General features: G+C 41.2%; 1 protein-coding gene across 1 annotated transcript; it reads right to left on the minus strand.

The window, feature by feature from the left end:
- Positions 1-28449: 28449 nt before the first annotated feature.
- Positions 28450-47401, minus strand: LOC309862215 (alpha-aminoadipic semialdehyde dehydrogenase-like). The gene is made up of 11 exons (XM_082725839.1): positions 47256-47401; positions 44956-44997; positions 43630-43724; positions 41601-41685; positions 40122-40228; positions 38186-38302; positions 36822-36919; positions 36547-36621; positions 32030-32104; positions 30576-30638; positions 28450-28678 (listed from the first exon to the last, which is right to left on the minus strand). The coding sequence occupies exons 1-10, from the start codon at positions 47263-47265 to the stop codon at positions 30584-30586; spliced, it is 759 nt and encodes a 252-aa protein (XP_082581965.1). The 5' UTR covers positions 47266-47401; the 3' UTR covers positions 28450-28678; positions 30576-30583.
- Between the last annotated feature and the right edge of the window lie 15263 nt (positions 47402-62664).

Below are 62664 nucleotides of genomic sequence, written 5' to 3' on the forward strand. Positions count from 1 at the left end.
TCCTTTTTTTAGTTTTATTTTTTCAGTGTTCCAAGATTCATTGTTTATGCACCACACCCAGTGCTCCATGCATTACGTGCCCTCCATAATACCCACCACCAGGTCAGTTTGCCTCCCCATCTCTTTTCATCTGTTTGTTTCCTAAATTCCACACAGGACTGAAATCATATGGTATTTGTCTTTCTCTAAATTTGAGTTCTTTTTAAATCTAAGCTTTATTTAGTGATGGTATTTGGTTTCTAACATGTGAGATGTTTAAGTTATTTTTCTGTTACTGATTTCTAATTTTAGTGACAAGTATGGTCAGATAATATATTCTGGATGATATTGTTCCTTTTGGAATTTATTAAGGTACCAGATATGGCATAGTGTATTATATTAGAATTTCCCACAGAAACAGAATTGATAGGATATATAGAGATACGTTAAGTGGAGATTAATTATAGGAATTGGATCACGCAATTAGAGAGGATACGAAGCCTCTTAATATGCCATCTGCAAGCTGGAAATCCAGAAAGCCCGAGGTATATTTCAGTCTGAGCTCAAAAGCCTGGGAACACGGAGCACTGACGTGCAACGGCAGGAGATGGCTGTCACAGCTCAAATTCCATTTGGCCCCACAGGGTCAGATGTCCTCACAATGGTGAATGTGTTTTTGACTTGAATTTACAGACTCAAATGCTAACCTCTTCCCAAGACACTGTCACAGACACCGCCTGTAACCCATTCAAACTGACACATAAAATTAACCATTTTATGTGTGGTTTGTTGTGTTTTTTCCTTAGTTTTTGCTCTAAAAGAACACTTTTTTGGTTTGATAGGTTTACTGCTTCTTTGTGGTACCTGTGTTGCCAGTTCTGGGTCCTGGACTCCACTGTCTTCACCAGTTTCCTCAAAAGGTCCAATTTAAGTTCCTAAATATACAGATTCACCTGTGATGTGAGAAGTCCAGGGCGAAGCGTTTATCATGTACTGTCCAGCCTTGGGCTATCGCACTGCTCTCCCTCCTGTCCCCGTCAGTCGCTTCAAGTCTGCCTTTTGCCAAGGTCCTGGCTCACACCATGTGACCCTCCCCAAGCATGCACTTCAGGCCAGCCAGCGTCCTCAGCGTCAAGGCCTACTTTCTGTAACATAGTTTATAATCAATTACAGTATAATTCTATATTATATATAATTATAATATGCAATATTATAATTAGTAACTGTGTATTTTTTCTCTCGTTAATCTGCTCTTTATCAATTTAATTCACATGCCACCAATATTGAACCTAAGAGGTAGAGGAAAATTTTCCCTCTACTTAAATATCAGGTAAGGTCCATAAAAATTTGTGATGTTCATCCATTAGAAAGACAAAAAAAGAATTTTCCACTTTTAGATCAGAACTGTCCCGGCTAAAGGACTTCAATATTCTTGATACTTCTGGAAGAAGAGATGCACCCATGAAGACCATATTCCCAAACCTAGTGACTTGTGAATTCAAAGGCAAAGTTATCAAGTGCTGAGAGTATGAATTCTGGAACCCATCTCTAGACTCAAATTTTTCTTCTGCTTCCTAATAGTGAGGTTTGGCAAAGCTCCCCATCTTTCTAAGCATTAGTCACATCACCTGCAATGGGGATGAAGACTCACAATTCTGCGGATTTGTGGGGAGGACTCAGTGAGATAATGAGCACAACAATGCAGTAACCGCGTCACCCAGGACACTCAGGGCTGCTGTGTTGATGGCATAATGGGAAGAGAGCCTGAGCCTCACCCACCAGGAATGTTGTGCATATACTTCTCTCTTTTTCACTTATTATTTTTTTAAAGATTTTATTTATTTATTTGACAGACAAAGATCACAAGTAGGCAGAGAGGCAGGCAGAGAGAGAGGAGGAAGCAGACTCCCTGCTGAGCAGAGAGCCTGATATGCGGCTCGATCCCAGGACCCTGAGATCATGACCTGAGCCAAAGGCAGAGGCTTTAACCCACTGAGCCAAGTGGGGGGAAGGGAGAGGCAGGCTCCCTGCCAAGCAGGGAGCCCCATGCTGAGCTCCATCCCAGGACAAACCCAAGGCAGATGCTTAACTGACTGAGGTACCCAGGCGCCCCTCCCTTTTTTAGTTTCTAAGGATCGCTTGTCTCAGAGATATGCACCTCATAAATGAATGGAATTAACAACAAAGCTGCAGCTCCTCCTTATAAGAGACAAACATATGAACACGCCTCCTCATACAATAGTAACGGGAACCTGTTACACAGCCCTTTTTTATGATTTGCCTTCAAGCTACACACAAAGAAAATGATTAAAAAAAAACTGAGGCGGGGCCCCTGGGTGGCTCAGTGGGTTAAGCCTCTGCCTTCGGCACGAGTCATGATCCCAGGGCCCTGGGATCGAGCCCGGCATCGGGCTCTCTGCTCCACAGGGAGCCTGCTTCTCCTTCTCTCTCTGCCTGCCTCTCTGCCTACTTGTGATCTCTGTCAAATAGATAAAATCTTAAAAAAAAAAAAAAAAAAAAAAAAAACAGAAAAACTGAGGCACACGTTAGTATTACCATTCTACAGACAAGGAAGGCAAAGTCCAAGCTAAGGGACTTGCCCAAGGGAATAAATCAAGGAAAAGCACTTGAATCGTGTTCTAATTCAAAATCCCATGCCCTTCTTACCATAGTTGGTGCCTTGTGGATTTATCCTAAATCCAGAGTATAATACTTAGAAAAATCTCATAATTAGTAGGGGAAAAAAAATTCCAAAGATATCCCAAAATAACATTATCACAGACTACATGTTCTATCACAACTCATTAACCATCAAACATATCACAGACTATCATATGTACAAGATGAATACAACCATTCTTTAACTCAGTTTGTGCTTTTTTTTTTTAAAGATTTTATTTATTTATTTGACAGAGATAGAAAGCACACAAGCAGGGGGAGTGGCAGCCCAAGAGAGGGAGAAGGAGAAGCAGAACTTCCCACTGAGTAGGGATCCTGATGTGGGGCTCAATCCCAGGACCCTGGAAGTGTGACCTGAGCTGAAGGCAGCCACTTAACGACTGAGCCACCCAGGTGCCCCTCAGTTTGCATTTTCTGTTAAATATGACAAAAGCTCAAGAATTTACATTTTGTCTCAGGTCATGCAAACCTTCCCCAGAAATTCTGAAATATATGTTATTTAGATCTTGTTGGAACAACTTGCCTTGGCTTAAGAGAGGAATGTTTTGCTCAATTGCCTTTCAAAACCCATTTAGCACCGTGATCCTAAGACATCATGAAGACGTGAGGTTTAGATTCAATTTTAAGACCATTATTTGTGACTGTAAGGGCCAAAGGCTGTCCCAACACATGCTACTCTGGCATATTATTTTAAATAAAAGTTATTCAACAAGGACATTCAGAACCTCCTCTGTCCCCCTGAAAGCAGGAAGTGAATCTCCCCTGTGAAAGGACCTTCCTATACCAGGAGGTAAAGAGACACGTTTATCCCCAGAGATGGGAAATTTAGAACTAAGAAGGCTGTTTAAACAACCCTGGAGATAGATAGATAGATAGATAGATAGATATAGATGTAGGTATATAGATATAGATATATATAATTTTTTTAAACCAACTTACTATCACAGCCCAAATTCTGTTTAGAGTTCCTTATTAACTAAAGTTCTCAAAATTCAGTTTTCTTTGTCCTGTCAACTCCTCACAGATTTATTGTCTCTTTGTCTAAAAAGTGTAAAAACTGCCCACCTGCCTTGTTCATTTCTTTGGTCTCAATTTCATTACTGGGCCTCCGTGAGCATATAATAAAACCTTGGGTTTTGCTCATGTTATCTGTCTCGCATCAATTTAAGTCTTACTCTACCCAGAAGACCTTGAAGGGTAGAGAGTGATTTTTCCTTCGCTTCTGATTATATTTTTGCCACTGGTAATTTTTGCTGGAGGGGAAAAGTTTGCCTGTACTTTCAAGGTTTCTCTGGCTGGTCTATGAATTAAATTGACATAAGATGAATAAACAGGCAAAAATCAAATCTAATTACACAAGCACAGGGAATCCACATAAACATAGGAGATTCCAAGGACAGTCAGGCAAAATGAGATTTATAGATCATTCCGGACTAAGGAAGAGAGGGTGTGGCTCTGTTCTATAGGAAGAAAGACAATTCGCAGGAATAATGTAAAGAATAAATGTTTAGTAAATAAATGTTTATGGGGCCATCCAAAAACAATGGGACAGAGAGAGTACTTTGATCAAACAGATACTGGTAGGTTCCTTCTGTCTACCATAGTTCATATTATACTACAGTTTTCTATGGTGATAGCTTCTTTCCTGAAGATGGTTCTCTACTTAGGTTCCTTTAGGCAGTTAGTGAGGAGGTGAAAGGTTCTTCCTGAGCCTGCTTTTTCTTAGTAAGATACCTAGGAATAAACCTAACCGAAGAGGCAAAGAATCTGTACTCAAGAACTATAAAGTAGTCATGAAAAAAATTGAGGACGACACAAAGAAATGGAAAAATGTTCCATGCCCATGGATTAGAAGAAAACTGTGAAAATGTCTGTACTACCTAAAAGCAATCTATACATTTAACACAATCCCTATCAAAATACCATCAATTTTTTTTCAAAGAAATGGAACAAATAATCCTAAAATTTGTATGGAACCAGAAAAGACCCCAAATAGCTAGAGGAATAATGAAAAAGAAAACCAAAGATGGTGGCATCACAATTCCAGACTTCAAGCTCTATCACAAAGCTGTCATCATCAAGACAGTATAGTACTGGCACAAAAACAGATACATAGATCAATAAAACAGAATAGAGAGCCCAGAAATGGACCCTCAACTCTATGGTCAACTAATCTTTGACAAAGCAGGGAAAAATGTCCAGTGGAAAAAAGACAGTCTCTACAACAAATGGTGTTGGGAAAATTGGACAGCCACACGCAGAAGAATGAAACTGGACCATTTCCTTATACCACATACAAAAACAGACTCAAAATGGATGAAAGACCTCAATGTGAGACAGGAGTCCAACAAAATCGTAGAGTAGAACACAGGCAGCAACCTCTTCGACCTCAGCTGCAGCAACTTTTTCCTAGAAATATTGCCAAAAGCAAGGGAAGCAGACAAAAAATGAACCACCAGTACTTTATCAAGATCAAAAGCTTTTGCACAGCAAAGGAAACAGTCAACAAAACCAAAAGATAACTGACAGAATGGGAGAAGATATTCACAAGTGACATATCAGATAAAGGGCTAGTATCCAAAATCTGTAAAGAACTTCTCAAACTCGGGCGCCTGGGTGGCTCAGTGGGTTAAGCCGCTGCCTTCGGCTCAGGTCATGATCTCAGGGTCCTGGGATCGAGTCCCGCATCGGGCTCTCTGCTCAGCAGGGAGCCTGCTTCCTGCTCTCTCTCTCTCTGCCTGCCTCTCAGTGTACTTGTCATTTCTCTCTGTCAAATAAATAAATAAAAAATCTTAAAAAAAAAAAAAAAAGAACTTCTCAAACTCAATACCCAAAGAACAAATACTCTAATCAAGAAATGGGCAGATGGGGTGCCTGGGTGGCTCAGTGGGTTAAGCCTCTGCCTTCAGCTCAGGTCATGAACCCAAGGTGCTGGGATCGAGCCCGAAATTGGGCTCTCTGCTCAGCGGGGAGCCTGCTTCTTCCTCTCTCTCTGCCTGCCTCTCTCCCTGTCCAATAAATAAATAAAATCTTAAAAAAAAAAAAAAAGAAATGGGCAGAAGATATGAACAGACACTTCTTTGCAGAAGACATCCAGATGGCCAAAAGACACATGAAAATGTGCCCAGCATCACTCAGCATCAGAGAAATACAAATCAAAACCACAGTGAGATACCACCTCACACCTGACAGAATGGTTAAAATTAACAAGTCAGGAAAGGACAGATGCTGGCGGGGATGGAGACAAAGGGGAACCCTCCTACACTGTTGGTGGGAATGCAAGTTGGTGCAGCCACTCTGGAAAACAGCATGGAGGTTCCTCAAAAAGTTGAAAATAGAACTGCCTATGACCCAGCAATCACACTACTGGGTATTTACCCTAAAGATACAAATGTAGTGATCCAAAGGGGCACATGCACCCAAATGTTTATAGAATATTTATAGTAGCAACATCTACAACAGCCAAACTACAGAAAGAACATAGATGTCCATCAACAGATGGATGGATAAAGAAGATGTGGTGTGTGTGTGTGTGTGTGTGTGTGTGTGTGTGTGTGTGTGTGATGGTATACTATGCAGCCATCAAGGGAAACAAAATCTTGCCATTTGCAACAACGTGGATGGAACTAGAGGATATTATGCTAAGCGAAATAAGTCAATCAGAGAAAGACAATTATCATACGATCTCACTGACATGAAGAATTCGAGAGGCAAGGTGAGAGGTCATGGGGGTAGCAGGAGAATAAATGAAAACAAGATGAAATCAGGAGGGCGACAAACTATAAGAGATTCTTAATCTCAGGAAACAAACAGAGTTGCTGGGGGTGGGGGGTAGGGATGGGGTGGCTGGGTTATGGACATTGGGGAGGGTATGTGCTATGGTGAGTGCTGTGAAATGTGTAAGCCTGATGATTCACAGACCTGCACCCCTCGGGCAAATAATACATAATATGCTAATTAAAGGGGGAAAAGTAACAATCAAAAAAAAAGAATCAGCTTAAAATAATCCCAGCCAAAGAGACACATTTTGAAGGGCCAAATTTTGCTCCACTACATTTGCATCAATGTTGAAAGTTTAATGCACATGCAATTTTGCTGTTATTAAGGGGGGAGCGAATTCATTACAGAGTCATCTTTCCTAAGAATTAACTGATCGTCACACAGTATTTTGAAATTACTATTTTCAGGATCACAGGGAAATCACGTAAAGTATTACTGCTACTAATTATCTCATATGTCTCTGGTCCTAACACCTAAGATTCAAACATCCAGATTCTATCCCAAGTGTCCAGGACATTTTGTTTTGAACTAAAAAATTCAACCCCCACCCCCCGTACCCCGTAACAGTGAAACTCCTCATCTGTTCCATTGTCTCTCTTCCTACATAATTCATTTACACCACCTCTGTTATCCAGATTGCAAACCTCCAGAATTCTTATACAACCAGACTACCTCAGAACCTAACAGTTCAAAGGAAAAGTAAGAAAGAACTAGTGATTTAAAAAATCAAAGGAAAACCATTTAAAAAAAGAAATAGCCCAAAGAATCACCTGAAGCATAACTTTGGGAGGCTGGCAAGAAGGAGAAGAGCATTCTGGTTTTCTGATGACCAGGCCTGGTTCTTTATATGAGGCCATAACACAACAGGGAAACGGAAGATAATAAGAAATAAAGCAGAGGAGGGGCCCCTAGGTAGCTCAGTCGGTTAAGCGTCTGCCTTAGACTCCGTTCATGATCTCAGGGAACTGGGGTTGAGCTTCAGTCCTCAGCCTGCTTCTCCCTCTTCCTCTGCTCTTCCCCCCAACACTTTAGTGCACACACACTCTCTCTCTCTCTCAAATAAATAAATAAAATCTTAGGGGGAAGAAAAAGGAATCAAGCAGAGCAAAGAAGAGTGATGGGGCAGGGAGCCAAGAGAGCAAAGCCACTCTGCTAACAGGGTCACCCTCTCTGCGTGGGTCACTCACGTTCACCACCCTGCAAGGGACCACTCAGGCAGATGACCTGCATCTGGCACACAGCCCAGAGCCCAACCAGTCCCCACGGCCACCTTGAGAGCAAGGCTATGGAACCCAAGGAGAACACTGTATCCATCACAGTCTCTGACTTTAATAAAAACCACTAATTATCGAGCACTTAATATGTGCCAAGTCCAGCTCTAATGACATCCTTTAGTGCTTCAATTCTACCTCTGAGGTGGGTACAATTATTAGCACCCTGTGTTAGACAAGGTCCTACAACAGTCAGATCCTGAGATAGGAATTAAATTTCCCCTGATTTTTGGCCAGATAAAATATGAGTTCTACTAAAAGTTAAAGTAAACTTTCAAAGGAAATTATTTGTTATGTTAAATTCACATCTAACTGGACACCCTGATGTTTATTTGCTGTTTAACCTGACAACCCTGTATTAGGGGAACTACTTAAATGAGGGATAAGAGGGTGGGAGCCGGACGAGGCTGGGAGAGGCCTGAGACCATGATGGCATGTGAGGCCAGGGAAGAGAAAGCAGATTAGTTGCAAACATCACAAAGGGACAGTTAGGCAAAGCCACCAACAAGTGCACAAGCCAGAGCGGTAAATAAAGGATTTTTGTGTGGCCCAGGATTGGGTCTACCTTCATCATCATGCCACACTCAGTGGGCTAGGAGCAGCCACAGGGGCCTAGCCTCAGGAAATCCCAGGGATAGATGGCAGAGCACACGGGCTGAGGCCCTTGGTCAACTGCAGCTGAAGATTAGCAAAGCACATCCTAATGACCACGACACTCCCACAATCCATTTCATTGGCAGTGAAACTGCGTCACCGAGAAGTTTAGTAATTTATCAGAAGTCAGGGCTAATTAGTGCAAGAGACAAGATTTGATGTTCTGATTCCAGAAGCCTTGCTAGAGATTGCTAGGCTGCCTCCTAGGTCTCCATTTCATGCACGTTCAGAAACTATCTGAAACTCGCACCACTGTATTTCACAAATAGCCCCATGCTCACTTGGGAGACAGTGTTCAAGTAAACAAAGGCTAGGACAGTTTAAACCGATGTCCACCAAAGCAAGTATGTTTATAAACTACCAAAATTAGGAGATCCAGTCCCAAGCCTAGCTAAGTACAGAGCAATATGAAAAAATTGCATAACCAGAAGCGCCTGGGTGGCTCAGTCCATTAAGTGTCTACCTCTTGATTTCAGCTCAGGCCATGATCTCAGGGTCATGAAATCCGGGCCTGGGCTCCATGCTCAGTGGGGAGTCTGCCTCTGTTACTCTCTCCCTCTCCCTTTGCCCCTCTCCACCACTTGTGCTCTCCAAAATAAATAAATAAATATATCTATAAAAAAAATGTATCCAGAATTATTCTTGGACAATTAAGAATTGCTCAAGAATGATTCTGTGGTAATTAAGATTATTACTATCTCTTTTTAATAACACGACTTCGCTAAACTCTAATTCATTAGGCCCCTCAAATCTTAGAATACCTGCAATATGTTTCCATTATCGGGCACCAAGCAAGGCGAAAGTCTGAATGAGATGCCAGGTAAACCTTCTGTAACATTGGTTGAGGCTTTTCTTAAAAGGCCTGGAAATACGTCTGAACACCTGAAGTTTAATTTCCTAAAAAGAAACATTTCCAGAAAACATTTCCTTTTTCAGAGAAGGGACTAGAGAATTAAGAGATGACCAAGCCCATCCAACGGGTCTGAGAGTCTAACCCATGTCCACTGACCACCTGCCTTCTGGGAGCAGCTGGAGGTCTGTGCAGGGGCTCCCAGCCTCTGTAGAAGACAGTGACCTCAACTAATTCTTGAAGAAGCCAGGACCTGTGCAGGCAGCCCCTGTTGTCCTGGAACTGAAGACACAAGACTTGACCAAAGCCACTTCTCATCTCAAGCCTGCACACAGGAACGTCAGGGGCCCAAACTTCCCGTTTCTCAATGATCTCCTAGAAGTAAATCCATTACATTGTTCAAGATTCCTAAGTCCAGTCCAAAACACCCTGGATTTTTGTAGTGATGACCTTCAGTGTACTGGGCATGGCTTCTAAATTATCCCTATTAAATAGAGTGTCCTAGGCTTTGAGAAGCCCCTCAGGTTAGAAAATCACATGCTGAATTCCATCCAAACATTCAAATGCTGTACCAAAATGACTCACGTGGGAATCTTTGAACTTTCCTACATCCTCAGTCAAAGAGGATAGTTTTCTTGTCCTCTTTCTGCACCTTAGGCTTGCTTAATAAAACACATTCCATGTGTCTTCCTCACTTCCCAGTTGACAGAGGACCAGGGAACAGGATGCATGTGAAGAAAATCAATTAACAGCAATAACCAATTTGCATTAGATTCCCCCCCCCCCATGATAACTTAGGAAAACAACTGCCAACTATGATGCTTCCAAATCTCCCAGATAGCAGGCTGGTCTGAATTAGCAGTTTATGTTGCCCCTCATACACACACACACTCAAACAATCACTAATCATGGAATGTTCTAGGTATGCAGGATGAGATCTAGAACCAGTAGTCACATCTTGCATTTGAGTTTTACCAAAAAGTGGATCGAGCGGGGAATTCCAGCTGGGTGAGGACTGAAGGTGGTTTTTCCCTCTGACTGGGTGTGGTAGGATGTGGAGGTGTTTTTCAATCAGTCTTACCAAGCAAAGGTTTCCAGTGCACAAACCTGAGAAGAAATTTCTCTTCTCTGGGGCCTGTGCAAACTCTGGGAAAATACCCAAGCATAAAATGGCCTCTGGCTTGTTTCCTTTCTTTGCTTTGTCTTAGGGAAGTCTGTCGTCAAGTCTCACCCAAAATATGCCAAACCATATTTGTTGTACTTGTCTCTCAAAACCTTGTGTTTTTCAGTTGAGCCTATGAAGGTGGATCTGTCAGGACCAGATATGCTGCCTTCCAGTGTTGCAACTGGAAACAACTCAAGTCCCAGCCCTAGCATGTGCCATGTTCCCTCAGTGATTATCAAGGGGAAATACTGATGGTAGCTAAAAATAGCAGTGATTAAAAACAGTCTCCCCAAATGTCCCACAGAAGGGCAGAGGAACATATGAATTTCTTAGAGAAATCAGAGCACGGCTCTGGTAGAACACTAAGTTTTATGAGACTCAGATGAGTAGATAATGTGATTTTAAGGGGTTACAATTTAATGATACTAACACTGCACACAAATTTGATTTTTATCCTCTGCCTGGGCTTTGGAGAGGGCAGGAGACAGGCTTAGGAACAAAAAAATATTTTCTTAGGAGGAAAATGCCCATTTTGTGGGTTTCACTCAGTCGCAGGGACATACTTTCATACAAGGAAGTAGCAGTTTTTCCTTTTCCCAATTTGTATGATCTCAGGAGGAATAGACAGCCTAGTTTTCTCAAAAAACAAAGGAAAGGGAGAGCAAGGAACAGGTAGGGTTACTCAAGTAAGGCTACTTGTGTGTCACAGACTATACACCCCAAATCTGATGATGGAGGAGAAATAAGTGACAGTGACCACGCACACAGAATTATTCCATTTTGTTTCTAAAATCACATGTATAATCAATAATTACATGGGATACCATTCCACCTCTCTTCCACGCCCTGTGAAAATGTGGGCCTCACTCCAGGCCAGACACCAGACACCAGTGTCCTGTTCCTCCTCCTGGAAAGTCTGTCACCTGTGCCAGCCTCCTTCCGGCTGGAGGGGAGGAGAGACTTTTCCACCACCTTCTCAGGTTCTGTGGCTGGGGCCCAGGACTTAACTGACAGGAGAAAAAGCAACAGATTTTCCCGATGTCACTATTTCTCCAAGGAATGGGTGGTTTCCTACACGTAAGTTAAAATCCAAAAGAAGCAGTTAGATTTGCAGACATATAGACCATTTTAGCAAAGAGCAATAAATTGTGGAGATATGACAAGATGAAGGAAAGGTGGCTTGGGGCCGGACACAGTGAAGTGTGACAAGGTGACCAGTATATACATGGGGAAAACTAGTACAGAGAAGGGCTGTTTTCATAAGGTATTTGTAAGAATTTCTGTGCAGAATCATCTCATGTTGACTCCCTGTGTGTCACGGTAAGAATGTGCTCCTTCTTCCTTGTACACGGAGGCCATCTTTCCTGCAGGAGATCTAGACTCTACTTCTAGGCATAAAGTGTGAGAATCGACAGCCCTTCCTGCACCTGCTACTTCTCAAGTGCATTTGCTCTAAATATTCAATATGCCAAAGACGCCTTTTTTGGGGGGGTCATGTGCTCTGATCCCTCTCACTACGTTGCCTATACCTCTGCCAAGACACTCGGCAATCTGTATAACCAACTACATAACCATTCTCATCTCTGTGGAAATGTTTTCTCCTCAACAAGGCGATACCTGACCTCCCTGTCTAAATGAACATATTCCAGGGGCACCTGGGTGGCTCAGTTGTTAAGTGTCTGCCTTCAGCTCAGGTCATGATCCCAGGGTCCTGGGTTCAAGCCCCACACTGGGCTCCCTGCTCAGTCGGAAGCCAGCTTCTTCCTCCCCACTCCACCTGCTTATGTTCCCTCTCTCGCTGTCACTCTGTCAAATAAATAAATAAAATTTTTAAAAGATAACAATCAAATAAGTGCACATATTCTTCATTTCCTGACTCCAGATTTCTACCCTCTCTTTTTTTAACGGCATTCTGTTTCAAATATCTCAACATGCAGTCAAAGTATTTGTTGGTGTATTTGTTTACTGACTTTGGCCGCCTCCAGACTGAGGGCAAAGACTATATCTACTTGTTCAAACCAGCCCAGCACTTAGTACAGTGCCTGGCACAGAGCAGGTATTCCATCAGTATCTGTTAAATAAATGAACACAGAGAGATAAGAACAAATATCCAAGTGTTATCAGTGCTTCTCTCCAGTTGGCGAAACCATGGTTGCCAGATTTTTTCTCTTCTGCCTTGGGTACTTTTTTTTTTCCCTAATGCCTTGCTTCCATCATAGGAAAATAATTTATTCGTACATTTTTAAAAGATGGTTCATAATAACATACTGAAATGCTTTTTTAATTTCAAGTAGTCACATCTTTATATAGAAGCTCAAGGCTTTTCAATAGTTCCACAACAAAGAAGGTTAATTTCTGCTGTGATTACTTGCTTCTCAACTTGACCAGGAGGTTACCACACTGAATACAGTGAAAGGGCAGTGAGTAGTCATGTAAAAATCATAGGCTTCATGTTCAGTAAGATCCAGATTCCCATAAGGACTCCTCTAGTTCCCAGTTCTGGACATGTGGACAAATGATCTGTACTCCATGAGCCTTATTTCCTTATTTAAATAATATTCATTTCCAGTCTTGCTTTATATGTAATATTTTGTTTCTCATAACATTCATGGTCACAATTCTCAATTAACTCTTCAAGAAAACTAAAATCTCCTGTGTAGGTGGATCTAAAAAAAAAAGGTAAAATATTGGCAGTTTAACTTAAAAACGAAATGGCAATTTCCAATGATTCAACATAATGGGTGTTTTTCAACCTGAGGTCTCAGAAGGACACCTGGTATTTTGAACTGAGGCACTGCCCAAACTCCGGAAGTTCCCCAAATGGCCCCACGTGACAGGACTGTCGGCTTTTTGACCCCTACTAGTTCAAAGTGCAGGGGCATTTGAGAGCAAAATTTCTTAATGTCCCATGACTCCAATTAGAACTTTATCAAGTTCCCAATTTTGTAACTGCCTAAGCTGAATGAGAATTCCTAGAGAGGAGGAAAAAAAAAATGTATTCACTTAAAAATGAAGGCAAATAATTTTCTCATAAAGCCACGGCGCATAGATTTGAATGATAGCTCATCAAGGCACCTTCTCCACACCGCCTCCCACACCCCTGCCCTGGAGCCCACATCACCCACAGCCACGAGTCCTTTGGAAAAAAGACAGCATTTCCCTGCTCCTTTATGGCTAAGAAGGTACGCGGAACAAGGTTTAGACAACCGACGTGTATAGGAAAGAACTGGTTTCAGAAACATGCCGTTGTTAAGGAAGTGCTTATTCATGTGAGCTAAGTTAAAGGAGACAATAAAGAAATGTAAATCCTTTAAAGGAAACAGGAAAAAGAAACTGGCTCCAGTGACATAAAAATAATAGGGGAGTGGTGGCTGGTTGGCTCTGTGGGTAAAGCATGAGACTCTTGATCACGAGGTTTGAGTTCAAGCCCCATGTTGGGTATGAAGCCTACTTTAAAAAATAGTAGTAACAGGGGAAAATCTTTTTTAAAAAATGCAATTGGTTGATTTTTCCTTATGTTTAAGAATGAAACAAAATACCAAGTTGGACACAGCAAACTTCCTGCTCCATTCAGTTACAGGTACACAGATTCCTTCTGCCTCCTGGCACATATTAAATATTATCAATGTGATGTTTTGTTTTGTTTTGAGATTTTATTTATTTGAGAGAGAAGGAGCACAAGCAGGGGGAGCAGCAGGCAGAGGGAGAGGGAGAAGCAGACTCCCCACTGAGGAGGGAGCCCCACACGGGGCTCAATCCCAGGATTTGGGGATCATGACCTGAGCCAAAGGCAGATACTTAACCAACTGAGCCACCTAGGCGTCCCTATATCAACATCTGATGTACTAATTTGTTAGTATTTCTAAGTCAAGGGGTGAGACAGGAAGAGAGGACAGGTTCCACATTTGTGAGCAGACAGGTATGAAATAAATCAGCCAAGAAAAGCACCTCACCTAAGGCTGTCCCAAGATTCTGAACACCTGAAAGTGGCATCCTTTTCTATGGTCATCCCAGCTAGATTTAGATTTTTTAATCCCACTCCCTCTGGTCCTCAAAAATGCAAATGTTAAACCAACATATGATTAGGAGGGGCTCCCTGTAACAAAAACACCAAAATTACAGTAGCACGGAACAGGATAAAAGGTTATCTCCCTGCCTCAGAAAAGCCCAAGGGCTGGCAACCCAGAGGTAGTAATCTGCTTCCACAAGTCCTCAGAAACCCAGCCTATTTTTTCACAGGCTATACCTCCCAGCAAAAACTGGGAAGATGCTTTCGTTATTCCATACCGCCTGTTAATAGGAGAGAATGGATGGTAGTGGGAAATGGGGCTCCTTTACCACAACCAAATTTTACCAAACACATGACAGGGATGAGAATATGCCACCCCCAAATATGCCACTTCAGCATAAAAATTATTTTGAGCTGAATCCAAGTGAGAATCTTTCTCTAATCTGCCTAAAAGTATAAACTTCCCTTATAAAGGTACCCTCGTCTCTTGTACCTGGAAGAGAACAAACTTCATAACCAGACACAGACAGACAAAGTGCTGAGATGAGTCTGCATATACCTTACCAGGTAACTTTATCTTTCATTAGTTTCCCTCATATATTCACCTGTCCACAGTCTACCACCCCGAAAGTCCAAACCCCTTTTCCTTTGTCTTGTCATTTCTCAATAATTTATCACACTTTGTTAAAACAGTATGTAAGTCCCCAAGTTCAACCACTTCTTTTGGTGTTTTACTTCATTTTTATGAAGGTATCCATGCACATAAAAATTAATAATACAATTTGTATTCCTTTTCTCTTGTCAATCTATCTTTTTTTCAGTTGGATTCACAGGTCCCAATTAATGAACCTAAGAGGGTACAGTATAATTTTTTAATTCCCCTATACATACAAAAAGAAGCCAAAATCTCCACAAAGCACCCATTTATTTGCTCATTCAAGAAACATATACTGATTCCATACTGTGTACCACGCATCCCATTAGATAACAGGAGAGAGCGAGCTAGACAGGTTCTGCCTAAGATGGACAAGGTCTTGACCTCAGACAACTTTCATTTACTTGACTGAGGGAAATGAACAGTTGAAAATAACGATGCATTGTAACTGCTGGGGGCAAAAAGAGAGACAAGTCCATTTGACCTTGGAGTGAAGATGCTCATAGAAAGTTTTCTGTAACCTTCCTTATTGTTAAGGGATACTCACAAGACAAAAGAAATAACAATGAACCAGAAGTAGATCTTGCAAGTGTGAGAAGAATCCTAAAGCAAATTTCCCATAATGATTATGAGTCACAGCGCGGCGGGCACTATGTTGCTTGATGGTAAACAGGTCAGCCAGGGAGTCTTCGCTGGAGGGAATGGTTGGACCAGTTAGAAAGCCCCTTTTCTTTCTGTAAGCTACTAAAAATTCAAGCCCTTCAAGTCATTTAGGCAACTCTGAGGGAACAATTAGGCTTTTGCCCACTTCACAGAAACCATGTTACAGAGAAGCATTCTGTTGGGGGAGAGAGGAAATGACATACTGATGAGGTTATTTATTTATAAAGATGCAAGACAACGATGACTCCAGCCACTTAGCCTGAGAGGCACATGGATGGTAAAATCTTCATGGTGGGGCACCTGCCCTCTTGTAGTGTGGAAGTTCTGGAAGCCAGAGTGGAGAGAGCTGCTGGGAAGGCTGCACCACCTGCAACCTGCGTAGCTCTTGTGTTTTCTATAAGCAAGAATACTACAAGATCCCTCAAGGAGGAACAGGCTGTGTGATCATAAGAAAGTCATAGTTAAATGTGCAGGGGTCAAAAAATAGAAATGGGGAATGAGGCTAGGAGGCTCTCAGCTTACCTGAGCTCACAGAAAATACTAGAATGATCTGTCATTTACTTGGCAGCCAAAATGGCAGAGTTGGGAAAATGTCTTACGTTGTCTGACTCCTTGCAGAGAGCAAACTAGGAGACTAAAAATTCAAGTCATTTGATGTAGAATCCATAGCCTACAGATTACAGAAATGTCCTGATACTTTTTCTTTAAGGATTCTTTTCCATCTCAGGAGATTAAAATCATTAGATCACTCTTTGGGCATCTGGAGTCAGGGTTAAACACACCACAGAAACACCACAATGATTATGCCTAATTTTTAAAGTTGGAACAGGTCATTACTTCAAGGCAAGAAAATAATTTTCAGTTAATCATCTTATTTCTAAAATAGTTTGTCATATTTTAAAATTAAAGCTATTCCAGCACCTGGGTGGCTCAGTGGGTTAAAGTCTCTGCCTTCGGCTCAGGTCATGATCCCAGGGTCCTGGGATTGAGCCCCACATCGGGCTCTCTGCTCAGCAGGGAGCCTTCTTCCTCCTCTCTCTGCCTGCCTCTCTGCCGACTTGTGATCTCTGTCTGTCAAATAAATAAATAAAATCTTTTTAAAAATTAAATTAAAGCTATTAATACTCAGGAATATAATATAAAATGAAAAACTTATTCTCCAAGCTGCAGTACAAAATACAGCAAGATGCATCCCTGGGACGCGGTCCCCTTCATACTATCCCCAGAAAAGGCAATGTGACTCTTCGGCTCTGAAAAAGGAGAGAGGCAAGGCTTCTCTCACATGCATGGTCTAAGTTTGTGAGCAAACTTCTCCCTCCTGGCTCACAGTGGAACGTACTCAGGTTGACCACCCATTCAGATGATACACTATGAAATGCAAAATATCTCCTCATTCCAACAGGAAATTTTCACATCTAAAAGCCAACCAAGCGAATATGCATCCACTGCCTCAAACCAGGTCAGGAGCAGGGACGACCAGTTCTATGGCTACCTGGCTCTGAGCAATCCAACATCAGGAGTTCAAGCCACACTCCTTGGGCTGCCACGCCCATCAGAGGCAGCTCTGGAGATCCCACCACAATGCCATAGCCCAGCCTAAGGAGTTTCTGACTACACACCTGAGACATGCTCATGTTCTTCTCTACCTTCCCAGACAGGTAACTACTCTGAAGCCCAGTTCCTGTACCTGACAAAGAGGGCCCCAGCCTGTCCAGACCATGCCCTCTCCCCTAGATCCTGTCTGCTGTAGGAATGACCTTTCAATCAGGGTGACCCTATCTTAACTAAATCCAGGCCCCTGGGTCCACCCAGGCAGGCCTACATGAATTCCACAGAATGTAGAGAGTTTTACCATGTCTCTCAATATCATCTTTCTATTAGACGTTGTACACACAATTTGCCTATTTGTGCATTTGTATTTCATGATAGTGTTGGGAAAAGCAGCCAAATTGTGCCTACAGAAGACAGTGAGTCCTAGAAGAGATGTGGAATCCACTCTAGCCCTTCTGAAAGCCCCATTGTGACAGATTATGAAACCACTGAGCCCCAGAGCAGGAAATGGGAGCCAAGAGGCCACACTAGTGGAAGCTCCTGTCCTGGTTCCTGGGTTCCCTTCTATTTCCTACTCCTCTTTTACCAGCACCACCTTCTCCCAGGGTTTGCTCTTTCTCTTCAGCCTGGTGTCCCCACAGGGTTTCCCACCCACCTCTGCCAACCCTGGTCCCAGTGTCCGACTTGTCCAGGCTTCTCTGTTCCACCTTCTGCTCTTTCCTAACCAACTTCGAACGTTCCCTCATCAGCTGCTTTGGGAAGCTCACCCCCTCCACTTCCTACTAAAGGATAAAGGACGGAAAGCCCTCAGGGATGAAGACAGACTCTAAATGCATTCTTAACTGGCAGAGTATCCACATACACAGCAAAATGACACGTGACAGAGAATATTCCAGACAGTAAGCAAAGGGGAGTCTTTTAATAAACACGGAGTTGGAAGGCATAATTTTCCAATATCCCTTCTGTCCTCTCAACATAATGCCATACCCACGTTTTGACTGGCTATCTGGGTCCCAAGAATAAAGGTCTGGGGGCGCCTGGCTGTCTGAGTCAGTAGAGCGTGCAACCTTTGATCTCAGGGTGGTGAGTTAAAGCATAGTGATTACTTTAAGGGAAAAAAAAAGGAATTAAAGGTTTCTCAACCTCTCATTGGTTGTGTCTGCTGTGTGATTAAGTTCTACTTCTGAAATGTGAGTGGAGAGGACATGTGCAGTGTCTGGTCACACGCTTCAACGGAAGAGCGCCTTCCTTACCCTAACGAGCTGAAATGTGAGGTGGCAATGACCCACCTTTCACTATGAGGGACAACAAAGAAGCCTAAGGCCTGGACCCTGTGGGTCACTGATCCACCCTGGACTAATTTACACCTCAACTCTTAAATCAGAGAAAACTATTCTGTTTAGCCTTTCCTCTCAGTAGTCTCGGCTCAAGCAGTTAAAATAACATCCTTAATAATGCCAGGGTCCTAACTTAAGTCTAGGTAAACTTCTCACACTTGGTGGAAAACCTGTGCTTAGCCAAGGGCTTTTTGAAGTATGCCTAATTCATCAGAGCTGAAAGAATAAAGCCATTGAGCCCCTGGGTGGGAAGAAAATGTATGAAACTGGGTAAGATCATGGTTGTGGCCAACTGCGGTGAATTAGAGTACACCACCTACGCTTTCAAAAAAATTTAGTTTGAGTTTTATAAATGCTAAATTCCAAACAAAACAGGCACCGGGCCAATTCTGGCCCACAAGGCACTACTTTCCAGCCCATTCACTTCACACGAAAGAGTTAGGGCCAGAGAGATCAGGGGATTCCTCAGAGCCTTCACCCCACTAGAAACAGAGCTGTCTCTAGACATGGACCTTCCGCTTCCAGAGCTTACTTCCCTGTTCGTCCAGTTGAAGCCCCAGGCATCTCTGTTCCCTCGCAGTCAGGCAGGGTGGGGGGCACCTAAATACCATTCGGAATTAGACTCGAAACTGCACATTTAAGAAGAGGTCAGGTCCTCTTTGTCTCTCTACCTCAACAGTGCAATCCTAAAGCCATTCGATGGGTAAGAAGGATGTCCTCATGTAGGAGGTAGCTGTGGGTAGGTGTCTCAGGCTGAGCTGGGTGAGGAAGATGTCCATGGTGAGGGCAAGTCCAGTGCCCTGAGAACCAGGGTGAGGCGAGCAGGGTGTCCTTGGGGGAAGGGGGTTGGTGAAATCAACCAGAACAAGGATCGAAGGTCGTAGGAAGCAGGTTTCTAACTATCAGAGACAAAAGCAGCAAATCCTGGAAGGGCGAAAACTGAACAAGCACTGTGATGTTGGACTCGTTTGTGAAGTTCTGATGTGACCCCATGGTTGTCCAGATGTAGAAAGGTTGTACGTCCATGTACCTCCCAACCCTGTCCACTGTGAGGACCTGACAGCACTGAGATCTTCATGTTGATACGTCTTGGCTTCTAAATAGGATTCTTGACTAAATGGCTTGAGAAAATGGCTGATTCCAGGGCTGGGGCAGGTAACTACAAGAACCACCCAGAATATCTTGCTTCAAAAAGGAAAGCAGGGACGAAAGAAGAATGAGAACACATCAAGAGAACACAGAAGCTAGTTTCACGGGTATCCTGCTATCCAAATCAGGTATCAAAATTTATTCCGAGCATGTAACTTATTGGCTAAAAGAGGAAAACATAAAAACATACAAATGTAAGTAAATTAACATAAAAACATACAAATATAAGTAAATAAACATAAAATCTGAGGGGAAAACAAGCCACGTACATAGTTTCAAAGTACCTCCCCATGAAAGACATTCATGTACAAAGGATAAAAGAATTGTTTTACAATGGAGAATGCCAGCAGACAACACCCTGTGAGAGCTACATGAACATCCTCTGTAACAAACAGATGGCAACCACACCCCACCTATTAAGATGCAGTGAGGCCACTACTGGGTATTACCCCAAGATACAAATGTAGTAATCCGAAAGGGCACGTGCACCCAAATGTTTACAGCAGCAATGTCCACAATAGCCAAACTATGGAAAGAACCTAGATGTCCATCAACAGATGAATGGATAAAGAAGATGTGGTGTATATATACAATGGAATACTATGCAGTCATCAAAAGAAGTGAAATCTTGCCATTTGCAATGGCGTGGATGAACTAGAGGGTATTATGTTGAGCAAAATAAGTCAATCAGAGAAAGACAATTATCATATGATCTCCCTGATATCAGCAATTTGAGAAGCAGGGCAGCGGGTTGTGGGTGTAGGGAAGGAAAAAACTGAAGTAAGATGAGATTGGGAGGGAGACAAACCGTAGGAGACTCTTACTCTCACAAAACAAATAGAGGGTTGCTGGGGCGAGGAGGGTATGGAGAGGGTGGCTGGGTTAGGGACATGGGGAAGCTATGTTATATGGTGAGTGCTGTAACATGTGTTAAACCTGACGATTCACAGACCTGTAACCCTGCGGCAAATAATATATTACATGTTAATAAAAGTAATTTTTAAAAAAAATATGCAGTGAGGCAAACACAGCATCACTTCTGGGATTGTATTGCTCTACCAGCTTTTTTGTAGATTTTATTTACTTGTGTGTAAGAGAGAGTACATGAGCAGGGGGAGAGGCAGAGGGAGAAGCAGACACCCTGCTAAGCAGGGAGCCCAATATGGGGCTTAATTCCAGGACCCTGGGATCATGATCTGAGCCAAAGCAGATGCTTAACCCACTAAGCCACCTAGGAACCCCTTACAACACAAACCTTAAGCCCAAATATTCCCATGAGCAAATACCAAGTTCAGGGGCGTTCTACCAAGTAAGCTGTAATTTCTAAAGTGTCATGGTTGGGATGGCTGGGTGGCTCAGTCAGTCAAGTGCCTATCTTCAGCTCCAGTCATCATCTCAGGGTCCCACAATTGAGCCCCATGTGGGGGCTCTCTACTCAGAGGGAATCTGCTTCTCCTTCTGTGCTCTTCCTCTCAAATTAATAAAATCTTAAAAATAAATAAATAAATAAAGTGTTGGGGCGCCTGTGTGGCTCAGTGGGGTAAGCCCCTGCCTTCGGCTCAGGTCATGATCTCAGGGTCCTCGGATCGAGCCCCACGTCGGGCTCTCACGCTCAGCAGGGAGCCTGCTTCCTCCTCTCTCTCTGCCTGCCTCTCTGCCTACTTGTGATCTGTCTCTGCCAAAGAAATAAATAAAATCTTTTTTAAAAAAGTGTCATGGTTATAAAAGCAACAACAACAACAACAACAACAAAAAACAACCAAAGAAAAAGTAGATAGAATAACACAGCTCCTTTTGGGTATAAAGGAGATTACTGATACAAGGGGCTAAAGTAGAACAGTATCTGAGAACAAGAAGTAATGTATCAGTAGTTCCCTGATTTTGATGGTGTGTAACAGTTACATAGGAAAATGTCATTTGTAAGAAATATACACTCAAGGATTTGGGGTGATGGGAGGGGTCAACTACATTGTCTCAAATAGTGAAGGGGAAAGAAGTTCTTTGTACTGTACTCCAATTCTGAAGGTTGTGAAAATATCAAAATAAAAAATAAATAAAATCATAAAAGAAAAAATGAAGGGACAGCAATTAAAAAGAGGTAGGCAAGGAAGGAGAGCATTAATTTTAGATGACTCGTTACTAGAGCACTACTAACTCTGGAGCCAGACTGCCTGGGTTCAAATTCCACCCCACCATTTATCAGCTGGTAGACTTAGGGAAAAGTTACCCCCCCGCTCCGTTCCTCCATTTCCATGTTAATAAAATGTGGATTATCAGAGTACCTATTTCATAACTTGTTATGAGAATTAAACGGGTTTCTATTTGTTAAGTGCTTTGAAAAGTGCCTGGAACATAGTGAGTATCATAAAAGTTCATAAAAGTGTAAGTAAAAGAAATAAAATGTCCCCTGGAGGAGTTCAAACTGGAATAACCTCACACATACGCTCCATGAGGGACAGGCGGGGAGTGGATGGAAAATGAAACTTAATAATGTTTCTTAACTTAAAACAAAAGATACTCCTGTGCAATTACGGCCCAAATACTATTTTTTCACTGACATTCCGTGCTCAGATTTTACCCAAAGTCAATCACCCACGAAGCTCAGGTGATGTGTCATTAGCCGACCAGAGGTAGGAAATGCGGGTTACCAATGGTGCTGGAATGTAAAGCATTTCATACAAGCAGGGCATGGTGTTTAGCACATCTGTCTTCAGAATACAAAACCTTTTCCATGTTGACCTCCTGGCTACCACAGTCAACACAACTTCCTTCCCTGCTGAACTGGCGCATTTGCTCTGAGCAGCAGCGCCACCTACAGCTCAACGCCGTAAAGACAACGCCATAGTATGAATCCTGGTCAAACCTCCCCAACTCTGGAGTTGAGGGGCTAAAAGACCTTCACCAGCCAAGAGCAAATGTAAAGTACTGACAGGATCTGTGTTTCCATTTTTGTAAAATAAAGACTTAATTTTTCTAACACACAGAGAGAGCGCGCACATGCACAAGCAGGGGAAGGACAGAGAGGGAGCAGCCAACTTCCACTGAGCAGGAAGCCCCATGGGGGCTTGATCTCAGAACCCTGGGATCGACCTGAGCTGAAGGCAGACCCTTAATGGCCTGAGCCACCCAGGTGCCCCCATGTTTCCATTTTCAAACATAATCCACCTTAGAAAGTCAATTCTATTGTAATAACTTACACATAAGGAAAGGGAAATCTCACCTACAACTGGAATCTTAAAATACACAGGTGGGGCTTCTGGGTGGCTCATTGGGTTAAAGCCTCTGCCTTCGGCTCAGGTCATGGTCCCAGGGTCTTAGGATCCAGCCTCGCATTGGGCTCCTCTGCTCAACAGGGAGCCTGTTTCCTCCTCTTTCTCTGCCTCCCTCTCTGCCTACTTGTGATCTCTGTCTGTCAAATTAATAAATAAATAAATCTTAAAAAAAAAATACAGGTATAAACTTAAAAGACAGATGGAATGCATTGCAAATTTTGTGAGGTGTCATAAATATTTGAACATACATATACATAACAAGATCACCTGGGTGGCTCTCTGGGTTAAAGCCTCTGCCTTCGGCTCAGGTCATGATCTCAGGGTCCAGGGATCGAGTCCTGCATTGGGCTCTCTGCTCAGCAAGAGCCTGATTCTCTCTCTCTCTCTCTCCCTGTCTCTCTGCCTACTTGTGATCTCACATACATAAATAAATAAATCTTTTAAAAAAATCAATAAAATCTGAGTACTATGAAGTTGTTCTCTATTTTATTGATAAATTTAGTTCCAATGAAAAGCCCCCCAGAACATCCCTTTTCAAAAACATGAAATATCCTTCTACGTTTCTTTTAGGAAAATATAGAAAACACTCTAATAACAGCGGTTAACATCTACCGAGCCCTCACCATGTGCCAGGCAGTGTTACTTCTTTTTTTTCCTTAAAAATTATGGCAGGTATTATTACCGCCCTGTTGAGTAGAACATATTATTTTAGCAGACCATCACCCACATTTCATTCCAAGATAATATCATTATTTCCAAATCCTGGGAATTACGCTTCCTTGATTTCAGCATTCGATTAACACAGTGATTATGCTCTTCCTCAGAACAACAAGCAGGTCACATACCTGACAGGCAAAGGATCCACACCAGCCCAACCGCCTGCTGCTTCAATATTTTAATTTTTTTTTAAGATCTTGTTTATTGGGACGCCTGGGTGGCTCAGTTGGTTAAGCAGCTGCCTTCGGCTCAGGTCATGATCCCAGCGTCCTGGGATCGAGTCCCACATCGGGCTCCTTGCTCCACGGGGAGTCTGCTTCTCCCTCTGACTCTGCCTTCCACTCTGTCTGCCTGTGCTCGCTCTCCCTCTGAAAATAAATAAATAAATAAAATCTTTAAAAAAAAAAAAGATCTTATTTATTTATTTGACAGACAGAGATTACCAGTAGGCAGAGAGGCAGGCAAAGAGAGAGGGGGAAGCAGGCTCCCTGCTGAGCCAAGAGCCCGATGTGGGGCTCGATCCCAGGACCCTGAGATCATGACTTGAGCCAAAGGCAGAGTCTTAACCCACTGAGCCACCCAGGCGCCCCAAGATTTTAATTTTTAAGTAAAGGAAAATAGTAATAGTAAAGGAAATAAAAGGCCCCCAAACAGTTGAAGTTCATTCATTCTGGCAGAATGACAAGACAGTTCATTATTATCTGCTTCCTAGCTATGTCTGGGGAATAACGCATTGAGGAAGGTGACAAACCCAGGAAGCACCAACACAACGCCGTTTGCACCTGGAGAACGAAGGGCAAGAAATAGGTACGGTGTTGCCAGAATCCTGTGTCATCACAGCAGAGGGGACACGACAAGGTCTGTAGTCACAGAAATAGGATTAAAACCACTGAGAGTAACTATCAAAGGCTGACAGAGAGTGGGGAAATGGATACTCTGACCTCTAAGCTTTATTTTCTACCACTGGCCAAACAATCACAAACCAGAACACAAAGAAAGCCCAGGTGAAGGAGTCCAGAGGTCAGCCCTGAAAGACACACTGCCAGGACGATGTTGGAAAATGAATCTGCAGGAGCAAAGTGAGTGTGACCACTGTCATTTCTAATTTTTGCTAAAGGCAAAAATGGTTTATTTTGCAGCTTATAACAAAGCAGCCAACCTGGCAGGCCCCAGATTATAGTTAAGAAAATTAAGTTCAAATCGGTTAGCTGCTTGCTGAAGGTCACACAAGTTATCTGTATGGGACTCTACAAATAAACAAACAAAAAAAAACCTTTAATAACAGGAATTTAAAGGCCTGGCCACAGGAAGAATTGGGCACCTGGATGGCTCAGTCAATTAAGCAACCAACTCTTGATTTCAACTCAGGTCATGCACGATCTCAGGGTAGAGATCAAGCCAGACACTGGTCTCTGCGCTGGGTGGGCTCTGGGGCCTGCTTGAGATTCTCTCCCTTTGCCCCTCCTTCCACTCTCTCCTTCTCTAAAATTAGATAAAGGCCACAGGAATTAAATGTATCATATTATAAAAGGCAACCGTGAGGAAAGAGAAATTCATTCATGAAATCTGGGGTGAGTACTAAATATCTGAAGTGGAAATCAATTTAGATCAAGTCATAACATACACCCTAAGGCCAAATGGATTAAACACCCATAGGCCAATCGCACAAAAACATTTATGGGCCTTTTCCAATGGGTGGGGAAAAAAAAGTCTCTGTATTTTTAACCCAGAACACTAGACTGAACCTTCCATTCAACATGGGGAATGCCCTTCTTAAGATTCTGCAAAAATTGCCTCCAAGAGATGCCTGGCTGGCTCAGTGGGTTAAGCCTCTGCCTTTGGCTCAGGTCATGATCCCAGGGTCCTGGGATTGAGCCCGGCATTGGGCTCCCTGCTCAGTGGGGAGTCTGTTTCTGCTTCTCCTTCCGCTCCCACTCATGCTCTCTGCTCTCTCTCAAATAAATAAAAATCTTAAAAAAAACAAAAAAACTTCTCTTGGGGCGCCTGGGTGGCTCAGTGGGTAAAGCCTCTGCCTTGGACTCAGGTCATGGTCTCAGGGTCCAGGGAACAAGCCCCGCATGGGGAAAATCTGTGCTCAGCAGGGAGCCTGCTCCCCTGCCTACTTGTGATCTCTGTGTCAAATAAATAAATAAAATCTTAAAAAAAAATTCTCCTCTCTAAAAATAAAAACAAAACAAAACAAAACAAAAAACTATCTCTGAAATTACCACTTGCGAAATTTCCACAGGATGTGCTCCAGCAAGACTAGAGTATAGGGACGCCTGGGTGGCTCAGTTGGTTAAGCAGCTGCCTTCGGCTCAGGTCATGATCCCAGCGTCCTGGGATCGAGTCCCATATCGGGCTCCTTGCTCCGCAGGGAGCCTGCCTCTCCCTCTGACTCTTCCTTCCACTCTGTCTGCCTGTGCTCGCTCTCACTCACTCTCTCTCTGACAAATAAATAAAATTAGAAAAAAAAAAAAAAGACTAGAGTATAAAGCAATCGGACAAAATACATGGGAGCCAGGAAGATCAAGAGTCTCTAATGCAGAAGAGCAGCAAAGGAAGGGGAAATCTGCAGATGTCACTTGGATGCTAGCAAGGAGCAACCCATCTCACTGAAGCAGAGAACAAAGAGCACTGGGACAGAATAAAAACAGCTTCCTGAGTAACTGGAAAATATTAATAGGCATGTGACAGAATCCAGGCATTTTGAAATAATTAGTAATGGTCTATTTTTATGAAATATCCAGAATAGGCAAACCCAGAGACAAAAGCAGACTGGTTGACAAAAGGGACTGGAGAATAGGGTGAAAAGGGGAAAGTACTGGTCAATGGGTTATGGCGTTCCGTCTGGGGATGATAAAAATGTTCTGGAACCAGTCAGTGGTGACTGCTGCACCCATGAGTGAACGTACCAAATGCCACTGTGCTGCACACTTCAAAAATGGTTATGCCGTAGTTTAACGCAATTAGAAAAACAAAACGAAACAAACAAACAAAAAAAAAAAACAGATGCAGAGCACACGAAGCAATAAGGGCAATTACAAACTCCAGGAAAAAGACGAGATAAGAAAGCAGACATGATTTGTTGCCTTTTGCACAGTCGTAATTAAGTCAGGACTACAGACTAGGACTACAGACTTCACATACACAGTATGTATGAAGAGATGAGAGGAATGCAGGGAAAGCAGCTTTATGTCTGGGGAAATGCTAATAAAAAAGTTAATCCTCACCTACTGCACTGAGAACTCTGCATTTAATATCTGAACTGATTTGCTGAAAAATCACAGTAGGAGCTTATTACTTAGGAATTAGCAACAGCAAAAAAGGTGAGGATGGTCGTTCCAGTCAAGTGTGGGGGGAAAAGAGGAGGGAACAGTGTTTTAAGCATTCTAGGCTCATTGTATTTTTAACTGGGTATAAGTATTTAAAATACACTTAACAAACAAAAAAAAAAAGCAGAGGAAAAATTTATAACCTAACTTTCTAAATTTAAGGTGGAAAAAGATCAAGAGATTTGGGGCATCTAGCTGGCTCAGTCAGTAGAGTATATCTCTTGTTCTTGGAGTTATGAAGTTTGAGCCCCACCTTGGGTACACAGACTACCTAAAATGATTTTTAAAAATTCAACAGATTTGATTGCGTGAGAACTCCAAAACTTCAGTACATCAGAACGTATCAACACTTTCTGGGACTCAAATGCTGTGGCACCTAATGTCTTCATACAAGCCCTTAAAAACTTTTAAGGCCAACAAACACCTAGAAGAAAACCAAACATGAGCAGTTAAGTGCAAGACAAGAGAAGCGTGAAAAGGATAGAATTTGCAAACAGTTACCAGTGCAAATGTCTACAGCAAATAGGCAGATACATAAAATTACAGCAAAGCCTAGAGGAGAAAAGATCTGAAGTGCTAGGGAAGGGGAGAAGAGCAAGCACACGGACTCCTCAGTCCCTTCAGCATTCCCAGGGACAAAGTATGCCATTAAGAATATTATGTAGTTGCACAGCATTGAAGAGAGAAGTGAAAAAAGGAACAGCATCCCTATTTGCTTTGAGAAAACTGCCTCATCTCTATTGTGTGAGGTCTTCATCATGAGTGCTTGCCTCCCAAAATGGAGGCCAGGACAATCAAGTATTCCAATGCCTGCCTATGGAACTCCAAGAGTCAGGATCCTGGGGTCAGTCATTGGGATGCTCTCTCCAGAGACTGCAGAAGTACGGGAAGATGCCAAGGCACTTAGGGTTCACTGTAGCGGTGAAGCTGGCATGCTGACCACAGCTCCCAACGGGGGCTGGGAAATGGCAGTATGGCTACAGTACCAGATGCAAGCAGTCAGGAGGGGCTCCACAGAAACAGTGATCACAAGAAGCAGTACAGGGTCCCTAGCACCTTAAAATACACAACCCTAACACCACACACAAATGTGCATTTCAACTTTCTTGGTTAAAAATACTAATAAGCGATGTTTATTTTTTGATTCACTAAAAAAGAACAGAGAGGGGGACGCCTGGGTGGCTCAGTTGGTTAAGCAGCTGCCTTCGGCTCAGGTCATGATCCCAGCGTCCTGGGATCGAGTCCCACATCGGGCTCCTTGCTCAGCAGGGAGCCTGCTTCATCCTCTGCCTCTGCTGCCATTCTGTCTGCCTGTGCTCACTCTCCCCCCTCCTCTGATAAATAAATAAAATCTTAAAAAAAAAAAGAATAGAGAGGGACAACTGTAGCACAAATTTTTTTAATAATAAGCATTATGACAAAAATAGGTCCTCATAATTATTAGAAACATGTAGAAAAATTATGAATTAGTCTCAAAAAAAGGCAATCAATTAATTTTACTCAATTTCTGTATGTTAAGACTAGATCTGCCAGTCACCCCAGCATGCTAGAAAATGGGCCACCGTATCATGACTTTACCGGATACACAGGGATGGAGAGCCTCCTTAAGAACCTAAAAGAAAGAAATTATAAATGTAAAAAACTTTAAGTTAAAACAAACACAGTGATATAGCTTATATCTTAAAACATTTGTTTAAAAATAATATGCTGGGAAAACCAAGGATATAAGAAAATATTTCAATCAAAAATCACCTTGAACAATTTCACAAAATAATAATGGCCTATCAGTATGTGATTCCTCAAAGTGTTTTAAATGGTGCTTTACTTTCCTCAGATAGGACTATAGTCCCTAAGACAGGGCTAAAATACTTAAACAATGAAACCTAAAAAAAGGGAGGGGGGCAAAACAAGGCCATAGGAAGACTTTTAAAGTTAATGTGCAAATTCCATGATCTTCTTAAGGAACCACTTATTTTAAAAGGAAAGATATAGCAATATGGCATAATCCAGTCGATGAGAGACTTTAAAAAATGAAGAAAACTTGGTCTTCAGTAGGATCATTTCATGAGATGTTTCAAGGTCACCTAGGTCAATAGAGAGTACAAGTGTGTGTACAGCAGAGAGTACATATAAGTGTGTGTGTGTGTGTGTGTGTGCGCGCTCTGGGCGTGGGGATGGAGGAATGAAGGTCTGGAAATGAATGACTCCAAGCACCTCGTTCTCCAACATCATTTTTTTGTGTGTTTGGGTTTTCATTTTAATCAAAGTTACATATTTTCTTGACTTGAAGAATCAAACCGTTCTCTAAGACATGTTCTGAGAAACAGCCATCCCTCCTATCTCCACACTGACCTCCCTCTTGCCCTTCTGAGACAAAGCTTCTTTCAGAATTTACCTCCCTACCTCCATCAACCTTTGTTACTATTTCTTACTTCCAGGACATAATATGAATAACTTTCTCACCATGATGAATTTTCAATTGCTTCATTTTTTTCATTTGCTTACTTCTTTGTCATAACTCAACCCAGTCTTTACCGGTTGTCCAAGTCTCTCCATACATCCTAATGCATCCGATTACTTACAAATACAATCTTCTTGGAAGGCTTCTGCCCAGGTCTAACCCAGCCGGGCAGTATAGATGGCCAGGAAGACAGGAGACCTTCAAGAGCCAATGTGGGCTCAAGAGGCAACCTTGGGCTGAAATGAACCACTCCAAAGGGCTCAGTTTCCCAAGAGAAGGAAGCAGATTCTGCTTTGCAAGTTCTACATGTGAACTTCCTTTCCTCCTTTCACAAAAACCACACACTGCCACATACATAGTGGTCATTCTCCCAGAACAATCCAAGGGCAACCGCACAAATATAGTAGTTATAAAGAAAATGCCCTAAGATTGTATAAGAAACCCAGATGATACTCTCCATAAACACGGGCAGGTACAAAACCTATGTCCACCGTGCTGTATCTTTTTTGTGGTGACACAAAGCCAGTACGAGCAAGAGAAGCCATAATGGTGATGAACACCCTTAGTCATTTCAAACACAGCAAGTCATACCACATCGATGCTGTTCTGTACTAATCTACCGGCAAGGAACACAAACACACTCCCTGCAAACACGCACTAGAGGCTAATGTCAGTCAATACTCACACTCAGATGTTCCTGCATCTACCAAGACTTCTATTTTCTTCCCTTTTCTATTCTGTGTTTTTCCAATTTCCTCCTATTGCATCTACTCCTTTTTAAAAAAAACTGTAATAAAAAATTCAGGAACTCATCAACTACTAGTAAAAAATTCATCCTACCTTTTATTAAATATGGCTATATCATGACAATTTAGTTTTATTTTTTTAAAAATTAAGTCTCTTGATTTAAGTGGGGCCCAGGGTTAAGAGACTAGCCACCATCATAATCAAAATGATGCATTTATTCAGGACAAATCTTAACTTCCTTCATCTTCTTCAGAAGAAAGAGGTCCAAGAATACTTATGATCTGAAGTAATACCAATTTACTGTCACCTTTACTGAAACCTGATTCCTTGAGCCAGAGGAAGGTCCTTACTGTAGTTGATGGTACTAGAAGGAAAAAAAAAAATGGAATGAAGGACAGTATATACATAATATAGAATATTTAATGTCATTAAGAAAACCTATTATATACACATACCTGTTATATACACATCTGTGTATATAACAAGGTGAAATGTCCCAAGATACAAGTTGGTAAAGAAAAAAAGTTAAGATCCAAAACAAGGTTAGTACAGATCCAGTTTCATGAGAGAGAAAAGACAAAGGAGAGAACAGAATCCGGAAAAACACGTTTCAAATACGTTATTCGTAGTCTTTGGGGCACAATCTGGGGATCCACTCTAAATCTCAGGTGCGCAACGAAAGTCAAAGAACATAACTGACTTTGAAGAACAGGTACCAGGAAACAAACAAAACCCACAACAAAGAAATGGAACCAGGAGAGGGTGCATATGTCTGAGACTTAAAGCACAGCCGAAAGCTCCTCAGAATTTCTAGACAGACATCAAGTCACGGAAGCTCTAAGGGACTAAGGTTGAGAATCCACCTGAGGTTAGGGGGCTAGTGAGAAGCAAGAAATGAGACCAAAATGAGCATCCTGGGATCCTCAACCTCTGCTCTGGAACATCACAAGGGCCTGACCCACATATTGTTTTAATACACTTGGGAAAATCATTTCTATCTAAGGGAGAGAAAAAACAGCATACAAGCAGGGCGCGTGGGTGGTTCAGTTGGTCAAGTGCCCAACTCTTGATTTCGGCTCAGGTTGGGATCTTGGGGTCATGAGATCCAGCCCCACACTGGGCTCTGTGCTCAACTGGAGTCTGCTAGAGACTCTCTCTCTCTTTCTCCCTCTGCTCCTCCCCCAGCTCGTGTACCCTCTGCCCCCCAAAATAAGCTTTTAAAAAACATATAAAAAAATAAAAAATAGCACACAAGTAGAAGAACCAACTCCTAGTAAAACCCTCCCTGAAGCAGGCTCCGGCACCAGCCACCAGTGTGTGCTGGGTAAACAAGCTAAGGCACCGTCAAGAGCCATGCTCACTACTCTGGCCTGCAAGGGTCCTGCACACTTCCCCTCTGCTGCTGCCCCTACCACCTACAGGGGTGGTGGCCATAACCAAGGAGAAAACCCCAAGTCCAGCTTCTCCCACTTTCTCCTACTGGCTGACCCTCCAATGTCCTGCTCTTCTGGTGTCTCCAGACAGAAACCACAACTGAGTTGGTTTCACGGTCGAGCCCTGGGCACTAGCTGAGGTGGGACAACCAAGGGAGACAAGTAACAGTATAGGACAGATGTCCTGGGAGGGGACAGCTGCGCTTCATTACAAAACCAAGCTGAAGTGAAGCAGTACGAAGAAAGAGCATACAGTAGAAAAGCAGAAAAGCACGTTCCAATGGCGCAAGCTCAAACCCACCCTCCCAAAGCCTTTTCTTACCAAGTGGATCTTCTCATGTACTGTTTCCAGGCATCGCTACCGGACTCGTGGCCACCTCCAGTGTGCTTTTCTCCTCCTAGAGAAATACACGAGAAGTTCACAAATCATGAGCAGTTTTTCTGGGTGCAGCACCTACTTGGTAGCATGGAGAGAAACACACCAAAAGGAGACTAGAGCTAGCCGACCAATGAGTTCACATTTAGCTCAGAGTATAGGCCTCCTCTATAAAAAAAGGACAAGTGGGGTGCCTGGGTGGCTCAGGGGGTTAAGCCCCTGCTTTCAGCTCAGTCGTGATCCCAGGGTCCTGGGATTGAGCACCCCCATCGGGCTCCCTGCTCAGCAGGGAGCCTGCTTCCCCCCCGCCTTTCTCTGCCTGCCTCTCTGCCTACTTGGGATCTCTCTCTGTCAAGTACATAAAATCTTTAAAAAAAAATTAAGAAAGATGAGAGACCAAATAAACAGCAAAAAAGAACTAAGGCGGTGGGGGTGGGGAGTGGGAGGGGGGATGACACAAAAAAGGCATATAGAGGCAGTAAATCTGCCAGAAGCAAAAGAAAACCAACCTTACCACTGGACCAGATATTAAGATGGAAAATTTCTGGACAGTGGAAATATAATTTCACACTTAAGCTCAGCTATATATAATTTTCAATAATAACTATACACAGCTTTTACAATGTTCTGAAATGTTACATTAATGGCCTTATAACATAAGAAGGTAATGATTCCATAAAATAAGAGAAGGGTATTATGTGCAAGTGTGCTATCAAAGCACAAGAAATAAGTCTTGGTAGTGTTTTTAGTTAACAGTAGAGGAGAAAACACTTAACAGAAGAGCTACAAGAAAGATCTGAGGGGCGCCTCGGTGGCTCAGTGGGTTGAAACCTCTGCCTTCGGCTCAGGTCATGATCCTGAGGTCCTGGGATCGAGCCCCGCATCGGGGTCTCTGTTCAGCAGGGAGCCTGCTCCCTCCTCTCTCTCCGCCTGCCTCTCTGCCTACTTGTAATCTCTGTCTGTCAAATAAAATAAATAAAATCTTAAAAAAAAAAAAGATAGATAAATCTGAGCAGGTATCCAGCTGGCTCAGTTGGTGGAGTGTTTGATTCCTGATCTCAGGATTATGAGTTCAAGACCCACGCTGGGAACAGAGATTACTTAAAAATAAAATCCTATGGGCACCTGGGTAGATTTGCCAGTTAAGCATCCAACTCTTGATTTTTGGCTCGGGTCATGATCTCAAGGTATTGAGATCGAGCCCTGTGTTGGGCTCTGTGTGCTCAGCGGGGAGTCTCCTTGAGATTCTCTCTCTCCCTCTCCCTCTGCCCTTCACCCAGTACACATGTACTCTATAAACTAGATAGATATTTTTATAAAAATTAAAATATGTGAAAATCTGAGGAAACTGCCCATATTTTTTTAAAAAAGATGAAAAATAGAAGGGAAAAGATAACAAAATCAGATGATTCTTGAAGAGATAAGATATTATTCAAATAATAGTTCTAGTCATTAGAAAAAGAGAATAATTGCAGCACCTGGCTGGCTCAGTCCATAGAGCACATGACTCCTCATCTCGGGGCTTTAAGTTTAAGCCACATTCTGGGTACAGAGAGTACATTAAAAAAAAGGTGGGGGAGGGTGCCTTACTGGCTCTATCAGTTAAGCATCTGACTCTTGGTTTTGGCTCAGGTCATGATCTCCAGATAGTGAGACTAAGTCCCGAGTCAGCCTCAGCATGGAGTACAGATTCTCCCTCTCCCTATGCCCCTCTACCTCCACACACACTAAATAAATAAAACCTTAAAGAGAGAGAGAGAAAGGGAAAAAAAAACTGTCAAAAAAAGACCCAGCACTGAAAATTATTAAGCCCCAACACTCTGAAGCTAATCACTGGCCCAATGTCTAAGAAAATTTTTTACAAAGATCTCAAACCTAGGACACCTCGTATTTTTGAAATAGGAAAAAAAAAGAGATCAGAAATTGAAGTGGACTGGGCTCTTCAACCATGACACCAGCAATAATGCAAATGAATTAACAACCTCAAATGTCTGAGGAAAAACTGCTGCAAACTGTGCAGGACAGGCAGAGAAGGTCTGTCGGCAACACCGCAGCATGTGGGAACCCAGCTGCTGAAGAGAGCCCTCCATGGGTAGCAAACTGCCCCTCAATGATTAGTTTCTTACTGGGCCTCAGCTGCTCTGATACAATGTGGTTTATGTGAAACCCCTCCTTTCCTTCAGGGAGTCTGGAGTTTCAGTATGTGCCAGGGAAAGGAGGCCTCAGGGACCAGCCTCCAACAAAAACCTGGGATGCAGAGCTTCTCCTAAGTTTTCCTGGTAGAGAAAATGTCATGTTTGTTGTCCCAACCCACTGCTGGAAGAAGGAAGCACATCCTGTGTGACTGTGACGGGGAGAGCACAGAAGCGTGGTTGCTTCCTCTGGTTTCCTCCTGACCTCACCCGGCAAGACCTCATGCTACACACACAGAAGACGGAGGCTTAAGAAGGTTCATCTATGCTAACAGAGGGTCAACAAACAATGTCTACAACGGAGAAGAGTAAGCACTGAAGCACACTACTTTGAAAGACTGAAGGAGAGGCGCCTGGCTGGCTCAGTCGAGGGATCACGAGGCATGGGGGCACAGAGCTGTGAGTTCCGCCCCATAGTGGATGGAGATTATTTAAAACTAATAAAAAACAAAACAAAACAAAACAACTACAGTGAATTAAGGTAAATTTCCTTTTAGTAATTTCCAAGTAGCTGCCTCTGGGAATGAAGCCGGAAGAGAAAAGTGGGAGAATCCCCTTTCCCATTTAAAAATTAACTTGTGGGGTGCCTGGGTGGCTCAGTGTGTTAAGACTGTGCCTTAGACTCGGGTCATGATCTCTGGGTCCTGGGATTAAGCTCCTCATCAGGCTCTCTGCTCAGCAGGGAGCCTGCTTCCCTCTCTCTCTCTCTGCCTGCCTCTCTGCCTACTTGTGATCTCTGTCTGTCAAATAAATAAATAAAAATAAAATCTTTAAAGAAAATTTTTAAAATAAAAATTAACTTGTGTGGGCTTCAGGGAGTAAGAGTCAGGTGCACAAAGTAGTGTGGGCTACAAACAGGCACTAAAGCCCTGCAGGGGGAGAGCTGGACACGGGGGCACACAGCCTACTCAAGAGCACAGCGCAGGGGTAAGCCTGAAGGAAAGCAGGAACCTTTCCCCAAAACTGATGTAATGAATAGTAAGTACAGCAAACACTGGTCCGAAAACACTAAAAAGTGCCTCGAATTATTTACAATGTTGGAGGTATTAACACATGCGTGTTCTGCTCTATACATATATAGATGTATATGTAAGTATAAACAAGGTCATCTGTTTTTACTCTACTTTCGCTCATTTTTAGTTGAAATGCTTAAAACCCAACTGCTGGCAGGGTTGACTTCAAGAAAAAAACAAACTACTACTTAATTTAAGCATTAAGAACTCAAGGCTTATTAAGAGAAAATACAAGCAGAACCCAGTGGAAGAAAACACATTAGTGTTTTATCTAAAATAAAAACTAATGTTTAACACCACATCCCTTTGCAACAAAAAAAACAGAATTTTTTGTGTGACAAAATCTGGCTTATCTCTAAAGCCAGGGGTTCTTAAATGTTCTTTGGGTCACTGACCGTCTTCCCAAAAAAAGAGATGTCACTGCTTCAAGGGGTCACATATCCTAGGCTAAGGGCCCTGGCTCCAATGTGATGCAGAGTTTGAGAAAAAAGAGTCAGGTTCTGGATCATCACTCTGAATACGGCAGTAAGCTCCTCTCAAGCATGTTAGACCGGACTCTTACCAAGTTCTATTATTTCGGTTTCTTTCTTTTTATTTTTTTTTAATTTTATTTATTTGACAGAGAGAGAGAGAGATCACAAGTAGGTAGAGAGGCAGACAGAGAAAGAGAGGGAAGCAGGCTCCCTGCTGAGCAGAGAGCCTGATGCAGGGCTCGATCCCAGGACCCTGAGATCATGACCTGAGCTGAAGGCAGAGGCTTAATCCACTGAGCCATCCAGGTGCCCCATTATTTCGGTTTCTTGGTCAAACTTTTCTAAAAGCTACTACTCCTTTTCCTTTGCTGCCTGAACTGTGTCCCCTCCCCAAATACTTATGTTGACAACCTAACTTCCAAAACTTAGAATGTGGCTGTATTTGGCAAAAGCTCCTTTTAAAGAGGTAATTAAGGTTGAATGAAGTCAAAAGCCAAAGAAAGATGTCACAAAGGTGCAGGCCTGTAACAAAAGGACTGGTGTCCAAGGAAAGGAAGAGGCACCAGGCATGTACAGGCGGGCATGGAGAAAAGGCCACCGCAGGACCCGAGGTCATGAAAGAGGGGGCTCAGGAGAAACCAGCACTGCCAACACCTTAACCTTGGACTTACAGCCTCCACAACTGTGAGAACATCCATTTCTGTTGTTCAAGCCACCCACACCATGGCATTTTGTTATGATACCCAACCATGTGCCCCTGACGTAGAACAGGAATTCTCTACATCCCAAATGCACCTCCGATCTCAGCCCCGCTTGTGGGGATGTTGACGTTCACAATCCCACAGTCTGATCCTTTCGGTGTGTGTAGAAAGGGAAGCAAGGTTGAGAGCAACAGATAGGAATTAAGAAATAAACTGAAAAATCCAAGCAAAACCTCTAAGACTCTTCATGCTCAAAAATGGGATTTTCAACTACAATGGTTTCTTTCTTTCTATTTTTTTAAGCCCACTCGTGACACAAACTAAGCTTATGTAAATTCTCAAAACAGACAAAGTTATACCCAAGCCAGCGGAAGATTCTGCCCAAATCCTTGGTAAAGATGCTACTGGAAAGCCCCTGTTTTACTTCATTATTCCAGGCGAAGACTTCCTCTTCATTCTAAAAAGGACAGTGGAAGCTGTTAGAGGATGCAGCAATTGCGTCAAAATTCACAAGAGTCCATTTCATGAGCTGTACCAATGTAATCTCCACACACAGAAGTTAACTAAAACCTCAGTATCTTACTAATTCTGTTTCCCTGAATTGTACTCTGAGAAACAGAGGAGGACATGCTTCCACTCAAGCTGCTACATCTAAGACCTACTACTTACTGAGCTCCTCTTCTATGCAACACACTGACCGAAGCACTTTGCACACATTTAAGTATTTAATCCTCATCCAACGATACAGATTTTGTATTACCCCCATTTTACAGATTAAGCAAGACACACTAAATAATTTACTTAAGAATTCACTCACATACACAAAATACAAAACATGAAATTCTCCTGTCACAAGACATGAAATAAGATGACAATTTAAATCAAGATTTTTGAAAAGCAATCCTTTAAGGGGCACCTGGGCGGCTCAGTCAGTTAAGCATCTGCTTAGGCTCAGGTCATAATCCCACAGTCCTGGGATCAAGCTCCGCATCAGGCTCCCTGCTTAGCGGGAAGCCTGTTTCTCCCTCTCCGACTCCCTCTGCTTGTGTTCCCTCTCTCGCTGTCTCGCTCTGTGTCAAATAAATAAAATCTTTAAAATAAGTAAGTAAGGGCACCTGGGTGGCTCCGTGGGTTAAGCTGCTGCCTTCAGCTCAGGTCATGATCTCAGGGTCCTGGGATGGAGTCCCGCATCGGGCTCTCTGCTCGGCAGGGAGCCTGCTTCCCTTCCTCTCTCTCTGCCTGCCTCTCTGCCTACTTGTGATCTCTCTCTGTCAAATAAATAAATAAAATCTTTTCAAAAATAAATAAATAAGTAAGTAAAAATAAAAAGTAATCCTTTAACCGTAGTAAGATATAATTCTTGTTAATATTTTCTTAAACTATTAATCATGGCATATTTAAACCTTGATTTGATCACTAAGTATTGGCTGGCATGGCTCTAGTCTGTCTGGGGAAGGAGAAGGTGGGGTGGGGAAGGAGACCCTCCAGCTTTTACCATCTGCTAAAACCTCCACAGGCTGTCCACAGATACAGGTTACAACTGTGGTAGGTCTGAAGACTGCATGCAGCTTGTCACTTGTCTGCTGATGCTCAGCACTGAGGCTATGGGACGGTCTGGTCCCTTCCATGTGGAAGCTGACCACAAGGCCTACACAGCTCAGAGCAGATGACACACAAAGGCAGCCATCAAACTCGAGAAATGGGAAACAGAATCCATTTTTACCTTGAATTTAAAGACATAAAGAATCGGAGCAAACGTCTCTGTGTGTGCAATGGACGCGCTGTGGGCCAGACCTGCCACAATTGTTGGTTCTACGTAATTGCCAGGGCGATCCATGACCTTCAGTAGAGAAATAAAGTAGAAAGAATGAAGGTGTTTTGTTTTTTGGTACTTAGGGTCAGAGGACACAACCTTTCCCTATACTTTGGAGAAAAAAAATAAACACCATTTATACATATGAATCATTTCCCCAAAATAACTTCCCATCATGAATAAAAATAACCTCTGTCTGTCTTGGTTGGTCAGAGAAAAACAGAAAAGAAAGTGAAGAAGCAAAACCTGTCACAGGTTGACATGACCAAGTGACACTGAAAAAAAAGCAGTTATAGCTGGCTTTTTAACAAGTTTATATAACATAAAAATAGGACTACATGGCATCTGAAGACTGTATCATATCCCCATCCCAAATTCCTATGGGGAAGCCTGAACCCCCACCAGTGTGACTGAAACTGGAAACAGAAGCTTTTAGTAAGTAATTAAGTTAAAAGAGGTCACACAGGTGGGGCCTGAATCTGGAAGAACTGAAGACCTTACAAAAAGAGGAAGAGATACCAGAGACCTATTTTCTCCACCCTCAAGGCAAAGGCCGTATGAGGACACTGAGAAGATGGGCGTCTGCGTGGTCTGTGTGCCAGCAACAGAGGCCTCACCAAAAATGAACCCTGCCAGCACCGTACTTTAGACTCAACCCCAAGAACTGTGAGCAAAGTAAATTTCTATTGCTTAAAGGACCCAGTGGGGGACCTGGGTGGCACAGCTGGTTAAGTATCTGCCTTAGGCTTAGGTTATGATCTGGGTCCTGAGAGCGTGGGGCTCCCTGCTCAGTGGGGAGTCTGCTTCTCCCTCTCCTGCACCTCTCCCTGCTTATGTGCTCTTTTTCTCTCTCTCTGAAAAAAACAAAATCTTAAAAAAAAAAAACAAAAAAGGAAAAAAAAACTGTAGGTCAATACTGTTCAAATAATTGATTCTGTGGATTGTACGTAATTACTTGTTTTCAAAATCTCTCATTTATAGTATTACACATTTTCTCGCTTGTTGATTTGACTCCTTGTTTGACATCATACTTTTTCTTTTTTTTTTGCTACAATTTCTTCCTTTGTTAAGAGAGGCATCAGTTTCCAAACACTAGGATGCATATTTCTAATTGAGCTTTGTTCTGCACTGTGAACGCCTCTGCCTTGTTTGTGCTTGGCATATTCTCTCATGTCTGTTGACAGACATTTCAAGGTTCTGTGGGAAATGCAAAGTCCACAGTTCTGTGGAAAATGAGTTCAAAACTCTGCACCACTGCACAGACCATCACGAGGACTAAGATTTACATAGTATAAAAATGGGAAACTACATCAAGGAGAAATGAAACCTAACAGTCAACCCAATGATTAGGCCAATACAGTGACCAACCAACCAGCCAACCAGTTATGTTCATGATTTTCATTACCCTTTATGCCAAAATTGCCTTTATAAACAATCAGTTAAGCAACAATAATGTTTCTGGTGAAAATGCTAGCAGCAAAGATGCCTATTATGGCATCCTAGTATCCCGTTTTTGGATACCCTGCCTTTTAAAAATAGCCACTAAATACGGATTCTGACTGTTCTAAATACAAAGTCTTTAGTACCCCAGGAAAAGCAGGTGTCCCTTCCATACACAATCCCAGGGACTCAATTCAAAAGCAACCATGGCCCTGAGTTCCCTGTGTGTCCTCCAGAAGTGTTCCATGCATTTGACTTTGTCACTCACCAAAACACTGATTTCCCCCTTATAAAAGTATGATGGAGAAAAACAAAGACAGCAGTAGGAGACCCTTCGCCCATCTGCCCAGAGCCCTGCTTATGCTAAGGAAGCAAAATGTGTCACTACTGAGCTTAGTGTCATTACCTTGCCACCATAGACCACGGTGCCACTTTCTTTCTCTGCGTCCTCCGCTGCTCCCGGAAACATGCTCATGGCCTGTTTGGTGTGTAGCGGCCCATAGAGAACATTAGCTGCAGAGAAAAAGGAATGCTCTCAATCTCACCCTGAATGGCATCATTTTCTTGTTAGAAGAGCCCTTCCGATGAACAGCCCTATGTCTTCATACAGTGCCCCGGTCAGGCAACCTTTCCCGTGAAAGGACAGGAAATACGGAATGCTCTGCAGGACACATGGACACCAGCACCACCATCATCTCTGCAAGGGGAGCAAGAGTAGCCGCAGAAGACACAGACACCAGCAGGTGGGGCTGTGTCCTGAACAAGCTGCTCTATGTGAACAGGGGGAAGGCCAAATCTGTCAAGCCCTGAGTTAAAGGAATGGCTATCAATGAATCAGAGCACTGCATTAAAAACGCAAGATCCATTGATTCATGACCATGGAATCACTCTCTAAAACTTCACAGGTTTGGGAGCTGGTGTGGAATCTAACCAGCAGAGATGGATGCTGCTGGAATCCAGAGCCTTAAAGGTGACCAGGGGGCAGAGGAAGAAGGGAGACTCAGGTACGCCTCAGTGAGGAGGTGGCATCTTACAGCGCCAGGCATGAGGAAAGCGGGTAACGAGAATTTCCAATGGAAAGGGTAGCGGGACGGAGCCTGGGACACGGGAGCTCTGTGAGAAGAACACAGAAGCTGGAGCTCAGGGAGTAGGTCCACAGAAGTCATGGTGCGGGTGGTAAACAGCGGCAGAAGTCACATCATGAAAGAGCATGAGCGGATCCAGAGGGACTGGGAAGGAATTCAGGTTTTAGCTGAAGAACAATTAGGAGTCACTGGAGTGCAGGAAGCAGGCATGTGATTTGTCATCTAATTACATCTTTTAAAAAAATCACTCTGGGGGTGCCTGGGTGGCTCAGTGGGTTGATGTCTCTGCCTTCAGTTCAGGTCATGATCTCAGGGTCCTGGGATCGAGCCCCGCATCGGGTTCTCTGCTCAGTGGGGAACCTGCTTCCTCCTCTCTCTCTACCTGCCTCTCTGCCTACTTGGATCTCTGTCTGTCAAATAAATAAATAAAATCTTTGGGGGGAAAAAAAATCACTCTGGCTTCTCTGGAAGGGAGAAGTGAAAGCAGGAAAATCAGCTAGGTGCCTCCTGCAGCCTTCCACGAGGATGGTGATGGCTTCCATGAGCATCATAAGAGTGAAGAGAGAAAAGCTCATCCAAGTCATCCTGCCTGAACACCAAGACCTAAGCTCACCCACCAGCTGCCATCACCCACTCACAATCCTAAACTAGGAGCAGATGTGATACCCCAAGTGCCCAATGACCCTACTTCTTACGCCCTCAGGCCTCTCAGGAAAGGAAAAACAGAAAATATAAGATCAGAAACACTGTTAAGACCAGTTGTTAAAAGCAAACATCTTTGAAATAAACCAGATACTCACAGTCCCATGGGTTCCCCACACGGATCTGTGCATAGGCCTTTTTAAGTCTATTTACAACTTCATCATGGATGCTTTCGTGTAAAAACTAAGTGAAAAAAGGAAACATTCAAGGGAACAGTAAAATGCACAAATTAACAATGTGCAATTTTCCTTAATACTCCTGACTTACAACTCATAATGGTTTTTAAACACTGTGACCTCTTGAAAACATAAGCAAATTAAGTATTAGATAATTTCTAATTTTAATATTAACTACATTAAGGCAGTAATTCCCACTCAGTGGAGGTTAGAAAAAAATTTTAACCCATGTGTTTAGCAAGATTCTAAGGACTTATGTGGCCAAGCTTCACACATCAATTAAAGCCTGTTTTTTGTTCTAGAGCACTTGATATCTTAATTACCAGAGAACCTCAAGTTTATCTAGGCTAATCATGGTGAACACACACCACAGCTGTGCGGGCAGCCTGGGGCTGCTGCTGTGTCACATGCCCTTAGCTCTCAGGCCAAGCAGGGCTCCAGAGGGAGACCTCAACCAGGAGCACGGCCATTGGGCTCATTCAGGTAGGATGTAATAACATCCTGTGCTACACTCCCACGGATAGAGATGAACTTGTCAAGCCATCCACTCTCTGGGTTGGTCTCCATGTAGCATATGGACTGACAGTCACGGAGAGCTGTGGGATGGATTTGTTCTACATACCACTAACTGTCCCTGCGGAAACCAATCTGGGCAGTGACTAATAGCATCCTCTAACATTTAACACTAAGTACAGAGCCTGATTATGTACACTTGCCCCAAGACACAAAGGAAAAATAAAACTCAGCTGAATAGACAAATGCTTGACTTCCATCTCATTTTTTGGAGTACTGATTTCTTCTCAGCATTAGTGTAGTAAATGTTTAAAGCAAACAAATTCAATAAATTGTTAACTATTCTATGAACATCACATCTCAGATTTTTTTTTTTTTTTGAGAACTTCAACTAATGGAACAACTATGGAACAAATGATTACAGATAATCAATTGTCGTATACAGGGGAAAAATGAATACGAAAAGTTACAGAAAAAGGAGATTTACATTCTAGGTATCTTTCAGTCTAATTAATTTATATTATGTCAACCTTATAAAGAATTGGTTCATACTCACCATGGGTGAAAATAAAAACAAAAAGCCAATTCCTCTAATTCACCTGCAAAATTTTTTTAATTAAAGGAGGAAAACTCAGTAATTTTTAAAATGTCAAATGTACAAGCAGCACCCATGTGGCTCATTCAGTTAAGGGACCAACTCCCAATTTCAGCTCAGGTCATGACCTCCAGCCCTACGTCGGGCTCCACAATGGGCATGGAAACTGCCTTCGTTAAGACTCTTTCTCCCTCTCCCTCTGCCCCACCTGCTCTGTTCTTTCTCACTATCAAAAAAAAAAAAAAAAAAAAGAAGAAGAAGAAGAAGTCAATAATGTAGCCAAATCTTACATCTCATCAAAACTTATTTGGGGGGTGCCTGGGTGGCTCAGTGGCTTAAGCCTCTGCCCTGGGCTCAGGTCATGATCTCAGGGTCCTGGGATCGAGCCCCGCATCAGGCTCTCTGCTCAGCAGGGAGCCTGCTTCCTCCTCTTTCTGCCTACTTGGGATCTCTGTCTGTCAAATAAATAAATAAAATATTTAAAAAAAAAAAAACCTAAAGCTATTTTTTAGCAAATGATTTGCAAATTCTCTGAACTCTGACCTGACTTTATTCTCTAAGTGACACTGGACTCTGTCCAGATCATTCTAGGTTTAAGACTGAAAACAGTCCAAGTCATACTCTAATCAATGAGTGTGAGTCAGCTTTTAGTTTGAGTGGAGGGTGAGGCTATGACCCCGGTTGATCAGCACCAGCACCCTGAGCAAGGACCACAGATGTGCCAACCATTATCTGCAGAATACAGGTCTCTAGCAGTACTTCTACAATGTGTCCTAACAGTACAATGTGATACTGAGGGACTGTATGTCATTCAATGTCATGTGCCCTCACGGAAACACTCACCAGGCGCCTCGCAGTGGTACACCTCTGGCCAGCTGTCCCCACGGCAGCAAAGAGGGCTGATGGAATGACTAAGCTGAGGTCTGCATCTTCAAAGGCTTAGAGAGACAAAAGAGATACCCATCAGTGTCACCAAGGAGACCTGCTAACCGGGACTAAATGATGCTCTCAGAAAGCTCTGTAAGGAGCACTAGCATTTCCTCTGCAACAGAAGCATGCTCACATCACAGGGCAACTATTCTTCCAGGGAGGATTACATAAGAGCATAATAATGAGCTCTAAGGTCTTTAGCCCAGTATAGATGTCAAAGGAGATTAATAATGGCATCTACCTCACGGGATTACTGTGGGGATTAAAGGAAATAACTCAGATCAAACAGCTGTACACAGTATCTGTGAATACCCAGTGTCACTAAATGTTAACTGTATTTTTGAATACACGCTCTTTAACTAGATGGGTTCAACCAGAATAAAGCCATCACTACAAACTTTTTACATTTCTGGTGTACACCACAAATATATAGGCATTTACACATGATGATAATGATGGCAATATACAAATTACCAAATTTGGTTTTTATCACAAAATCCATGTTTCCAGCAAGCAATCATCCTCCTAATGTTCATTATCCAGAACAGGCTGGTGCCCTATTTCCTTTTGTGGCCAAAACCAAAAAAAAAAAAAGAATCACGTCAACTCCGAGCCTACAGGTAAACGATACAAAATGCTTTAAGGGCGGGCTCTTTCCCGGTATAAACGCACTCAGTATCCATTCAGACAAGAAAATATTTTAAAATATAAAGGAATCAGGAAGTCGTGTAAGAATTACTCACTTATTCTAGAGAAACGTGGCTAGTTCTCCTGAAGTAGGAGAAAAGTAAGAAATCATGCCACACTATAAAGTCTCAGGTGTAAGCTCTAAGCCCCAGGTAGCACTTCCTAACATGAACACCTGTCCTTCCTAGTCATGTCTGCCTCACACCTTTACATCATGTCTCCCAAGTAAAACCTGAAAACTAAAATTACATCTTAGGCGCATGCAACACAGGAGGGATGAGTTTCTATTAGAGTTCTGTATGTTCATCTGAGCTACCAAAGCTATTCTGAACAGAAAATAAATGAAAGGCAGGCAGGGGTGTCTGGGTGGCTCAGTCGTTAAGCATCTGTCTTCAGCTCAGGTCATGAGGTCCCTGCTCGGCAGGAAGCCTGCTTCTCCCTCTCACGCCCCCTGCTTCTGTTCCCTCTCTTGCTCTGTCTTTCCCCATCAAATAAATAAATTAGAAAAAGAAAGAAAGAAAGAGAAAGAAAATAAATGAAAGGCAACCTTACCAATAATGGCATTGTTTCCTCCAAGTTCTGACAAACTTCTCCCTTTAAAAACACAAACACACTTTAAAGCCCGTTTCAGTATTTAACACACATTGCAAGAAAGCCTGAAATCACAGCTTATTTCAATTATGTGTTAATTTATTTTCAGATTCCAAATGTAGTATGAGCATTGCATCCACATCAAACATCTTGATTTTGTTAACTGTACCATGGTTTTATGGCACAATGTCTGTATTCGTAAGATATACCCCAAAATATTTAGTGGTAAAGAAACACGATGTTTTCAACATATCTTCAAAGGTTTAAAAAAAAATGAATACGCACTCACAGTTTATGTGCATGCATGCTTGTTGCTAGAGAGAAAACGATAAATGGGCCAACACGTAAGCCACTGAGTGCATTTCATTAAGGGTGTACAGGAATCCCTGTGTTAGTTTTGGAACTTTTCTCTCAATGTGAAAGCTCTACCCCTTGAAACTCTCTTTAAAAGTCTGGGAAATTTTGTAATCTGCCAAGATATTAAACAAAGAATTACTATATGATCTAACAATCCACTTCTAGGTCCTTCACCAGTAGCTAAAAGGTGGAAACAATGCAAGCTCCATCAAAAACTGAGAAAATTACCAAATTATTATCCAGCTCTAAAAAGGAAGGTGGTTCTGACACATGCCACCACCTTTAAGACATATGATGTAAGGTCAGCAGGGACTGAGTGGTAATGCTACTCACAGTGGGTTCTTGGACTGGTCAAACCCATGAAGAAAGCGAGCAGAATAATGGTAGCCAAGAGCTGGAGGATAGCAGAAACGGGGAGCTCGCTTTTAATGGGGATACAACTGGGAAAACAAAGTTCTGGAGAGGGGTGGTGATGATGGTTGCACAGCAATGGAAATGTGCTTAGTGACATAGAAGTGTACACTTAAAATGATTACAATGATAAATTTTCTTATATACATAAACACACATATATACACACACTGAAATCGATTTGCCTCGATTTCAGAGTTGTGTTTAGGGCTGATCTTTTGAGTATGTTTCCTTAAATGCCCTTTAAAATCACATTTCTTTTACCACAATAAAAAAAAAGAAACTGAACAACAAAAATCTTTTTTAAATCAGAAGGTATCAAATAGGCAAAAAGCTATGGTTTGTAAGTCACCATGAATCTCTCCTCATAATCTGATACAGCGCCTTCAAATCTCTTTCCTGTTCATTTGTATTTTCTTGACATCACAGGAACTAATGTGCTCTTACACCTCCTCCCTAAGTTGTTAAGAGCTGCTTGAAAAATCACTGCACACCATTTCAACATGATGATGGAACAAATTTTACTTAGCTCCTGCTCTAGTGCTGAATAATCTATTGATTATCTACCTCCTGACTATCTACTTCAGTCAAGGCCACAGGGTAAGTCTATTAGAGCTCCTGATACACACTGCCAACTTACATTCCAAGAAGTCACACAGCAGGCTATGAACACCACTCTTACCTTACGCACATCAGCAATAAAGAACAGAGATTTACCTCGATTTCAGAGTTGTGTTTAGGGCTGATCTTTTGAGTATGTTTCCTTAAATGCCCTTTAAAATCAGCTTCTATGTAAATAAATACTACTGATTTGTGCTACCAGGAGCACATGTGCCAGCCAGAGACATTCTCTCCAAAGCCAACAGTTAAGCACCCAGAGGACATTAGAAGGAGATAGGGCTGTTATAACCCAAGTCCCTGTTACAATTAGCTGTAGTCTTTGCTACAACAGAGGATTTAATGATAACCTGGCTGGCTGCAGCAGAGGACAATACTACCTGCTGAGAAAAGGAAAGCCACAGCAGATTCTACACCTAACACGGGCTCCTGCTGCCCAGCTTCAAGGGACACACTGCAGAGAAGGGACCCACACATTCCGGATCCTCCAAATTCTCCCTGTGCTCCCTAAATCTACTCATAACCACCAACCCTGTCCAAGAAAAGAACCTGCAACTGACAGCAGATGGATACGTGTTTCTAAAGACCGCAATCCTTCTACTAAACAGTACTACTTAAAAGAGAGTAACAAACTACGGCTTTAAAGTAATAAGGGGATAGGAAAAGGAAATCAATCTGTTCATGGAAGCAGTAGCATTAATGATCTTGAGCACCCCGGCATAAGCTTCTTGGGGTCATGGTGAATATTCGAACAAGTATCTATTCAAAAGCTTTGCCCATTTTTAAGCTGGGTTGTGTTTTATACTGTTGAACTTTCATAATTCTTTATTTATTCTAGATATGAATCTCTCATCAGAAAAAGGATTTGCAAATACCTTCTCCCATTCTGCGGGTTTTTCTTTCCACTTTTAAGTTTCTTTGGAAGCACAGATGTTTTATTTTTGATGAAGTCTTCTTAATCTTTTATTGTTTCTGCTCTAGGTGTCATGTCGAAGAAAGCACTGCCTCATCCACAGTCACAAAAACCCATTCCTATGTTTTCTTCTCTAAGTTTGACGGTTCCAGCTCTTATATCCACGTCACCGGAACATTTATTTTTTGTGTACAAGATGAAGTTGGGGTCTAATTTCTTACCACGTACATGGATATCTAGTTGTCCCAACACCCTTCGCCCTTTGTTGAAAAGACTACTCCTTCTCCATTGAAATGTCTTGGCACCCTCGTCAAAAATCAAATGACTGGGGGGGTGGGAGGTTGGGGTACCAGGTGGTGGGTATTATAGAGGGCACAGATTGCATGGAGCACTGGGTGTGGTGCAAAAATAATGAATACTGTTATGCTAAAAATAAACAAAAAAATAAATTTTAAAAAAATATTAAAAAAAAAATCAAATGACCTAACTGTAAGGATTTATTTCAGGACTCTCACTGTTATTACACTGATCCTGACATCTATCCTTAGGCCAGTACATCATCTTGATTACTATATTTTTGTATGAAGTTGTGTTATCAGGAGTATGGGTCCTAGAAATTTGTTCTTTTTCAAGACTGAGCTGCTTGCGGGCCTCCACAGTTCATCTAAATTTAGCGATCAGCCTGTCGATTTCTGCAAAGAAGCCACGTAACATTATGAAAGGGACCGCAATCACTGTGGACTACTTGGGCAGTACTGCTCTTAGGCTATAACAATATCAACTTTTCCAAAACGTGAAAATGGGACATCTTTACATTTACTTAGATCTTCTTTAATTTCTTTCAATGGTATTCTGTAGTATTTTGTGTGAAAGACTTCAACTCCTTCTATTATTTTTTTTTTGAAGATTTTATTTTTAAGAGACCTCCACACCAATGTGGGGTCCACCTCACAACCCAGAGATGAAGAGTTGCACACTCTACCCACTGAGCCAGGCAGGTGCCCCTGTTTAATTTACTATTAAGTATTTTATTGTTTTAGGGGTGCCTGGTTGGCTCAATCGATTAAGCATTTACCTTGGGCTCAGGTCCTGATCTCGGGGTCCTGGGATCAACCAATTGAATCCTTTCTCCTTTTTTTTTTTATGTGAAGCATTTTTACAAGATAATGTACACTTGAATAAGTGTATCTGTGGAGGGAGTCAGTTCATTTTACCGTGGATGCAAGTGACTCTTTATCATGATTAAAGTGATATGGCCCATTCCTTTTTGAAATCAAACAGGCTTGGGGGGATATAACATAAAAATATTAGAACATCTATTCTTCATGTTATCTGGTACATGCTTGTAATACACTGGATGAAAAAGAACCCACATTTTGGATTGGATTGATTCAGATTCTCTCATAACCCATTTATGACCTTGGACAAGTCACCTACCTCTGTAAACACATGTCCTAGTCTCTTAGAGCATGTACTTTATAGGATTGTCCCAATTAAAATGACATTCTCATCTGTTCTAATTCTCTATTGTACAAACCAGAGAAGTTGTTTAAGTTCTTTTATTTCACTCATCCTCTTTTTATAAGACGAATGAGAAAATGAATGACTTTTTTTTTTATTATTTAATGTGGAAAATTTCATGAATTTCACTCATCTTTGCACAGGGGCCCTGCTAATCTCCTCTGTATCATTCCAATTTTAGTATATGTCCTGCCAAAATGAGCACAATACATTACTTTCTTAATGAGTGCTAGGTATTTTCCATGTATTATCTCACTGAATCCACAGAAAATCCTGGGAAGCAGGGAAGATTATATCCATTTTACAAATCAGAAACCTGAGACTTAGAAAATGTGGTTTGTAAGATCAAGTAGGTCAACGCAGATAGTATGGACTGTAAAAAGTAAAACAGCCAGTGGTTTTATCAGCAAAATGGGTTTATTCAGGAACGGGAGAGAAATCGCACGTTGAGCCATGCAAAGCTCTGGTAAACCATACGCAAGTCGAGATCAAAGGAGAGAAATATTAAATTATAGAGCAAAGGAGGAAATTGGAGGGTGGTTTCTTTGGACAAAAGCTCATTGAAGAGAATTGAGCGTTCATGCCTTCTCATTGGCTGAGTTTGTTGCTGGGCAAGGAGAAATCCTTCCTTCCTCTGGCTGGGGTGGGTAGTCAAGTGGGCTTCTTCCTGTTGGGGTCTGCAACTGAGGACCAGAAGTGGTACAGGAGAGCTCCCCCTTTAGGCGTCCAGATTGCATTTTAAATAAGGTTTCCTTTATTCCCTTTCACGAAAGTAACAACTGAGAATTCAGGTCCCGGACTTTCTGTCCAGTAGTGATTCCACTATAACAGCGTCAGTCAAGGTTTTCCATACCTGCGTATGTATAAGGATGGATGAGAGGGTGGTGTGTGGAGATTAGCCCTAGGAGGATGGCCACAAGCACTCTGTTTCTGTAGAGCCAGGGCCTACCTTTAAGATGACTGTGCATTTTGCATTCATTGCCTTGTCTCAAGATCAAGGTTTTTCACCCAGCCCTTCGAGTAGAATTCATGAGGCAGATTTACCCTCTGGCTTTGGAAGCAGAACTTGGAGGAGACTGGCTTTTATTCCTGGAGGCTGGAGAGCTCCCTGGTGGTTTTGGATTTCTTCGTTAAACTTTAAAAAAATTTTTTTCTTCCTTCTACATGAAGATTTGAAGTCGTGTTCAGTGAACACTCAACCACTGTGTGCTGATTCTGTTTCAGATCTCTATTCCGGCGTTCTCAGTCACCCTCATAAAGAAAACCAAAACTGCCCTCCTCGTGCCAAATGCCTTAATTATAGCAACAGTCACAGACCGGGTGAGTAGGCCTCGGAGACGAGGGCGCCTTCACTTTGTCCTGTTTGTATAGTGTTTCCCCTCACAAGGTGCTTTATTCTAATATAATTGTTGACAATTTTGCATTTCCTGCTGACTTAATTCTACTTGCTTGACCAAGGTCAGAAACGGAAAATTCTTTCCTAACTCCCCTTTCTCTAGTATCTCTTGGAAGAGTCTAAACTGATATGTTGAGTTTCTTTAATATTTAAAACCACCACCACTGCATTGTTGAGGGGATGAGACTGAAGAGTCTCTGGGACCCAGAACCTTACTCGGTCCTTCACCAGAGCTATCCCCGATCTATGAACCCGGTGCTTGCCATGTGGGGTCAGCTTCGGGACCAGTTTCGAGCACCTCTTTGTTTCCAGGTTGCATCAAGTACTGTTCTATATAGAAATTCTGTATTTCTCTTGACTGTTGAGCTGCGCCACACATGTGTGACCGGATACTTGCATCGATAGTGGTGTTTATTTCAGTTTAGCCAGAAAGAGGGAGTGGAATAGTTCGGTTACTCATTTCTCACTTGAAATTATATATATATTTTTAAGATTCTTACCTACTATTTCTATGAAAGCATAAAAGCTGCATTCCATTTCCAACCTTACTGGATAACTTGGAGAGGGAAAGAGGGTGGAGGAAAAGATAAATGAGGCTATTCTGATGAGAGTAGGAAATAGGTTAATATTTTGAGAAAAAAAAAGTTTATAATACAAGTGGCTAACAGGCATTAAGTACTTCTCACCAGGCATACACTAAATGCTTTCCTTCTATTTTCACATTGATTCCACACTGCCACCCAGAAGAAGTTAAGTGTTGTTAGCCAACTGAGCCACCCAGGCGCCCGGGCCTGTTTCCTTAAGCGTCTGCCTTTGGCTCAGGTCAAGATCCCGGGGTCCTGGGATCGAACCCCACGTTGGGCTCCCTGCTTGGCAGGGGGCATGCTTCTCCCTCTTCCTCTGCTGCCTTCCACTGCTTGTGCTCTCCTGTTCTCTTATTCTGTTAAATAAATAAATAAATAAATAAATAAATAAATAAATAAATAAAATCTTTAAAGAAAAGAAAACTGAAGCCAAAGTTGAGGATCCAACTCTTCATTTCAGCTCAGGTCCTGATCTCAAGATCATGGGATCCAACCCTGCTATGGGCTCTGCAGGCAGGCGGAGTCGCTTGAGATTCTCTCTGCCCCTCACATACTCTGTGCCCCTTCACATACTCTGCCTAAGTAAATAAAATCTTCAAAAAAAAGAAAAACTGAAGCCAACTGTGGTTGAGCAGTTTACCTACTGTCACCCACTTCTAAGTAGCAGAGCCAGACCTAGCAAGTGGGTCTAAAGGCAGAACCCACAGTATTAACTACTCTGGAACACATACTTTCTGGGAAAACCTATCAAGGGCTCTCCTCCACGAATAAAAGGGATAATTACAAATTTCTGGAAGGGGGCTCTGAAAAGATTCTGTGGCTCAAACAGAGAAAGAGTGATTTTTAATATTTTCTTAACATATGTAACACTTTACCACTTAACATGGTTTTTTTTAAGATTTTAGTTATTTGAGAGAGAGAGATATCACAAGTAGGCAGAGAGGCACACAGAGAGAGGGGGGAAGCAGGCTCCCCACTGAGTAGAGAGCCCAATGCGGGGCTCCATCCCACGACCCTGAGATCATGACCTGAGCTAAAGGCAGAGGATTAACCCACTGAGCCACCCAGGCACCCCCACTTAACATGTTCATGGTAGAGTATTTATTACCCAAAATTATATTCACTAAATAGAGTAAATACAAATAGAATAAATCATATTAAACCCCAGGCATTAAGATCTAGTCACATAATTTCAGCCTTAATTTCATTTGTGGAATATGGATATTAACCTGTTTTATTCCTGTCATAATGGTAATGAGTATACCTGGATAAATAATTGACCCATCATAAATTTAACATACATATAAAGTCAATATTATCATTTTACAAATGTTGAAAAAATATATAATTTCATGAATTAAATACAGGTTTAAGCAATGATACAGTAACAACTGACAAATTTTAAATTTTAAAAAAACATAAAGATAATTATATAAATTAGTTATCACTGAGAAAGAACTTTGAAAATAATTAAAAGCAGATAAAGTAATCAGTAACATCATATGTCCTAACAAGCTCTTCAATATCTTATTTTAATTTAGTTAAATACTACATAGTAGAAAAGAATACTGTCACAAATACTGAAAGAAGAATGAAAATATTATACATACCTGTGAACATCTATGAAATTATTATACTCTGTGCTAGGGTCTATCTGTTCAACTGACATTTGAATCTCTTTATGGACGTTCACTATTTCCTCTGTAACAAGACTGGTTATCTGGCTGTATTCATCAAATATGCCTTTTCTGAAAACAAAAATAAAATTTTACATTTTTAAGTCTTCAAGGGAAACACAGGCCCAAAAATGATTCAGAACAATAAACATAAGAAATGTAATACCAACATTTATAGATGGTGATTTTATGCACCACCTTATATCACATACCTGTATAGTTAAGGGATTATACAAAGGCAGAGATTAACAATTTACGTTTGATGTAACATAATAACTGCAAATGATCTAGAATACGGCATTAGCTTTTCCAACATGTATTTGACATACCCAAAATGTAAGGTCAGATTGATCATTTTCTATTTCTAAAGAGTGTCATACAAATGTTCAAGTCCATTACATGGAACTGTGGATCAACTCCTGTCTCTTTAATGTTTCTCTGCAGTGGCTGCTTCTTCCTGAAATATTTGACCTCTTGGTTTTCTCTTGCACCTGGGCCCCTGCTCTTTCCTGCATACTTAATTACAGAGTTCAACTCATTCTATATACCTTCAATGACATCAAGAGCTCTTCTCCTGACCTCTAGTCAGTATGAAAAATGTCACAAAACACATTAGCTTTATATAATGAATACAAAAGAAAAACTACTCTGTAGCAAAGACGTGATCCCAACTTAAGAATGCTATGCTGTAATAATAAAAGTGGCCTCAACAAGTGTGGACAGACAGGCTTATCTTGCCTTTTCCCAAATAAATAAAAGACAGAGTTTGCTTTTCTTTTCTAAAATCATCACTCATAAAAAATTATTACTTACAAAATCTCTCTTATTCAGTGTTCTCCCAATAGCCAAATACTCTTTGGGGTTTAAAAAAAAAAAAAGATTCAAACTGCTTCAGGCAATGCGAATTTGAAATGATTACAGAAATCACCTGACAAATTTTAAAGAAAAGGCAAAGCAGAGGAAATTTAAAACAGATTTAGTAAACATCCTTGGGGTTCTGACCACAGAAGTGAAAGTACTGAATGATATTAATGTAAGTGACCCTATTTAGATAATTCTCATAAAGCAATACCATAATATGATGTGGAGATGATTATTAACATATACCTTTAGGACAAATGGAATTTAAAAAACCAAATTCTAATGTTATTATGTGAATGTGACATGGAATTCAATTTCAGTGATATTATCATGCTTGCATATTTTAAATGCTGGAACTAAAATAATTTATTGTTAAAGATAATATGCTATAGGAAACTACTATGTCTCCAAAACACATCTAGGGATGATGTAGATGCCATTACTGAAGATTCATGTGAAGAGTTTGAAAAAATAATGACTCATGAAATGTAAGTAGGAAAGGAAGTATTTCTGAATCAAACTACATAATTAAAAGTAGACATAACTATGGGGTGCCTGGGTGGTTCAGTCCGTTAAACATATGACTCTTGATTTCAGCTCAGATCATGATTGCAGGGTCCTGAGAGAGAGCCCGGGGTGGGGCTCAGCAGGGAGTCTACTTGAGAATCTCTCTCTCCCAACCCCCCACCGACCCCCGCTCACCTACTCATGCAAGCTCTAAAATAAATCTTCAAAAAATTAATAAAAAAATAAAGCATACATACATAAATTTATACATTAAATATTTTAAGGAGATATTTTATAATACCATTAAAAGCTTAACATACCCAAGTGAACTAAAAACTTTTTTTTCTTTTTACTGGGAAAATGGGAGATCACCTAAACCAGCTAATAAAGCAGATGAAGTCTACCAGAGTAGTTAATCTTTTCCTATTTTATTGATATCTATGGTAAACATGTGTGCTTTTGACATACTGTCCAAAGTATATCATTTGCTCCTTGGAAGCAAAAATTGCAGCCATATCACAGGCAGCATGTTTTGCATACATTAGAATTTCAATAAACATTTGTTGATTTTGATCTCACACAATAAAAGCTGGCATATAAATCTTCAAAAAATTCTTTTCTTTGATGGAGCTAGAGTATACTGCTATTGAAGTAAGTCAACCAGAGAAAGACAAGTACCCTATGATTTCACTCATGTGGAATTTAAGAAACAACTAAAACAAAATAAACAAGCAAAGAGGACAAAAGGGAGAGGCAGAGAAACCAAGAAACAGACCCTAATTAAGAGAACAAACATGGTTACTAGAAGTGAGGGGGTGAGGTGATGGGTGAAATAGATAAAGGAGATAAAGAATACACTCATCACAATGGGCAAAGATTAATGTCTAGAATTGCTGAGTCTCTACATTGTACACCTGAAACTAATAATCACAGTGTATGTTCACTATACTAGAATTAAAATTAAAAACTTAAAAAAATTATTTCCTTTGGACTACTCAGTCGCTCAATATTTAAAACACTACCCTCTGAATATAGATACTCACTTCTTAACACTTGTGAACTAATGAATTTTTTTTTACCTAAATTTCCAGCTAATGGGAATAGAATAAAAATATACAAAAAGAAGGACCATTTTTAGGGCTAGCTGGAGGGCTTAGGAGATGATAATAAACTGAATGGACACCAGAAGTGAAAATCAAGCAGGACCAAGGTAAAACAGATCTGTCCATTGGCCTGGATCAATAATGAAGTTCACAAAACACAGACAAGTTCTATCCAAAAGCTTACACAGGAGAGAAAATAACATTAATTAAATTAAATGAAAATACCAAGTATGAAATGTAACTTACAGTGCTTTTATCATTTCCTCTTGCATCTTTTGTAAAGAGTCCAGAAGCAAAGGAAGTGTGGTGTTATAATACTGATTCTGATGCAGCTGCGCCCCTTTCAATGCCAATACATACTGATTATGCAACATATGAAGTTTCATTGTCGCTTTGTCATATCGTTCCTTGGCCTTTTCGGTTTCTTTCCCTGAAAGAAACATTGAAGAAAGTTTACAAGGAGATAAAAAAGCTTTATCTTCTCCACATGCAAACTAAGTGACCACTATTTTATATTTCACACATTTTAAGAATAATAATAAAATTTTATTGAACATTCACTATATTTTCAGCTCTATGCAAAGTACTACTAATTTGCCAGTACTGTGCACACAGGCTGCTATGAAGGAGGCATATATTACAGTAAATGTTTGGTGAATGTAGATTAATGTATAATTTTTTACAAAATTATACAGAAAAGTGATCCTTCTCATTTTCAAGCAGCTCACACCAAATTGGAACAACAATGCAAATGAAACTGTATAATCAAGGAAACAGGAAAGTTTATAAATATAATGTTAAATTCTTAGGTCTGTATTTGAGGTATCAATAAAGACAAGGGGAGTCAGAGGAGGCTTTGTAGAAAAACCAAACATGGGGTGTATCCAGGAAGGTATAAAAAAGACAGAATGGACAAAAATTCCTCCTTTTCTTCCTTACATTCAATGCATATTATGAACTGATCACCACCACAAGGACTGTGCAAAACATTAGGAATTCAGTACCCAGCAAAACCGAGTCCTCAACCTAGAACCCCTGGTCTGGTGAATTGGAATACTGAGGGAAAATATGTTGAGAATAAGTGAAATGACATAGGCAAGCAAAGAAATAAGCTCAAAGAGGGCAAGTTTCAAGGAAGTGAAGGCGATAAGTCTATAGAGGTAGGGCAACTTTAGTTGTCAAAGACTTGAAAATCAAGCAGGGAAATGTAAACTTGATATGGGAGAAGTCCAGGAGATATTGATAATATTATGAACTAAAACCTTTTGGGGTGACTTTAGTAAAATCGTTCAGAAAGTATTTACAGATTGACAGTATAAATGACTCTATAAGTAAAATTTTTAAGCATGTCTTCAATTTTTGGTGCAAACTGAACAAATCTATCTTGTCAATTATTTAGATTTAGGGAATAAACTTTTCAAAATGTTTATTAATTTTTGCCCTCTTTCCAAGCATAATCCTCCAAATGAATCTTCTCCCAAAAAAAGATCTATGTTGAGAATTTATGATGACACAGGCTCCCCTCTGCTGCCACTCTGTTTCGGTGTGGCACCCATCTGAGTAGTCCCTATATGTAGGAGTTGGAAAAGCATTCCCTATTGGAGGATGTCCTAGCCCAGGGCTGAAAGCAGAGAAAAAGTCAGTGTTTTGGGGGAGAGAGGAGACCGCAGACCCTCAGATAGGCACGGGCAGGGCAACAGAGTAAGAACAGTTCCCTTGCCTTTGTCATCTCCCCTCCAATTCTCAGGTATGGAACCACATCTAGCTGGTAAAAAAGGAAATCTTTCTGGCACACTGGTAGATCTCTGCTACCTACAAACTCTACTGGTTCTAAGTACTAGAGCCACCACGGACTTCTAGGGAGCTGCACGTAATTATTTTACAGAGCATAACTCTCTAGCCATAGTCCATTAGCCAACTCCTCTACATGGGGATATTACCCAAGTTATTTACAAATCGCTGCCCGAGACAACCTATTTTATGTTATAAAATAAAGAACTTCTCAAAGAGAAAACATTTTAATCACCAGAGTATCTTTTCTAACCCTTCTCTGGAAACGGGCTCTAATGCCAGACTGGGAGGATGGGAGTATATATATTAATTCAGCTCTGATCTGAAGGGATCAGAAAAAAATAACATGAGCTACTACAGAAGTGGCTTTTATCCCTTTTTGACTACAGCTCATAGGATAATATATTTTATGTCATGAGCCAATATCATATACATTTTTAAATATGTAATTGAAATAAACTCATGAAAGACATCCTTACTATCCTTACTATGAAGGATGCCCTGTGATTTCAAAAAATTCTATTATACTTGATTTTCAATTTTCTTAAATCTTCGTTGAAAAACCAATAAATTTATTTTTGCCTCAGTTAATACAAATCCCTAGAGAAATTTTTACTCATTCTGTATGGCACTAGGGATAATCTTTTTAATGTCACAATTACAAATCACTTCAACAATACTAATCATGAATGATATTTAAGATTCTCAGGAACACATTCCCCTACATGTTCAATCATTACAATCATTTTTTACATTGACTACTATATTTATTTATCCATAAATATTGCTACTTGGCATCCTTCTTGCAAAAATACATTTCAAAAAATATCCCAAGAGGGGTGCCTGGGTGGCTCAGTGGATTAAAGCCTCTGCCTTCAGCTCAGGTCATGATCCCAGGGTCCTAGGATCGAGCCCCACATCGGGCTGCCTGCTCTGCAGGGAGCCTGCTCCCTCTTCTCTCTCTCTCTGCCTGCCTCTCTGCCTACTTGTAATCTCTGTCTGTCAAATAAATAAATAAAATCTTAAAATATATTTATATATATCCCAAGAGTCAATATAGCTGATACATCTATGACCAGCCTCAGAATCTCCCTCTAAAATAACAACCCCTTTTCCTCCCTAACTCCACAAGTCAGGACAAGACTCCTAAATGAAACTAATACCCAGGAGCCAAAGCGCATACCCAACTAAATGGAAATCAATGTTTCAGCTGGGAGCCAACTTACATTAATGTCTGAAGGCAACAAAAAAGTCCACAAACACACACTACAGAAGCTGTCAGAGCAGCCCTTTCAAGGCCCTTTCTTTCGTTCTTTTTTAAATTTCATTTATCGTTTTTAAGCTAGTTTATGGACACTTTACTTAAAATTTAGCAAAATCTGACAAGAGTTCAAAAAGTCATATAAATTACACAAATTGATCGCAAGTAATAAAGACATTTTCTAGAGTCTAAATATTGATAAGAAAATAAAGCAAGCATTTTTCAGTCAAGATTATTTAAGTACTGTGTTCTAACTTGTTAATTTTTATCATAAATTCAAAAAGTATGATTATGTAGTAAATTCAATTAATTCCATATTTTATGTCACTTTTAAAAAAATATTTCTTTTTAATGTGAACTCTATTATTCTTAATTAAGTACTTGGATTTTTTAGTGTAACTTCACGAGTCAAGCTCTCCACACAAACATTTTCATGTAGACATTTTAACCACCCATCTGTCCTCCTATTTGCAGATTTTTTAAACTGCACTACCCATCTGTCTTTCTAGGTGGTGATAATGCACTAAATAGGCAACACTCAGCTAAGATTTTGTCATCTAAATTAACATTAGACAAGTTAAGAATTTCTAAGTTTTTTTTCTTTATGACAAACAACCTGAAAAAGGCTGTAACAACCAAACTGAATTATCAACAGCTTATCAGTGGTCATTAACAGAATTTACAGAAAATTAAATGCCTTCGAAAATATCCAAGTCTGAATTCATTACATTAAAATACTACTACTTATAAAGTTTTTAAAAAGAGCTTTGGGTTTAAAACTGAATTTACTATATGTCTTAGTAGGTTTTTGGTTTGTTGCTTTTGTACTATATAGCCCACATACATGTATGTATTTGGTTATAAGATGTACTTGTACATGCACATGACTGATCAACCTATCTATATCTGCCTCCCACTTTCCTTCCCCTGTAGAAATCAACAAAAAGTTTCAAAAACATGTTCACCTGCCAACATTTGGAAAGGAATTCTATTATATTTTTTTCCTGATTTGTTTTAAAATAATTATTTAGGTCCCATGAAAACTATATAATTCAAGAAATAGTAGTACTCTGTGAAAACCAGTTATAAAAAAATTTTCTTTTCACTCAGGCGCCCCACCACATAGCTTCTTGGTGCAGAATCTTTCACCTCACTATTAACCTTTCCTAACTTTTAAATAACTACATTTGAACTTAAAATTAATGTGAAGTATGCAGAGCCAAGTAAATTTTTATTGACAGACACAGAATTATACCTCTGTTGCCATATGACTTTTTTTTTAATGATGAGAGGCATCGAAGCAGGGCATGAAGTTGTCTATGTGTCAATTAACAGGGAGGAAAACGTCCCATTTTTCCTCCTCCACATAATGAAGTTCACAAAGAGAATGAATTATAAGTCTTTTGCCACCACTTGCTGAGAAATATGTTTAATGTTTGTAATAACAGAGTGTATATACAACATATCATGCCATAAACAATATTATGAAGCTAGCAAAACTCCATTATGTAAGTTTGACATTTACAAGAGACAGGCAAGACTACTCATTAAGCTAGCCTAGAAAGTCAAGTATTTTTTATTATAAATTTCGAAGTATTTACCATTTGTTAAATATTATGGTGGAAAGCCCCTGATAATAAACAAGAAGTGATTATTTTCACAGAGTAGAATGCCTGCAAGATGACTTTACTTTCATTTGGGTAACTGACTACCATCTTACATTTTTCCTTCCTTTCAAAAATTCCTCCTCAACTATACGATTTCTCCTTATTACTCTGAGCAAGAAGAAAATAAACAAGATTTCATCCTAATGTAGGAGTTATTTGGGCCAAATGTCTACACATGGTTTTTCACATCAAAGTTAAAATTCAAGTATGACATAAAGGAAAAATGAATGAGCTACCCATTTTACTCGACACTATTCAGACAAAAGCAGACTTAAGAAGTCAGGATTTTTTTCTCAACTCAAGCAAGTCTCATAACCTAAATTTTAGCTTCTGATTTCCAATCCTGGGAATTAAATTATCTGCCCTTATCCATTCACTGGGCTGTGAATGGAGACTGAATGGCCAAAAACTATCAATATGCAACAGCAAAGGCTAAGGAAGACACAGAATTTGGAGAGCTGAAAAACACCTTTTGATCATATGCTCCTATAAAGCATTAAAAAGTACAACAGGTATATCCACACTGTGCTATTTTTAATAAATTTCATGGCACATGAAAAAACTGATACATCAATCAAGAAATATTTGCTGGATGTGTTATGGGCTCTAAAATGTTCAAGGAACTAAAACAGTATTTTTTTTAAAGATTTTATTTATTTATTTGCCAGAGAAAGAGAGCACAAGCAGGGAGAGCAGCAAGCAGAGGGAGAAGCAGGCTCCTTGCTGAGCAAGGAGCCCAACGCTGGACTCCATCCCAGGACCCTGGGATTATGACCTGTGCCAAAGGCAGACGCATGACCAACTAAGTCACCCAGGCGTCCCTACAGTGGTATTTTATTTAAAAATTGAGCAAAATACCTTTACAGAATAAGCTCTCTTAACTGTGCTATGTATTTCCTTGCATATAATGACTGCTAGATTCAACTGACAACAAGCTTTTAATAACCTGCAAATTGAATGATATGTCATGTGCAAATCTATATTCCATAATCTAACAAAGCTGTGAAGGAGAGGGTTCTGGATAGATGTAATGAAGCAATAGCATAATTCTAAATTTCTAACATAGCAACTGAAAATTTAATAAAAAACAAAAAGAAAAATAAATAAGCCCACATCCTTAGCAAAATAGGCAGAGAATGTCCAAATTTTAAATTGTCTATGAGTAGAAAAACAAACACCAAATCTCTGCAAAAGATCTCTCACCCTCCCAAGCAAGCCTGCATGGGCACCAAAGGCTGTTCTGGGGGGGGGGGGGGAAGGGGGGAGGGAAGAAAAAGAAAAAGAAAAAGAGAAAAGCTAGCAGTGTACTTAAAGATTGATCAAAAAACATTATCAGAAGAAGAAAGTTCATTACACATGTGAAAAATACTGGAAAAGCATAATGGCAGATCACAGCACTGACTGCAAGAAAGGGAACTAAAAGTACATGTGAAAGGCAAGGGAAACAGTCTTAGAAAGGTAATACTCCAGGGGGAGAAATGGTTAAAATGAAGACACTTTGGAAACTATGAAGTAAAAAAGAAGCAGGAAAGGACACAAATCTGCAGGAAAAAAAAACATGAAAATCAAAATAGGTAAATAAGGGGCGCCTGCGTGGCTCAGTCGGTTAAGCATGTGCCTTCGGTTCAGATCATCCTGGGAATGAGCCGAAGTCGGGCTCACTGTTCAGTGGGAAGCCTGCTTCTCCCTCTCCCTCTGCCTGCTGCTCTGCCTATGTGTGAGATATATCTCTGTTAAATAAATAATATGTTTTTAAAATATTTTTTTAAAAATAAAAGGACACAACAGTCTTTATCAAGAGCATGAAGGTTATAAGATTTTACTCTATGTGCAAGCTAACAATATAGCCTGCCTCAACTTCATGGAGGTGGGCAGAAGACACAAACCTCCTGGGACAGAGACAAAGGACAGTTTATTTCTCATAGTAATATCAGTAGCTAGAGTATCATCATTCGTCAGTGGAGGAAAACACATTAAACCAAGTCAAATGAAAACAAACTAGTAGAAAATGAATTTACTATGAATAACAGATACATGTATATTCACTATAGTACACTAAAAATTTAAGGGGAAAAAAAAGATCAAAAACTTGAAAGAAAAATGGGCAAAAGACAATCCACACACCAAAAAAAACCCACTTTAAAATGGACTTTGAACATATAAAAATAGTCAACCTTACTCCCTCACTCGTAATAAAAGAAATGCCAAGTAAAATTAAGAGATGTTATTTTTCACCTAGCAAATCGGCACTCTGTTTTGGCAAATGTGTGGAGAAACAGATACACTTACACATTTCTAATAGGAATGCAGATTGGTACAATCTTTTTTTTAAATAAGATTTTATTTTATTTATTTGACAGCTACAAACTGAAGTATTGTGATTTTTAGGATAAAATATCAAATAGAAAAGCAAAATGAGGGAGAGGAGTCAAGATGGCGAAGAAGTAGCAGGCTGAGACTACTTCAGCTAGCAGGAGATCAGCTAAATAGCTTATCTAAAGATTGCAAACACCTGCAAATCCATCGGCAGATGGAAGAGAAGAAGAACAGCAATTCTGAAAACAGAAAAACAACCACTTTCTGAAAGGTAGGACTGGCGAAGATGTGAATCCAAAGCAATGGGAAGATAGACACCGGGTGGCGAAGATGTGAATCCAAAGCAATGGGAAGATAGACCCCGGGGGGAGGGGCCGGCTCCCAGCAAGCAGCGGAGCAGCAGAGCACAAAATCGGGACTTTTGAAGGTCTGTTCCGCTGAGGGTCATCGCTCCGGAGGCTGGATCGGGACGGAGCCCACACGGGGTCAGCGTGGCCTCAGGTCCCGCAGGGTCACAGAAGGATCTGGGGTGTCTGAGTGTCGCAGAGCTTGCGGGTATTGGAACGGGAAAGCCGGCTACAGAGACAGAGCAGACAGTAAGCTCACAGCCCGGTGTTACCTTGAACCGGTCGCAGGCTCGGTGAGCTTGGAGCGTGGCTGGAAGTCAGGCAGACGGGAGTAACTGGGC

This window comes from Mustela nivalis (assembly GCF_964662115.1).
Source record: "Mustela nivalis genome assembly, chromosome: 3".
Lineage (NCBI taxonomy): Eukaryota > Metazoa > Chordata > Mammalia > Carnivora > Mustelidae > Mustela > Mustela nivalis.

Excerpts from the sequence above, each read along its gene's own strand:
- LOC309862215 (XM_082725839.1), bottom strand. Across the intron at positions 36,920-38,185 it reads TTTATGTCTTTAAATTCAAG|AATGAAGAGGAAGTCTTCGC; the intron begins GTAAAAATGGAT and ends TGTCCTTTTTAG. Across the intron at positions 36,622-36,821 it reads AGAATCTTCCGCTGGCTTGG|ACCGAAAGGATCAGACTGTG; the intron begins GTATAACTTTGT and ends CTTTCTACACAC.